We start from the raw sequence: 72089 nt of genomic DNA on the forward strand, positions 1-72089 counted from the left end.
ACTGGGGACTGTGCCTTTAAGGGCTGAGCTTCCAAGACAGCAAATCTGTGTGGGGAAATGTGAAGCTCTTGTAATGAACCATTAGTTGGAAGTGGATACGGAATTGGATGAAGCAGAGCTCTTGAAATCACCTTGATCACCAAATGATCAGGAGTAAAGATGAACTAAGAAAATACTCCAAGTTGAAGAATGGAACAGTTGAAAGTCCCACCAGAGCTGAAACTTTCTGGAAATGGAGAAAACAGTTGTAGAAGGTTTAAATAGCCCTTCACTTTGTATCTGGAAGAAGCAAGTGCCAGCAAAAAAAGATGCCTGCTAAAGTCAGCCTTATTTCTGACAATGTGTTTAACAGTTTTCATTTAACTCACGCAGATAATGCTAACTATGAAACTATTAAAAACTGAGTACTGAACTCCATATGAAAATGAAACATATGAGAGAGAGTTTTTACTAATGGAAGGTGAAACCACTGAAGAATTTGTGACTGATCTAAGGCTGCTGATCCAATCTTGCAATTTTTGGGGGGGAGGAGGGGAGAGAAGGGAGGAAGAGGGATGAAGGAACTAACTGAGTCCCTGGTAAGAGACCAGATTGTGTTTGTGATCTGGAACAAAACACTCAAGAGCCTACTCGAAGATCCACAATTAATCCTTGACAAAGCAATTAGAATTTACCAAGTAAAGAAAGTCAACCAGTACAGAATGAAGCTTATGGAGGAGGGACAGTGCAGAAATAATAGACAAACCAAAATGCTATAAAAAAAAGGAGACCTGAGGCAGAAAACCTTGTAAAGCTCAATGTCAGAGTCAGGGAGGACTTGACAATGTATAAAGAAACTGATAAGGAAAAATAAAAATATCAGTAGGATTTGAGGACCTGTGAACTGCCGCTGCTTCATGAAGATGACGCTGTTTCTCTAGAAGATGGGTAACAATGGTCACAAACAACATTTCTCACAGGAGGTTGCCTGCAGTTGTATGAGGTTGGCTCCAAAGATTCACACTACAGAGGAATGAGCTACACCTTCTCCTAATCCTAGAAGGGAGGGAGATAAGAGGTACCAAGTCTGCCCTACCAGGTATTAGGCAGGCAACAACCACAGGCAATGAGGCAATGGAGCCTCAGGACATGGAACAACCAGAACGAGTGATGTTTGCTACCTTCTGACATCATGCTCCAGAGGAATCCTGAAGGTCCAAGTGACAGCACGGGGCACCTCAAATACTGATTGAACAGTATTGCCTTCTTTGTTTCAGATTCCACCAAAAACGGTTAGCGGCAACTGGATAACTAACATAGTGAACATCAGGGTATATGGGATAGTATCTAAAGCTAAAATAGGGAAAGAACAAGTTAAGAATTACTTAGATGTCTTCAAGTCAGCAGGGCATGATGAAATATATTCTAGAATACTTAAGAAATTGGCTGAAAAGATCTCTGAGCCATTAGTGACTCTTTAAGATCTCATGGTGGATGGAAGAGACCCCAGAGGAATGGAAAAGGGACAAATACAGTTCCTATCTATAAAAGGGGAATAAGGACAACCCAGGGAATTATTGACCAGTCTGCTTATCTTCCATACCCAGAGAGATAATGGAACAAATAATCAAACTATCAATTTTTAAAAACCTATAAGATCATAAGGTGATAACATGGATTTGATAGGGTAACAAGCCTTATGTATAGGAGGGAAGCAGCAGCTGTGATATATTTTGACATTAGTAAGGCTTTTGATATGGTCTCACATGACCGTCTCATAAATAAGCTAGGGAAATATAGCCCAGATGAACCTACTATAAGGTAGGTGCAGAACTGCTTAGAAATGTTTACTTGGAGAGTGGTTCTCAATCAGTCTGGAAGGGTATATAGAGTGGAATCCTACAGGGATCTGTCCTGGGTCCTGTTCTATTCACTTTCTTCATAAATGGTTTGGATAAGGGCATAGAGAGTACAGTCAAAGTTTGCGGACCATACCAAGCTTGGAGGGGGGCACATATTTTGGAGGACAGGATTAGCATTCAAAATGGTATTGACAAACTGGAGAAATGGTCTGAAATAAATAGGATGAAATTAAACAAGGACAAATGCAAAGTATTACACTTAGGCAGAAATAATCAGTTGCACAAATACAAAATGGGACATGATTGCCTAGGAAGGAGTACTGCAGTCTGCAGAAAATGATTTATAGTGCATAAATGATTTATAGTGCATTACAAACTAAATAGGAGTCAAAAATATAATATTGTTGAAAAAAAATAAAAAATAAAAAAGCAAACCTCATTCTGGGATGTATTAGCAGGAGTACTGTAAGCAAGACACAAGCAGTAATTCTTCCAGTCTTCTCAGCACTAATCAGGCCTCAACGGAAGCACTGTGTCCAGTTCTGGGCACCATACCTTGGGGGGGAAATGTGGACAAATTCGAGAACGTCCACAGAAGAGCCACAACAATGAATAAAAGTCTAGAAAACATGAGCTACGAGGAAAGAGTGAAAAAATTGGGTTTGTTTACTCTGGAGAAGAGAAGACTGAGGGGGACATAAGTCTTCAAGTAGATAAAAATATTGTTATAAAGAGGAGGGTAAATTTGTTCTCCTTATCTACTGAGGACAGGACAAGAAGAAATAGGCTTAAATTGCAGCAAGAGAGATTTAAGTTAGACATTAGGAAAAACTTCCTAACGGTGAAGGTTGTTTAGCACTGGAAGAAATTATCTTGGGAGGTTGTGGAATCTCTGTCATTGGAAATTTTTAAGAACATGTTAGACAAACACTTGTCAGGGATGGTCTAGATAATACTTAGTCCTGCCTCAGTGCAGGGGACTGGACTAGATGAGGTCCCTTCAAGTCCTACATTTCTATGATTGTTAGTAAGTTTAGTTATTAGGATGATTTTAGGTATTTGTAATTGTGTTTTATTAATTTTTTTAAGTGTCATTAAGTTTTGGGGCTTGGACTTATATTTAAGGACTGAGCTTCACCGACAGAGTCTGGGTAGATACTGTGAATCTTTTGTTATGCACAACTAGTTGGAACCAGATACAGAATAAAGCAGATCTTTTGAAAGCACCTTAAGTACTGAATGATCACTATACACCACCATGTGCTGAAACTTGTCCTGATGTCTGCTTGACTTCTTCAAAGCATCTGGACATGCTGCTAATAATACCTTCTTACACCTTCAGGCAGCTTCTTTAACCTTAGAGGTAAACTTGGCCTCAACAATCCATGCAGTTATGGGAATAAAAGTGCTGACCTTGCAAAAACTCCAGCCTGTTTACCATGAAGGAGCCTGTCTTCCAAATCAACACAGATAATTGTGTGCACATTGCGATAGTATGCCAGGTGCTATGCAGATTCTCCATTGAAAAACAAATTCAATATAAGATCTTAATGTTCAATCCCTCAAGTGGCTGGGCTCAGGTTATATGAGATAAAATCTCCTCCCATAACCAAGACTTACCATAATGGTTGCATTCTTTAAGAATGAAATAGCAGTAAATGTTAAGGGTGACCCTCATGAGATATGGAATTTCCTCAGGGTTTGGAGCACACTTAGCTAAATTTCTTCCAAAAAAGATTAACAATCATACTAACTATAGGATGCAATGTAACTTCATTGTGACTTTTGCACAGTAATAATGATAAATTTGCCTGCTGTTCATAGTTTCATAGGAAGGGAAGAAAAAACAAATAACTTGTTTCGCTATCTGTTGGATTAATGTAATATTGTAAAGCACTTAGCCCAGGTCTACACCACAGGGTTAGGTAAAATTTAGCTGTGTTATGTCAATTTTATAATGAATGTGTCTCCACAAGCAACTCCATTCTGACAACCTAAAGGAATCTTAAAAACGTCTTCTGTACTCCTCCCCGGCGAGTGGAGTAGCACTAAAATCGACCTTGCTGGCTCGAATTTGGGGTAGTGCAGACGCAAATTGACGTTATTGGCCTCCGGGAGCTATCCCAGAGTGTAATCTCTCTGGACAGCACTTTCAACTCTGATGCACTAGCCAGGTACACAGGAAAAGCCCCGGGAACTTTTGAATTTCATTTCCTGTTTGGTCAGCGTGGTGAGCTCAGCAGCACAGGTGACCAGGCAGTCCCCCCAGAATCGCAAATGAACTCCAGCATGGAGCGAACGGGGGAGACTGGATCTGATTGTTGTATGGGGAAAAGAATCTGTACAAGCAGAACTCTGATCAAAAAGAAGAAATGCTAGTATATATGCCAAAAATCGCACAGGGCATAATGGACAGAGGCTACAACAGGGACAAACAGCAGTGCCGTGTGAAAGTCAAAGAGCTCAGGCAAGCCTACCAAAAGACAAAGCAGGAAATGGTCATTCTGGGTCAGAGCCCCATATATGCCACTTCTATGATCAGCTGCATGGCATTCTGGGGGGGGGGGAACCTTACCACTACCCCACCACTGTCTGTGGACACCTGTCAGGGGGGAGTCTCACACAACAGGAAGGAGGATTTTCTGGATGAGGAAGAGGAGGAGGAGGAGAACACGCAGCAGGCAAGCGGTGAATCAGTTCTCCCCAGCAGCCAGGACCTTTTCATCACCCTGGAGCCAATACCCTCCCAAAGCAGGATCCCCAACCCTGAAGGTGGAGAAAGCACCTCTGGTGAGTGCACATTTGTAACTACAGTACAGGGTTTAAAAGCAATAGTGTTTAATGTTTGATTTTCCCTCAAGACTTGGGATGCATTCGCGGCCAGTATAGCTACTGGAAAAGTCTGTTAATGTGTCTGGGGATGGAGTGGGAATTCTCCAGGGACATATCCATGAAGCTCTCCTGGAGGTACTCTGAAAGCCTTTGCAGAAGGTTTCTGGGGAGGGCTGCCTTATTTCATCCTCCACGGAAGGACACTTTATCATGCCAAGCCAGTAGCAAGTAGTCTGGAATCATTGCTGCAGAAAGCATGGCAGCGAATGGTCCTGGGTTTTGGTCGCATTCAAGCAACATTTGGTCTATATCTTTCTGTGTTAGCCTCAGGAGAGTGAAAACATTCATGGTCACCTGGTTGAAATAGGGGAATTTTTGTAAGGGAACAGTAAAAGAACCCCGTTCATGCTGGGCTGTTTACGCTTGGCTAAAAGGGATCATCCCTGAGAATAGCCATGTGGCAGGGGGAGGGGTGAAGGGATCATCCCAAATAGCCACGTGGAGGGGGAAGATGTGTGCTGCATATCCACCCGAAAACTGCAGCCCCTCCTTTTAAATGGCAAACCGAACCAGCATTCTTGCTATAGGAAAGGAGGGTGCTGCAGTTTGAAAACATTCCCACATGTTATGAAGACGTTAGAAGCCAAACCCACATACCCTTTGGTTTACCATGGCTGCCTGGAAACCAAATTCTGTTGCCCAGCCGTGTGTGATGTGTCACCATACCGGCAGGCACTCAATATAACAGGCAAAATGCGACCTTGTACCTAAAGTGCATGTGCTGTCTGCTGTTAATTGCTTGATTCACTGTGAAAGAGTCTCCTTTTTGTTTTCAGAAATGTATCATCTTAAATTTTATCCTCCCTTTTTATCACCCCACAGGTGCAAATGTTTCTATGCTTCCCCTATCATCTCCATTCCTGAGGTTATCGCATATTAGAAGGTGAAAAAAAACCACACTCACGGTGACATCTTTTCCGAGCTCATGCAGTTCTTCCACACTGATAGGGCCCAGCTGAATGCATGGAGGCATTCAGTGGCAGAGTCCAGGAAAGCATTAAGTGAGCATGATGAGAAGAGGCAGGATGCAATGCTGAGGCTAATGGGGGAGCAAACAGACATGCTCAGTCATCTGGTGGAGTTGCAGGAAAGCCAACAAGAGCACAGACCGCCGCTGCATCCACTGTACAACCCCCTGCCCTCCTCCCCAAGTTCCATATCCTCCTCACCCAGACGCCCAAGAATGTGGTGGGGGGAGGCTCCGGGCACCCAGCCACTCCACTCTAGAGGATGCCCAAGCAACAGAAGTTTTGATTTGTAGTGTGGCTACAATAAGCAATGTGGCCTTGTCCTTCCCTCCTACCCCACCCGGGCTACCTTATCAGTTATCTCTCTCTTTTTTTTAATTAATAAAGAATGCATGGTTCCAATACAGTAGTGACTTTATTTCCTTCGCCAGCTGTGATCAAAGGGGGGGAGGGTGGTTGGATTACAGGGAATTAAAATCAACAACAGGGGATGGTTTTCATCAAGGAGAAACACACACAACTGTCATACCGTAGCCTGGCCAGTCATGAAACTGGTTTTCAAAGCCTCTCTGATGCGTAGCGTGCCTACCTGTGCTCTTCTCATCACCCTGGTGTCTGGTTGTTCCAAATTGTCAGCCAGGCGATCCCATTCCACCATAAACATCTCCTCCTTACTCTCACAGATATTATGGAGCACACAGCAAGCAGTAATAATAATAGGAATATTGGTTGCACTGAGGTCTAACCTAGTCAGCAAACAGCGCCAGCGAGCTTTTAAATGTCCAAAGGCACATTCTACCACCATTTTGCACTTGCTCAGCCTATAGTTGAACTGCTCCTTACTACTGTCCAGGCTGCCTGTGTATGGGTTCATGAGCCATGGGAGCAAGGGGTAGGGTGGGTCTCCAAGGATAACTACTGGCATTTCAACATCCCCAACAGTAATTTTCTGGTCTGGGAAGTAAGTCCCTTCTTGCAGCTGCTCAAACACCCCAGAGTTCCTAAAGATGCGAGCGTCATGCACCTTTCCCTGCCATCCCACGTTGATATCGGGGAAACGTCCCTTGTGATCCACCAGTGTTTGCAGCACCATTGAAAATTACCCCTTGCGGTTTATGTACTGGTTGGCAAGGTGGTCCGGTGCCAATATAGGGATATGCATTCTGTCTATCGCCCCACCACAGTTAGGGAACCCCATTGCAGCAAAGCCATCCGTTATGGCCTGCACATTTCCCAGAGTCACTATCCTTGATAGCAAAACATCAGTGATTGCATTGGCTAGTTGAATCACAGCAGTCCCCACAGTAGATTTGCCCTCTCCAAATTGATTCCCAACTGATTGCTAGCAATCAGGCATTGCAAGCTTTCACAGGGCTACTGCCATTCACTTCTCAACTGTCAAGGCACCTCTCATCTTGGTATTCCTGCACTTCAGGGCAGGAAAAAGCAACTCAGAGTTCCAGGAAAGTGGCCTTATGCATGCAAAAGTTTTGCAGCCACTGGTAATCATCCCATACCTGCAACACTATGCGGTTATAACCCGTCTGTGCTTGTTTGCCGGGTCTAGAATTGGTGTTCCACCGTATCAACCAGCCCCACTGCTGCCATGATGTCCCAATTGCCATATACATGCTTTCAGGAATGTCTGTGTCCATGTCCTCTTCACAATCGTCCTCATGCTGCTTTCTCTTAGCCAGGTTCTGCACATACTGCATTATAATGTGAGAGGTGTTTACAATGCTCGCAACAACAGCGGTGAGCTGAACGGGCTCCATGCTTGCCGTGCTATGGCGTCTGCATGGGTAATCCAGGAAAAAAAGGCACAAAATGATTGTCTGCAGTTGCATTAATGGAGGGAGGGAGGAAGGGAGGGGAGACTGCCAACATGTACCCAAAACCACTCGCGACGACGTTTTTGCCTCAACAGGCATCGGGAGCTTAACCCAGAATTCCAATGGGCAGTGGAGACTGTGGGAACTGTGGGATAGCTTCCCACAGTGCACTGCTCCATAAGTCGATGCTAGCCACGGTACTGAGAATGCACTCCGCTGACTTAATGCGCTTAGTGGGGACATGCACAATCGACTGTATAAAATCGATTTCTAAAAATTGCTTTCTCTAAAATCAACCTAATTTCATAGTGTAAACATACCCTTAGATACCATGGAGATGAATGCAGGATGTTAACATAGATACTTGAAATGACTGGAGATTTGTGAATGCTTGAATAAAGTAAAACAAGTTGGTTGATCAAATGAAACATTCCCTTTCATGGACCAGGTACTCCACTTTAAGGTATTTCATTTTTTATGTAATTTCTGATGGATCTTTAAGTAGTGAGCCAGCTCCCCAGTTGGTGCAAATTGTCATAGGTCCGCTCAAGTCAGTGTATCTATACCACTTTCCAAATACTAGGCAGACCTTCAGCTGATGTAATCTGTATAAAAAAACATGAAAACATTTTCTTTTGTTGTTGTTTTGCATTGTGTCAAGCCCAAAGGTAGTAGTTTTGAGGATTTGCAGACCTAGCCTGGCTCTGGTTGTAGTTTATTGATCTATCTGCAGTGATTAGACAGAATATAGTGGTGTAAACTACAAATAGGCCCAAATCAGAACCTCACTTCCCCCCTCCCGCCCCCCACGGAGTAAGGTAATGTAAATCTTGTGTTTAGAATTTACCTTATGAGATTTCTGCCATTTAGAGCTGAAATCACATGAAGACCCATAAAAATGGGCTTATCAAATATAAACTCAGAATCTTAGCCTTGGTCTGATTCAGGTCTCATTCCACTCCTCTCCAATATACTTGATTTTAGGATTTAACATTCCTTGTGATGGGGGGGGGGGTTAGAATACTCTTTAGAGCTTGTTGGGAAGTGATTACTTTTTCTGTGAAAAGTTTTGACTTAAACTAAACACTTTTTGGGTTTTTTTGTTGAAAATTTTCTGGAAAAAAACTTTGGTTTTAAACAAATTTTTTTCAAGCTTTAGGGGTTTTTCAACACAACCCATTTTTTTGGACAATCTTTTCTCAGGGAATTTTAACCATTTCTAACACAGTTGCTAATGAGTTTTCGACTGAGATCAAATTCAGATCTGGTGTAAGTGACTGCAATTTCATTGATTTCAGTGGCATTGGATCTGTGCCTCCTCAACAGGGAGCTGCCTTCTGACATGGGAGTTCTTTGATGGGCATTTGTGGTTGGATGATGGCTCATTGGCACCACAATGGGGCAAATGGACGATAACCCAGGTTGTGAGTCATGAAGGTCAATAGAAATGCTAAGCAATATTAACTCTTTGCATGGTCCTCATTGATAGAGCATCTTTTGTTTTTCCATTATATAAAATTGCATAAAGTGCAGCACTCTTCACTTCCTCTATTGGAACACTAGGGAATATTTTAAGCACTACTCCACAAACACATAGTTCTCTTTACCATGATCTCTAGTTACAGGGAGTAAATGAAACAGCAGCCTTTTAATTGGAAAATGTTTTTCAGTGTTGTCAGAAGGTCACTACTATCAATTATGGGGCATATTTGTAAAGAAGAAATCTTGCCTCTATAGCAATATATTCTGGAAAGTCTAATTTGTTCACGTTAATAAGGCTATGCCCATTTATTGATTAATCAATCACTGTTGTCTGCTGATTAAATCAGAGGAAGTCTCTTAATGTAATGGCATATTATATGCAGAGATGTTCTGTGTAGTATTACAGAAATATTTATATCTAAAATAAAAATGAATGTTTACCTGCTATTGGTATGAAAAGGAAGATATTTCCTGTACAGACCATTCTGACTAGATATGGTAGACTGAGGATTGGAAACATACTATATTCTGATCCCAGACACAGTGGCCAAGGAGAATGATTTCACTGACCCAGCAGTTACTCCAGACTTCATAATTAAATTGGGTGATTATGCTTTATGTTGAATATAATAGAGCAAAATCAAACAAATTTCACATGCCAAAATTGTTGTAGGATACTATGAAAATAGTTTTGGTGTGAGATTTTGAGATTTAGCTACAGTTTAGATTCATGAAACAGAAATTGAGCATTTTATAGTTCATCACTCTCATGCAACAAAAACATGTTTAATATTCTTAGCTAATCACAAATCCTAATGTGATTTGTAGGGCTTAGAGTAGTGATATGAACTATGTACTCAAAAGATGATGTGGTAGAAATCATTTGAGTTACGGTGCAATTATCATTATCTCTGTTGGAGTTAGTGCATAATTTTCACAAAATAATATGCCTTGGTTTGGAGTAATTCTGTAATTAATTTGTGTTCCTCTTGTATTGCATTTGATATAAATGAGCCTTATTAAACTGCCCTTTGCTCACTGTAGTACTTTATATTTAAATAATTAAAGATTAATAAAAATATCTGGGAACAATACAATGGAAAGATAAGTACAAAGCCTGAAAAATACAAAAATGGGAACACACCTCTAATTTTAATTAGATAGGTGCAAACCATCTATAGCGATGCAGGACCCACCCCTGCAGCACCTCTTGCTGGTCTCTGTCAGGAATTAGCTCGTCCAGATTCCAGAGCGCCTTCTGCAGGCCAGTGAGCTGCCTTATCACTGGCCCCTGTGTCCCTCCCAGGACCACAGTGCCCCTTTCTCTAGGGTGCTGCCCCTCTGGCAGTAATCCCTCAGTCTCAGGGTCTCTCCACCCAGGGGAACCCCCACCCCTTATCCCCACCTTGCCTCAGTGTAAGGCTACTGCCAGTCACCAACTAGCCCCCATTCCCTGGGGCAGACTGCAGTGTATGCCACTCATCATTGGCAAGGGGGGGTTGGGCCTGCTGCCTCTGTCTAGTCTTGGGCTGTCCCCTACAACCTCAGTACATGTTTGGCCTTATACTAGGCCACAGCTCGGGGGGTTTCCAGGCCAGAGCTCCCCAGCTCCTTTGGCCTTCCCCTAGCCCTGCTCCACTCCTGGTACCTTATCTAGCTCCCCAGCAGCCAGGCCCATTTCCCTCCACAGATGGAGGAGACTGTGTGCCTTTATTCCTGGCTCAAGTCTTTATAGAGCCAGCTGGGCCCTAATTGGGGCGTGGCCCCCAGCTGAGGCTATTTTCCCCAATCAGCCTAGCTGCTTTTCTCCTCCCACAGCCTTCCTCCAGGGCCGTTTTAACCCCTTAGGGCAGGAGCGGGTAACCACACCATCCATGAGCCAAACTACAGTTTGTGATGGTGCTTAGATAAAATAATGGTATATTTTAAAGTCAGGAGGAATAAAGAACTACTGGCATCAAAGCCCAGTTTTGTATTAATGAAACTTTGGTGATTTCACAAGCACCTTGCTTATGAATTTCCTACTAAACATATTGATCCTAGCAACTGACATTAGAATAGTCACTGTGTTATTTGAAAAAGAGAAAAGCATTTCCAATTAACATAGATGTCAGTTCTTGAGCCTTAATATGTTTTTATTGTTATATTCTATGCTGGTGACAGAACTTAATATGCACAAGCCTCATGTTGATTGATAACATGTACAGAAAAAACATGGGCCCTGATCCTGCAAGTGCTTACACACGTCTGTCTATGATTGGATTACTGATGTGTGCAGTTAAGCATGTGTGTAAGATAAAGACCTTGGAGGAGAGAGTGCTTTTTACAAAACAGTGGTACTGAGAACCAGAAGTGAGAGACTAACATGCACATCATCTGTAGTATCTGTAATGCTTTAAAATTACAAATCAACATTTTCACCAAAGGGATATTTAAAATCACAGATTTAACTAACACATGCGTTGTGAATGAGACTGTAACAGTTCTTTCTAAAAATGTTAATATATTTATTGATTCCAAGTGTATTTTGGAATGTGGATTCAGTTTTTCCGGCTCTGGAAATTTAATGTTAAACACATGGACACCTGCAGTTTCCTTCATAGTGGTAAATTTTTTGTACCTTTCCCCAAGGAAAAATTGAGGTATCATAGATGCTTTCTGGTTTACATATGCTATGTAAATTACACCTTATGAACATGAGACACACTAAAACTGGACAGATTTTTGGCACAGGTACCAGACTCTTGAAAGATGTCATGATGATTGCTACAAATTAATTTAAATTCATGTGATAATCACAATTGGTAGAGAGTATAAATTATTTGCTCTTCTCTCCTGCATCAGGATTGTCTCTTTGATTCTTTGCTGGCCAAGTAATCCAGTTTCTCAGCACTGACCTACTTTTGGGAATACTGCAGTGCTATCATATTCCATAACCCTAGGGGAACAGAGGCGGTGAAAAGGTTGTGTAGTTGTGCTGCCATTTCAGTCAAAGGCCAAGACCAAACGTCAACATCTCCATGGAGAAAAGAAATACTGTCTCTGGAGGGTTTCACTGTAAGGACTGGGAAGGGGGGTGGGGGGAAGGACCAGCATCCCTAAAATACACCATTTGTGTGTTGTTACCACAAAACTCTTCTAACATTTAAGAGGGGATATAAAATGTACATGTGTCAAATAATGTTCTGCCTCTTTTTCTGAGATGGTTCCCAAAACCACACTAATAGGATAATAAAATATGCCTTCCATAGTAGAAGTAGTATAAAATTTAGATTTTTAAACATTTCTAAAACATAAAAAAGTGATGCTTTCCTTGATATACACAGAACAGCTCTTTCAAATCTTTTAGCGAAGGAATAGTGGTTTATTCCTAATAGTTTGTCTATTTCTTCTTAAATAAGGGTATGTCTACACTTACCGGAGGGTCCGGCGGCAGGCAATCGATGTTCTGGGATCGATTTATCATGTCTGGTTAAGACGCGATAAATCGATCCCGGATCGATCCCGGAAGTGCTCGCCGTCGACGCCGGTACTCCAGCTCAGCGAGAGGAGTATGCAGAATCGACGGGGAGCCTTCCTGCCGCGTCTGGACCCGCGGTAAGTTCGGACTAAGGTACTTCGAATTCAGCTACGTTATTAACGTAGCTGAATTTGCATACCTTAGTCCGAAGTGGGGACTTAGTGGGGACCAGGCCTAAGAGTAGACCCTGCACTTCAGTGATATATTCAGATATCTATAATAAATTATAGTGATTCTTTTTTCTCATCTTAGTTCTAGCTTTTTTCAATATGTGTATATGGAGCTCACGTTTTTTTCTTCATATATTATTGTCCTGATTGGTAGTTGCACTGGAGTTCCTTGCAGCTGGGTGCAGCCTCCGTTGCAGGATTGGAGTCTGCATATGTGTGGGCATTGGAGCCTTTCTTAAATGACTTTCAAGGGCGTGACCAAAATTGGTTAGTGAATGGAGGTAGTTTTCCAATGAAGATGGAGCAAAATTGTCCTCAATGGGCCTTATTTTACAAGACCTTGGTTGGCCCTTAGGCATTACCATAAAAATAAACATGTTATTAAATTCAATGGAAGTAGATTTGGAGTCACTTGCACTTGTTTCGTGTTGCCATAACCCCACTGGCTGCATTGTAGTAACTCCTCCTGACTTACTCTGATGTAAGTGAGAGGAGAATCAGGCCCAATGTGTTTGGGGATGCTTGGGAACAGTCTCTTTAAAGAACAAGGCTACCTAATAATAATAATACCAAGCACTTTCATAGCACTTTTCATCCGTAGAACTCAAAGTGCTTTACAAAGGTCAGTATCAATTTCCCTGTTTTACAGATGGGAAAACTGAATTATAAAAACTCTTGTACAGATTTCACTGTAAATTGCCCACTTCCATTCTTTCTTTGCCTTAGATTTGCTAAAAGTCAGGCTGTGATACAAGGCCTTTCTTCTCTCTCTAGTCCACAAGACAATGGGGATGGCTGGGTCTCAGGGAGAAAGGGATTCTTGGTGAGGATTTTGTTAGAGGATTTTAATATTGTTTTTGTTATATGTATGTTATTACCCAAGTATTATGATCTGGGAGTACGTGACAGTAAGTTAGGCACCCGCTTAAATAGCACGCTGAATTAAAGCCTTTAAAAGTATATTTTAAGGCAGTGCCAAGAACACCTAGATTTTGGACTATTATTGTAGAGTAGCATGAATTGAAATAAATGCATAAATAAAACCCTGTGACATGGTCAGGCAAATCAGGCAATAGAAAACTGCACCAGCTCAGCTATTATGTGTGCTCTTTAAAAAAAAATGAAATGGACAGTGTATCTGCATGTTCCAGTATAAAGAATTCTCCAAATAAGAGCTGCTCTTTTATTTCTCTTCATAAAATAAAATTTCCAGCCACAGAGTTCTACGTAAATGGATGGTCTAGGAGAAAAGTCAGATTTGTCTATGTATATTTATCGCTTCCACTATCAGAGTCATCTGAGCACTTCCCAATCATTAATTTATTTATCATTGCAAAACCCGTGTGAGTTATGGACCTGCTGCTATCTCGATTTAACAGATCGAGAACTGAGGCACAGAGAAACTGAATGACTTGTTTAAGATCACACGGGAAGTCTGTGGCACAGTTGGGAGCTGAATGCAGTGTCCTGAGTGATAACTGATTTGTTCAGTTTGGTGGTCAAACACAATGTTTCATTTAGCCCAAAATGAAATTGTTAACTGCATGTTTGAGGTTTATTAACTTAAAAAAAAAAACGTTTAATAAAATCAAAGCAAAATTCTAAATGAAAGGTTGTCTTGAATTAAAAAGTAGAAACATTTTGTTTTGAAAATGACATTTGACTTTTTGGACAGAAATAGTTTCACACCAATTAATGAAATGATTCAAATCCACTGAAACTGCATTCAATGATGAAAAATTTCAGAGTAGCAACCGTGTTAGTCTGTATCCGTAAAAAGAATAGGAGTACTTGTGGCACCTTGTTAGTCTCTAAGGTGCCACAAGTACTCCTGTTCTTTTTATGATGAAAAATGTTTCAAGTGAAAAATTTTACCCCCTCTATTTTGGAGTTATATCTAGTACCCTTGCTACAAAACCACTATCCTTCCTGATCTCACTTACAGTGCAGGACATCTGGAACACTTCCATTGACTTTAATTAAAAAAAAAATATACAGATATTTTAGTTCATGAATTAACAGAATTTCAGAAAACACTGAACAATATTTTGAGAAAGGTAGAGGAAAGATATGGCTTCACTGATTTAAGGGAAAAAAGGCTGTTTCTGAGTCAATCTTAAATGACAAGTTTCAGCATGTTATAATTTTAAATTGTTAATAAAACCACCCCCCTCCATTTAAAGAGTGGGTGATTCCGTGTAATGGAGTTGTATATGCTCCAATTCTGCAACAGGTTCACTCAGGTCAGACCACTGCATGTATGCTGGAGCTCTACTGACTTCAGTGTAGCTCTGAGGTCTATCAGTGTGAAGCCAGTTGCAATATGGGGAGCTAGTTTATCATCTCATCCTTAATATCTGACAGATGCTGAATGTCAGTATAGCCATTGGTGTGAAAGAGTTTGGGCATCCGACATATATAAAGAGGGCTTGTCTAGCAATTCATTCTAGCTATTAGCTGGACACATAAAGAAGCTAGGAAAGTTAGAACATAACAAAATGTCTTAATAGCACCCCAACGTTAGGGAAGGGGTTATTTTTTTATTAGAAAACATGTTTGAAGAGGTAGAATACAACAGTTATGGTGAAATCATAATTAAAAGGATGATAAAATGTCCGCTGGGACAGGAGAAGAACACCAGTAAAATTCACAATGAATGGAAAATTGATTTAAAAGTCTATAAGAATAAACTGCAGATTCCTACCTATAGGAGAAATCTGGAAGATCAACAGATGGAAACAGGATCTTTATGGGATTTATTAGGAATTTTGACTCAAGACTTGGGCCAAAGTTATTGCTGGTTTTTGTTTTTAAATATGCCCTAACATCTCCAAAATCTCATGACTCCAAAATCTGTAGGCATGTTAATAAATTGACTGATTTTTAAAAGTCCACTTGGCAGCCAGCAGGTCCTATTGACTCCAAACCCCTATGCTTAAGGACATGTATTGTATAGGAGATTAAGAACCACCACACTGAATGGGCAGATTATTGACCACCTCAAGTTCCTTGCACTTCTCTCTGAAGCCTGTGGTACCAGACACTGTTGGAGGGATGATACTGGATTAGATGGAATGTGAGTCTGGACTGGTATAATGAGTCCTATGTTCCTAGTTTTGCAAGAAGAATTAGCAATTACAGCTAAATGATTTAGCAAAACCTTGACATCCCATTAGAAAACAAGTTTTGGTAAGGCAGCAGCCCTGACTAGCTTGTCACATTTTTCTGTTCCACTTTGCCTAAATAAAACTGAGGCAAAGCCCTGACACTTGAGGGGACAGTGGGCAGTGGATTTATAATTTTGTCAGTGAGTAGGGACAATTCCTGAAAAGACACTAATTATTCAATAAGAGAAAGTTCTTGCAAATGTTGGTTTATGATTGATGAATTGTCATTCTTTCTTAGCAATCTGAGAGCAGAAATTGGTTCGCCTGATTCTAAAGTTCAGGCTTTGGGAAGGATAATTCCTTGCAGCAAAGGAATCTCTTTTCTTGCCATGTGTAGAAATTAACTTCCCAGGATAGTAATAAAGGTATGGCATACAGGAGTGCTGGTAAGAACCTGATCTTTATTTCTTGGCCCCACTGACATGTGAATTCAGGGTCACAGAAGGCCAGTATCCAATGACTCCCTGGCTGCTTCTATATGGATGGTAAGCAATTCTATCCTCTCCATCAATTTTGTCTGCATGTTCTGGAATTCCTGGAGGTGAGGAAATAGTTATGAGAACTATAGACCCCTGCATGAGATTAGAACATCTGTTCCATTGCTTTGTTGCCTGGGATACTAATGGAATACAGGGTTTTTTTTAATCCAGTTTGTTTTTTAAATATGACCTAACATCAGGCTTCTAAATCTGTAGGCATCTTAATAAGTGGGCTGATTTTTAAAAGTCCACTTGGTGGTGAACAGGTATTTGAAAGTGTATTTCCCTTCCTATCAGGGCCAGCTCCAGGCACTAGCCTGGCAAGCAGGTGCTTGGGGTGGCCACTCCGGAGAGGGGCGGCAGGTCCAGCTATTTGGTGGCAATTCGGCGGACGGTCCCTCATTCCCGCTCAGAGCGAAGGACCTTCCGCCGAATTGCCGCCGCAGATTGCGATCAAGGCTTTTTTTTTTTTTGGCTGCTTGGGGCGGCCAAAACCCTGGAGTTGGCCCTGCTTCCTACAAACCTTTGTTCCTACCAGCCATTCACTACCAGACTTTCTCCTTAAAACATGTTTTGCAATTAGGCTTTATTTCTTTCTGGACAAAATTTCCAAATATTTAGGGCCAGGTTGGTCATCAACTCTGAAGTAGTTCTCATTGTTCGGTCAAGTGAGATACTACAGTGCCATTGTCTAGAAGTTAACTGCATGTGTGACCTGAAGAACGTGTGTCTTACTTAGAGTTCTTCGACTGATAAATCAGGCTTGTTTATGCTCAGTGGAATGGACTTTTGACAAGTCCATGAACTCTTTGGATTGCTGATGAGGAAAGAAAGCACAACAGGCTGCCTTTGAGACATCTGTCTCCAGAACCTGGATAGGTTAAGAGGTGAGTCTAGAAGAGCAGTATGTTAATCAGAGGAGATTTCACTGCTACTACCGAAGGCTAGACCAAACCATCTGTGACAGATGGAGGCTGAATTTTCAACTGGTTTTGCCATTAATAAGCAATTTTCTATTCTCAAATTTCAGCTGTAACAGATACTATCTGGATATTAATTGACACTACTTACAGTAAATAAGCAATTTTCTATTCTTCTGCCATACAGAGGGATCATAGGAAAATTAGGAACCAGAGACCTAAGTAGAATTGAAAATGCTTTTCGGTGACAGATGGAGCAGATATTACCTCTTAGGACATACTTATTTAATTTCTTCTGAGTTTAAAATGTAGTCATTTTACTGAAGATAATAGGGCAGTTTTCACCCCAGTATAAATGTTCCATGTGTAAAATAAGAGCACATTCAATTAATAGCGTGAGCGTTATGCCCCAAATACACACAGTTGCCTTTTAAATAAGTTGGCTAATTAAAAAGCAGGATATACACAGCTGACAATTATAAAACAGTCCTCTGTGGCTCCTCCATCTCATTTCTACACCGGACAGCTCTCCACGCTCCCATCTCTCTTTAGATCACTGTAAGTAGTGTCAATTAATATCCAGATAGTGTCTGTTACAGCTGAAATTTACTCATTATAACCAAGGTAATGTGTTTACTATATTGGGCAATAGCACCCTCAGCAGCAAGCTGCACTTCAACATAAATAATTGTGTTTGTGTCTTCCGAGTCACCAGTCACTTTCAACCACTAGCTCAAAAACAAAACAAAACAAAAAGATGAAGCAAGCAAGAAAGGAGGAGGGTGGGAAGTAGTTAAATCTAGGGGCCTTTACCATCTTCAGTCCCCAACTGAAACATCTAAAAGTTTCACTGGAATGTATCTTTTATTGACCTTAACTTATGTGCATTGTAATTTTTCTGATTTTTTTTTATAGGACCAGGAGATGTTTTCTCTTGTCTTGTATTTAGATTTTAAGTTCTTTGGGCCAGTCACTATTTCTTTATGTGTTTGTACATCGCCTTGCACAATGGGGCCCTGATCCCTTAGGAACTACTGCAATACAAGTAATAACAATGGGAATTCTGCCTGGCAATAATATATATGGGTCTTAATTAAACCTTTCTATCAGTGAGGGAAAACTGGTTCTGGAGCTGCTAAACATTATTTTGACTGCTCTAGGATTAAATCATGGCTTTGTTAATTTAAGCCATTCTTTTAGAAAAGAGATAGCATATAAACTGCAAAGTTTGTGACCTATAGGAAATCTGGGTACTTCTCCATCAATTGTGGAACATACTGTATTTTAAATGTCTGTAATGTGAGTACAAACGGCACATGATCTCTTTTGTGTCTCTCTTCACTCTGTCCTCCTAAGAAATAATGGTAGCAGAATATTATATTATGCTGATTAATCTCTTCCATTGTTACTTGTCCAGAAAAATCTACTAAGTATTTGCCTGCATGGAGTTTAGAGACCCCATTCTACCACAGCCACTAAGGGATTAACCACTGTGGCTAATTGCTGGGCCAGCAACAGAAGGCTGTAAATTAGAGGAGAGGGGTGGCTTCTAGACAGATTGAGGATATAGCTACACAGCAGCTGGGAGGAGTAATTCCCAGCTCGGGTAGACATGCATACACTAGCTTTGCTCAAGCTAACAGTTAAAAATAGCAGAGTGCCCTCAGTAGCTCAGGCTAGCTGCCTGAGTACAATCCCACCTGACCTCCTGGGTACACACTTGGGCAGCTAGCCCAAGCTGCTACCCCTGTCACCACAGCTACACTTAGGCACTAGGTTGAGTTAGTTCATGTACATCCACCCAAGGTGGGAATTACACCTCCCAGCTGCAGTGTAGACATACCCTGAGGGACTACTGAGAAGTGGTCCATTCAGCAACAGACTGTCGGGAAGCTGCCCAGGAATTCTGACTTCCAGAGAAGAAGAATCAGAAAACATGGCTCTGGGAAAAGCCTACAAGAGAGGTGAGGTAAGAAGCAGCAAGGGATTATGAGATTGTCCCAGCTGCTTAATGCCAGGATCCTGGACTGGATCCAGAGGAGAGGGTAGCCAGAGGGGTTCCTCTGTCATCCCCAGCAAAGGTAAGCCTTTTAGAGCACAGGGGTTAGGATTTCAGGGATCTGGGATTATCAACCCCTAACTAAAATCCTGGAGTCCTGGTCTATCAGACTCTCTTTTGTCCCAGAAGGGGGGAGACTATAAATGCCCTGGCTGGCATTTGAGGAAGTTGCTGCAACACTACAGACAGGCATGAGAGGGCACTGACCATCAAAGCTATTCACTGACATTGCCACCTGAAAAGTATTAAAGTAATAAATATATAGAAACTGCCAGACTGGATCAAACCTGAGGTCAATCTAGTCTAGTATCCTGGCTCTGAGAGTGGTCAGGGCCAGATGCTTCAGAGGAAAGGGCTAGAAACCTTGCATTAGGCAGACATAATCTGTCTCTCACACTAGATCTCCCCTTAATCCCTAGAGTTAGAGATAGTTTAAACTTCATGATCAGGGCTTAAAGCAGTCTAAAAAGCAGTCCCACCTTGTGCTAGTTACTGAATGGGAGCATAGGGAAAGAGGGCACAGGAAGTCTTCCTCTTTTCATGAATTCCTCCATGCATGGTCATAGTCTCTGTGCTCCATTAAATCCCAGCAAATATAGAGAAGCTGGGCAAAGGTTGAGATGAGGTTTGACCATGGTTCTGTCCTCCTCTGCACTGCCAAGTGGAGTTGGTGGGGTGCAGAGAGGGGTACATGTAGAAGACAAGTACCTCCTGTGTGCCCTGAAGCTGTAGTGCAGTGACTCTGCCTCAGGCGATGCATTTCCAGCTGCTCACAACATGGGCCAAGTCAAGGCTGTCCGGCTGCTAGTTAGGGGGGTTAGTTGCAAAAATAATCTTCACCACCATTTTTCTTAATTGTTATTACTAAATCTGAATTTCATTTGGTGCCCTCGAATAATGAACAGAATATCTGATGCTGTATTACCTACCCACTGTTTTTCCTCTTATAGCCACTTCATTTGGACAAGTAATGGCATCGGTACACTGTTTTGTTTACACAAAGGCTCTATATACACTACAGAAATAGCCATGATTAAACACTGGACTATGGCCCAGTCATGTTGTGACATGTTTTCTTTTTGCTTGTGGGAATAGAAAAGAACAATGTTATGGCCCCAGATTTTCTGATCTGGGTGAGTTGTGCTGGAGTGGAGCAAAGCAGTTGTAGTGGGGCAGTGGATTTGGTTTTATAACGTAGAAAACCACATAATTAAGAAAATATATTTTAGCCTAGGTATTTATGAGGATTAAAGGAATGTCCTCTGACATTGTCATAATATGTGTTGGAGGGATTCCGGCCATACTGATAATACAGATGGGCAACAACCATATTTCATAATTGTTTACACATAGTTATTTTTGTGTAGTTTAGTTGGAGGGGAGTGTAAAACAAATGTTGACCGCCCCACACCACACTGATAAAAAAAGATAACATCAGAGGGCTATTTAAATATTCACAGGGTATTAGCACTAAATTACTGTCTTTCGCACATGTGTCTCTGGGCTGTGATACATTAAGAAAATTTACAACGTTCAGTGATTTGCACTTTCTACCATGTAGTAGGGTAGTTTATTTTACTGAGCTTTAATACAAAGCATGTAGGAACACCTGCTGGCATTTTGTTTTTCCTATAGCGTCTGTTTTGTGAGGATTTTTTTTTTAATCTAGGTGTGTTTCATTTTGATCTGAATGTATTAAAATCAAATATTATAACACAAGGCACACAAGGAAAGAAAGATTGCACCTGGAATCTGTAGAAATATTTTACCCATAGTTTGAAAGTAATCAGTTACCCCGACCTTCTCGAATACGATGGATCTCATGCTCAATACATTTAAAGCTTCAATAGCCTTTTGCTGATGCCATTCATTTCAACCAGTGACGGAGGAAAGAGGAGAGAGTTTGATGGTTCATTGCTGGTGTATGTGCAGGGAAAGGATCAAGCTGTCCCTTTTTTGTCTCACTAAGTTCCTGAAAGTGGTGTTAATTACTAGAGTCTCAAAATGGTGTTGGCATTTGAAATATGAAACTGAATTTATACCAGTGATTAGGGTCAATTTATCTTCTAACCCAAGGTGGATTTGTGGTAGGAAGAGAGGGTGAGGAAATGAAATTAGTTTTCTTCCTGACATTGAAACATAAAGGCTTTATTATGCTGAATTTCTCTGGGCTTTGCATCTTAGATTTGTCTAGGTTAAACCAAAGATAAACAAAACAAAACAAAAAAAATAGCATAGCACAATGTGCAGCAGAGTTCTCATGTTTGGGGCCAGATTGTGCGTAAAGACCTCATGTAACTTCCCATTTCATGCCCCCGTTCACTAAAAGGGTTAGTGACAGATTCTTATCCATCGATATAATTATTTACTAAATACCAATGACTGGACCAATCACTTAACATCTGTGTAACACCAATGGCAGCTAAGGGATTCTATAGATACTTCTATGGATCTATTCTGGATACAATGTCTTTGCCCTGGTGTACCTGAAAGCAAAATTTTCCCTGCAGAATCATTATTGCTGGAGATAATCATAGAATCATAGACATGTAGGGCTGGAAGGCGCCCTGAAAAGTCCTGGCCTCCCCTCATAGCCAAATAAATCTAGACCATCCCTGACGAATGTTTGGCCATCCTGTTCTTTAAAACCCCAGTGATGGAGAAGAAACAGGAAGTAAAAATCCCAGTTTGACTTTCAGATTACAGGTGAGATTTTCAGGACTGGCAGTTAGGGGGAAAAAACACAAAAATACTTGTAAACTGAATAAATTTGATCTGGAAGTTATAGAAAGACAATAAACATGGCATCTCACAATGTCACTTTTACTTTTAAGATAAAGCTTCAGTTTAAGGTTCCTCACAACAGCTTGCATTTGCACTTTTTCTTCTACTCTTGTTTTCCTTGTAACTGTATACCTTATTACTGGTTTATGTTGTAAAATTAATATCAGAATATGTACAGCATGTGAAATGTGGCTGAGTTGCTATGGAACTTTAAATTTTGAATTTCCTGTATCGTGTGCTTGAGTGCTCAACTTCTGTTGTTTTTTTTAATTTAATATGCTGTATAAAATATACTTTCCAGATTTATTCTGAATTGTGTATTTGAATTTAGAAATTTAAGGTTGCAATTTAAAACACTGTGCCTGTTGTGGAGTAGGGAAGGAGGAATGATGGGATTACTGTACTTTTCCAATACTCAGATTACATCTCTTTATGTTCTATTCAAGGTTTTGGACTGTAAACTAGTCATCTGTCTTTATCAAGGACCATGATCTGAAGAGCTGATGCTTTGCCACTTTGGACAAACACAGATTTTCAAAGAGAAAATGTTATAAGTTACCTAAGTGACTCTGGGCTTGTCTACACTGGACTGCAGTGCGGACTACTAAAGTGTGAATTGCAGAGCACAACAAAGAGTTGGGATCTAACTGCCCCATGTGGACACTGCCAGCATGAATTTAACATAGTCCTCTTTCACACAGGACTATATTAATGCAAACTAGGTACCATTTAGTTTATGCCAGCAGCATCCAAATGGAACAGTTAGAGAGCAACACTTTGGTGCTCTCTGCAATTTAGACTGCATTGTCAGCACTGCAGCACGATGTATATATAGCCTCAGGAGCCTAAACTCTATATTCAAGTGATTTAGGTGCTTGGGAGCTGAAGTTTCATGGGACTTATGCCCAGAGCCACCAAGGAGCCTGATTTTTAATGGTATTTAGACACCTAAAGATGCACCTAGGCAGCTAGTGGAATTTTCTAGGGGACATAGTGGGTCAATCAAAAACACTCCAATGAGAGTTAGGTTCTTTTGAAAATCCCACTATGTGTCTATCTGCATTTTTAGCTGAGTAAATACCTTTAAAACTCTAGGCCCCGAGTGCCTTCACCTTGCATTCCCTGGAGATGATTTCAGTAGGTGTTAAGGGTGCTCAGCATCTGGTATAACTGTCCATTTGGAAGCTGTTGCAAATCCATTGACACTGCTGGGGTTGCTCTTGACTTACACTTACATGAGAGTAAAAGCAGGCCCTTTGTCTGTTGGCCAAGCACTTAGCAGAATTGTGGGTTGCTCCCATCCCTATATGAACATACCTGAGTAGCCACTACAGGTATATAAATAAGTACCTCTGTTTAAATGTAGTCCATGTATATTCATAATGTTAGTACATATAGAGTTTTATGAAAAACTCTCAAATTCAGGGGATTTCCTCTATGAGGGGAAAGAAGTTTTCTTCTTGATTTTTATCTACAAAACAAGAGAAAAACGTAACAGCTGCATGCTATGTTAAAAGGGAGCATAGACATACATTAAATCCCTTATGTCTTTTTAATGATGCAATTGTGAATTATATTCTTGTTGCATTTGTAATTAGAAGGCGGAACAGATGGTAAAGACTAGTTGTAAAGCGTTTTGTCTATTAAAATAATCCACACTGCCAAGCTGATTGTTGGCTATAACAGGGTTTTTTAGTCATTGAAATACTCAGATACTATGCTGATGTCTAATTGATTATTACAGCTCATTACAGATGAGCACATTTATTTTAAATGTGCAATATATATACACATTTGTTATGTGCTATATATTCTTTTCACAATCATTAGGGAAAATGAAGCTTTAGTCCATCAAAATCTGTTTACATGGGTAGGCAGGACTTGCTTTTTTCCCCCATGTGTGCAAAAGTTAAATGTGCTAATGTTAATGTGAACAATAATTGACCAATTGGGATGTTGCTATATCACACAAATGAGAACAACTTTGTTTAAATCAGTGGTTCCCAATCTAGGGGCACAGCTTGTTCAGGGAAAGCCCGTGGTGGGCCAGGCCAGTTTGTTTACCTGCCACGTCCGCAGTTCAGCCGATCGCAGCTCCCAGTGGCCGCGGTTCGCCGTTCTCGGCCAATGGGAGCTGCAGGAAGGGGTGGCCAGCATGTCCCTCAGCCTGCACTGCTTCCTGCAGCTCCCATTTGTCGAGAATGGTGAACCACGGCCATTGGGAGCTGCGATCAGCCGAACCTGTGGATGCGGCAGGTAAACAAACCGGCCTGGCCTGCCGGGGCTTTCCCTGAACAAGCGGCACCCCTAGTTTGAGAACCACTGGTTTAAATGATGCTAATGATGGTTGTTTCCTTTCTTTTGGGTCAAAAAAGTTTGATTTGGTGTCTCTTAGTACACCTCCCCCTGCTTATCACATAGTCTGGGAATAAATAAAGTGGAAACATTTCTTTACACTGGCCCCAGCTATGTCATCCTGCTCTCTAATACACAGCGAACATTTGACTTTGACATTCTTCTGTGTTCTGGCTGTTGTTCAGTAACCTTAGACATTGTCAGGGCTCACCATGGTGTCAGATGCCCTCACTACTGTTTATGCTGAACTAAAAGCAGTATCAGTTTAAAACTGAGATAAAACTTGCACCTACAGCTGTCTGCCAAAGATGGGCCCAGGACAGTCTTCCCGCCTATCAGTTGGTGACAACTTGTTCTCTCCCCCTCCCCCTTCATATTTATAACATCCCTACTCCCTATATGCTTTCTGCTTGTCTTAAATTGCCTGAAGCTTGCAAACTACTCCCTTTACCTACTTTTGTAGATCTGTGGTACTTTGACTTACCCTCCCCACAAGCAGAGACATAGAGAAGATTAAGGAGATGGAGCTGAAAGCACAATTGTTACAACAGGGATGCAGGAAGCCACGTATGTAATTCCTTGTCCATCACTGGAGTTAGATGGAACCCCATGCAGGGAGTCAGGGGTGATGCTCTGGCTTCAGGACAGGTTGTGGGAATAGGCTGTAGGGCCATATGTGGCTGCATATGCATAATACCACTGTCGCTCACTGCACAGGAAGTATAGTAGCTAATTTTCCATGATGCCACCAGTGCACTCTGCTTACCAGGGGGAGGCAAGATCAAACCCATAAGATCTGGAGCAGGGAATCAGAACACAGTTCCTACTTTTTAAAAAAAAACTCAAATTGACAGACAAATGACTAAATATATTTCTTTAGTGATCCAACATTTCTTCTTAATGAGGCAAGTTGTCATTGACTCTGCTTGTTGTCTATAAATTCTGACTGACTCAATCTTCATAATGTCAGACTGGTCAAAGACATCAGTAAATTGCATGAATAAAACATAATACTTGGTAATTGTCCTTAGCTGGTAACATACAGTAATTCAATTTATTCAATAGCCTTTGTCCAAAATAGTGTTGCCTGAATTGCCTATTACTCTTTCTTTCCTAACAGGAATAATGAAACCTCCATGAACAGTTTATCTATTTCAGTTTTTTAAGACCCATAACAGGGAAAGTTAACAAGGGGTTATGAAGTGTTGCAACCAAAGGCATGCTCAGTATGAGTAAAACCGGTGAGCATTGTACTGTAGGTATGTGCATAACTGGACCGTGAGCCTTTTGACAGATCAATGATGTTACTTCTTCTCTAAGAGAGATGCAATATCTTTAAGTTCATTGCAAGTATTATAGAGAACTGGAACCATGGTAGGTGCTTTACCTCTGGTCTCCCAACAGCTGAAACTTTGCCCTGATAACTTATGGTTTATCACAATGTGGTAGTCATTCCAGAAAGAAACTATATACCCCCTATACTCGAGTCTAGGACCATTCCTCAAGTAAATGATCTAGTGGATTGAGGCTGAGGCTGAGACCCAGTAACTTCTGACTCATAAACCCGGTTCTGCCACTGACTCATTGAGTCAGATCCTCTGCCCTATTAGGGACCCTTTCTGCTGCTGGAGTGGCACAAAGTGACCTTAAACCAGCCCTAAATGGTCAGGCCTCTGGGGGAAGGAGAGGAAAGAACTGGAGTGCTCTTATGGGATTGTTCCAGCCTTGTGGCTGCTCTAAGTTGTACCAAGAGCTACCTTTGCCTTGTGTGCTGCTGAGGATTCAACCCACAGTGTGTCCTTGCGTAAGTCACTATTAACTGCCATGTGTTTTTCCTCAGCTATTAAAAAAAAGGCAGGGGGGCTTACTGTCTGTTACATACTTGACTCCTAGGGCTGTTGAGAGATTAATTAATGAATATTTGGATGGCACTCTGACCACACAAATCCTACTCTAAATGTTAGATAATCCACAGTCTCTGTTACCCTCACACAGTAAATTACAATCCCATATTCAGATATTTCAAATTACTTCTGCCATGTAAAGCAGTCAGGCAACACAAATCAGATTGTCCTTGTATTTATGCTGCACTCTGTAGTCACATAATACTCACAGCACCTCTAACAAGCTACCTATAGGACAACTTTGTTTAACATCAAGTATTCTAGAAAAAGAAATCATCATCCAAGATCCGCTCACAACTGCTTATTGCTCCATTCACTAAACTCTGCACTTGAAATATACTTGGGTTTTATTCTACCCTATATAGTAGAATAATAGCTGCTTTCATTTTTTACCACCTATCTTTGGAGTTAGGTCCACTGGATCCATGTGGTCACAGTGTCCATGGCCCTTCCCTGCTTGTGTCCTGCACACTCCCATCACATTAATTCCCCTTTTGTGGTGCCCCCCGTCCCCAGTCCCCTTATTCCAGTGTATGCTGTGGAGAGCTTAGCATAACCCTTGTGTGACATGGGTGAAGATCACCCACTATCCACTCACCTGTGCGTATATGTGGCTCAGTGGTTCAAGTTTTCACGGTGCACACATTTTCTGCAATATCTTTGCATGTGTCACTAGTGAAGGAGAAAAATAAGTAGTTTGCCAAAAAAAAACAATTGGTACACTTCAAGTAAAAATTGCCTACACCAGGGGTAGGCAACCTATGGCACGCATGCCGAAGTCGGCAAGCGAGCTGATTTTCAATGGCACTCACACTGCCCGGGTCCTGGCCACCGGTCCGGGGGGCTCTGCATTTTAATTTAATTTTAAATTAAGCTTCTTAAATGTTTTAAAAACCTTATTTACTTGACATACAACAGTAGTTTAGTTATATATTATAGACTTAGAGAAAGAGACCTTCTAAAAACGTTAAAATGTATTACTGGCACACAAAACCTTAAATTAGAGTGAATAAATGAAGACTCGGCACCCCACTTCTGAAAGGTTGCCAACCCCTGTTTATTTAGACCAAATCCATTCTGCTTTGTTTGATCACATTAAGTGGCTGATGAAGAAAACTGCTTTACTGACTGCCAGTGCCAGAGCACAAAGTGATAAATGAACTAAAACTGTCAGATACAAATAATTCTTAAATTCATCCTTCTTATAAAGTTTACACATTTATAACTAGAGACAGGTCTGAAGTTAAACCCCAGACACAAACAGTCAGACTTTGGAGAAGTTTGGACCTGGATCCAAAGTTTGCAACCCTATATGTATTTAGAACATCAATATATGTCTTTCTTAACACTCTAATTAAATGAATTAAAGTGGAAAGGCTGTGACTTTAATGCATGTGCTATACGATGCCATTTTCTAGTTTTGGAAAACACCTATAGTGTTGGTGTTACAGCAGGGGTCTCAATCTCAAATGACCACGAGGGCCACATGAGGACTAGTGCATTGGCCCGAGGGCTGCATCACTGACACCTTCCCCCCCCCCTCCACCACTGCCCCTGGCCCCGCCCCCGCCCCTACTCCACCTCTTCCATGAGGCCCTGCCCCTGCCCCGTCTCTTCTCCACCTCCTCCCCTGAGCGTGCGGCTCCCTGCTCCTTCCCTGTCCCTCCTGGAAAATGCTAAACGCCACCAACAGTAATGCACCTCACTCAAAGGACAAAACATGCACTTAGTTAGATTTACTTCTGTTAAAGCCCCCGCACTGTACTGGGCTGCACCACCACTCCACCCCTGCTCTGCCTCTTCCAGGGTGACAGGTTTGTAGAAATTTTGGTGGTGCCCAGAACCTGCCCCCCCAAACTCCACCCCCACCTGCCTAAGGCTCTGGGAGGGAGTTTGGGTGGGTGTCTGGGGTGCAGGCTCTGGGAGGGAGTTTGGGTGCAGGCTCGGGGCTGGGGCAGAGGGTGGGGGTGCACGCTCTGGGATGGAGTTTGGGGATAGGAGAGTGCAGGGGTGAGAGCTGTGGAGCTGCGGATGAGGGGTTTGGGGCATTGGAGAGGCTCAGGACTAGGGCAGGGGAAGGGCAGCCTGCCCTGGCCCTAGTGGAGGGGGGCACTAGGACCCTGCGGCAGTAAGTGATGCTGGAAGCCATCAGAGTGGAGCAGAGTCAGCATGAGCTGCAGGCTCCAGGGCAGTGAGGGGGCAGCAAGTGAGGCCGGGGGACACTCGGGGGAGGTGCGTGGGGGCGGCAGGTGGGGCCGGGGGAGAGGCCTGTCCCCAAACATTGGGGAACAGTGAGCAGGGAGCTTAGCTGCCACATAAAATAACTGGGGGGTGGGGGGCAGGGGAGTTTGGCGGTGACAGGAAGTAACTGGGGGGGGGCGCGTGGGGAGCTTGGCAGGCCGCAGGGAAGAGCTCCATGGGCCGCATGTGGCCCGCAGGCTGCGTGTTTGAGACCCCTGTGTTACAGGAAATCTGTCAAGTTAAAAATCATACTTAAAAACCAAAATCCTTGTCTTTGTTTTAAAAATCACCTTAGATAAGATTTTAAAATGAATTTTGCTTTTGACTCTGTATTCTGGTTACTTACGTTTCCCATTTCAGCTTGGACAGTAAAAATAAACTAGTTATTTTTACATTTGATTATACTTTCTAGTGTGGTTCATGTTCTGGATCTAATGCAATGTTTGGGGTTCAAACAGGGCTGAGGAATGTTTGTTTAAAAACTTGCCACTGGTATTTTTAAACAATTATAAAATAAACCATCCTTATTTTTATAAATCTAAATTTGAGGCCAAATTTGACCTAATGGGGTACATCTACACTGCAGCTGGCAGTGAGTTTCAAAGCCCAGGTAGACAAACACTTGCTAGCGTGGTTCAAGATAGTTTCCTAAAAATAACAATGTAAATGTTCCCACTCAGGCTGGACCTCAGGCGAGCTTGAGAGCCCACACGCCAGCCTGAGCCAGAATGTCCACATTGCTATATTTAGCATGCTAGTGTAACCCACACACCTCCTGGGTGTGGTGTTCTGTCCCATCTAGTGGCACCGTGACCACTTAGAGAGAGAGAGAAAATGAGTCTGCTCTACAGCCTTAGCCAACAGCCAGTTGGCTTTTAGCTCATGTGATAGAGGCTCATGCACTAAGTTCCAAAGGCCCCAGGTTTGAACCCGCCCACTGACGACTGGGGTGACTGGTATCTGTCGGTGTTATGCTAGCAAGAGCCCTGCTAGGGCTAGCTTAAGCCCTACTACCGTGAGTCTGTTAATCTGGGCTGGAAGATTTATTCCCAGCTGCAGTGTAGATTTACTCACAATATCTATTTAAATGCCTCTCTCTGAACCATATCTTATCGTTCATAAACCATTATGCAGCTGAGGAACAGAAGGATCTGCTCAATTTGTCTTCATTATTAAGCATATCAGCAATAGACTTAATGGACACCAGTGGACTCAGCAAAATCTTCATATATTATGTCCTCATCAGCATTCACTGATAACCTCACATTGTTCACAAGATTTATCTAGCGCTGGCTTACGTTTAAATCCCTTTCACTTACTTCTAAGGCGAAGGGTGGCTTTGTGGTTAAGATAGAAGAATGGAGTCAGGATATCTGTGGCCCTGCCACAGACTCTGTTTGACCTTGAGCCAAGTCACTTAACATCTTTGCGACTCTTTTTGTTTATTTGCAGGTGAGAAGGGCTCCAGTCATGAGTCAAGGCGCCATTGTGCTAGATACTATGCAAATAACAGTTTGCAGCCTGAGGATAAGACAAAAGACAACATTGCAGACAGACAGGAAGAACACAAGATAAGGAGGAAACAATACGGGTCAAAATTATAGGCTGTGGTCTCAGCGCAACACCTGTCTAACCAGGCATCATGGCAGAAGGGAGTTTTAAAGAGGGACTTGAAGGAGGACAAGCAAGTAGCTTTGCAATTATTTATGGGAATCTTCCTCCCATGAACCAGAGGCAACATGGGAGAAAGTGTGCAGGTGTTTGAAAATTTAACACGTGGGTGCTGAAGGTTGGTGTCACTGGCAGGTCAAGGTGGGAGTTAACATCTCAGTAGGATCTGAGTAATGATAGGTAGGGTCCTGGTCGGGGATAGGTCCCAAGGGGCCTTAAAAGAGAAGTAGTGTGTGTTTTATATGGTAGAGAAGAGGTGCAAGTGGAGGGATGAAAAGAGAGGGGTGATCTGGTTGAAATGATGAGCTAAGAAAATGATCTTTGCAGCAGTGAGACATAAGTGAGGAAAGATTGAATTTTTCATGATTGATGAAGAGTTTGCAATAGTCAAGATCCAAGATGAGCTTGGTTGAGAGTTTATCATAATCTCTTGTCATCCATAGAATATACCCAGCTCATGGGAAAATTCTGCCTCCTGTACTCATTTTGTCTGCTTCTGCTCACTGAAAGGATGGATCCCAAATAACTCCACAAAGAGTGCTCAAGTCACAATTCTACATTGTAAAGTCAGTAGCCCAGTCAGAGGCATGTCTTACTTCATGGGTGCTGAAAGGAAGTTGAATTTTTGGACTTTGTGGAAGTTGATTTTTTCCTTAGTTAATTTGTTAGTCTGAGCTGCACTTTCCTCTCCCCTGAGAATCATGTGGTTGTGCCACGCCTCCATTTTGCTTCATTAAAGACTAGATGAGAAGTGGCTGAGAAATGGTCTCATTCTCTCCAATTTATTCAGGGCATTTCTTCACTTCATGTCTGAAGCAAAGCATGCTGTCAGAATCAGCACTGTAAAACAGCCCCATCTCATTAATATTGGGCATCACAATAATCTGTTGTCAGCCCTCCAGGTTGGCATTATTGGCACCATCACGCTCAGCACCTGAGACCTGAGTAGTGGCTGGTTATGGAAAGAATCTGCATCCCTGAGGGGAGTTTACACACCTGTCAGATTTACAGACCTGCCTCCATGATTGGCTGCTCTGGCAGCTGTGTGGGGTTGTGATCAAGCTCCTTGCTTGTAAACAGGAGAGACTCTCCTCCCTGCTTCTAGGTTTGTAGACCTCATGACAGTGCCCTATTTCAGCCTAGTCCCAAGCTCCTTCCGTGAGTGTTTATATATCCTACCCTTCACAGAATCACCTGCCTGCTGCTGCTAACCCCCCAGTGCTGAGTATCGCAGTACAGAGAAGGATGACTTTATGGGCAGGTTTTTAACCTGAACCTTATAGAGTTCCTTTGCCTCATCACAGCATCCCATGATGTCCCATGTCCTCCCTCGCACACCATATTGTTATGCTGTTTGAAACATGAGAAAAGTCAGTTTCCTATCGCGACAAATTCATTTGCTGAACACATTTGTGAGACGTACATAATCCCTTGTAGAAATGGCCTCTTTACAGTACTGAATTGCTGCCTTGCAAAGAGACCATGATCTTACTCTTTTGAACATTTTCTATTGGCAATTCAAGCTGACCATTCCACTTCCTCATTGGGCCTCTAAGAGACAAATATCCTCTGTGGATCAGCCACAGAGAGGGACCTGGAACATACCATGATCAGGGGTTACATTCCTGCCTCATCAGCTAGGAAATGAGAGCAGCACCATGTGACTTACCTGAACAGTCAATAGATCAGCTCATAACTATGAAGTATTTACAGAGATCCATTCACAATCAGTCCAGGAGTTTAAAAAAAAATCACAAAATATTTAGTTGACACATTTCAAATAAATAAATTTGAGATAAATGATAGCTGCAAAAGAGACTAAAATAATCAAATACATGACTATGAATTATCTGCTCAGCATTAATATACATTTGAAGAATTGTGTGTCTGTTCTGAAGCAAGAAACAATTGACTGTGCCAGTCTGTAATTCTTTGCCAGTATATGCTTGTTAAACAATCTTCCTGGAGCCCTATTTTCCTCAATAATACTCTGGATTCATGTCTCCTGTTTCATACACATATTCTTCTTTTGCTTTTCTGACATCATTGTGTACTGGTGCAGGAAAACAAGCATGACATGGGTTTACTTTTCAGGCTACATGCCAATTTCAATTCTTAATGGATTTCCTGAACAAATTGCTCACTTTTAACAGTTGAAGGTGATCAAAATAAGTGTCAGAAACAGACTAGAAATGGTGCAAGTGATGTTGTGCTATTTGGAAAAAATCAGAGGATCACGTGACTCAGTGGTCAAATTAAATGAACAAAACATTTCATAGGTTGTAAAAAAAAGTTAGCAAAATTATAGTTGTGCTGTATTTCCACACAGGGTGGGATTTTCAAAGGGGCCTAAAGGAATTTGATCCTCAACTCCCATTGACTTTCAAAGGAATGTGGGTGCCTAACTTCCTTAGACTGCATTGAAAATTTTCATCCTCAGAGCCTGAGACTCCTCTCACTTACAGTAGGGTAAATTAGCAACTCCACTGAAGTCAATTATTATGTAATCTGACAAGTTAAACAGGACACAGAACTAATGTGATACTCCCTCTAGAATTCCTAAATCCAAAGTATGTATGGCAAATTGTAACCTAACTGCCCCATAGGGACTGGTGATGCAAACTAATTTGAAAGAGGACTATGTAACATGAACTAGGTACTTTTTAGTCCATGCCAGCAGTATCCATACATGGCAGTTAGAGTGCAACATTTTGGTGCTTGCTACATCCCTGTAATCTGTATTGCAGTGCCGTGGAGACAAGCCCTAAATGTTCAGTGCTTTGAAGTGCAGTACCCCATGCATCTTACTAGAACATCAGGTTCAATGCTGAGTTGGAGGGAATCATATCATCCAGTAAACCACCTGCACCATTGTCAGTTTTCTTTAGAGTAATCCCTTTCAATTGTTGATCACACCTTGCCCTAATTTATGTGAGAGACCTGCATCAGTCCTGGAAAATTACACCAAACGCCAAATCAAACAAAATTCCACTGTTGATTAGATGAGAGATAGTGAATATACAAATATTCTGAGACCTCTGTATCAGGAAAGGTAAAATGGATTATGCAGAAATCTGTTCCCTTGAGAACTATCTGTAATGAACTGAACCTGAATAGTATGGGTTTGATTAAGCAAATGTAGGTGCTCCTCCATGGAAAAAGTCTGACATACCACTGTGCCATATGAAATGACTGTCCAAGAAGAGCCCTGAACCACTGCAGCTCATCTGTGCATGAAAAACTAGGGATGTCTACTTCCTGTCGCTGGCCCAAGGGAGACTATGTTCCGAAAATTATTTCTATCTTGCCCAGTGGCTTAGATAAGTGGCTTGCAAAAATGAACACTGTCCTCTTAAACCAGACCCAGAGGGTGGTCAAGGTGAAAAGAACAGGTTTGGTTCTCTAAGGTTGCTGATCTTTGTAGTGAGCAGTAGCACTCAGACCCAAGCTTCTCCGTCCACCACAAATAGACATATAGCTCAAAGTAAAAAACATCCAAACATACAATTAGGCTATCAACTAAAACTGCAGCTATCCCTAAATGAAACTGCTGCATAGTGCCAGTTACAACTGGAAAGCAACAAGCTACAGCAAATACTCATCTTACCTCTCAGAGGTTCTGCTGCAAGAATCAAATAACTATTCTTCCGCAGCTGCAAATGTACCAAACTATTCCAATGAAGGCAGGCAGTCTCTCTCTCTCACACACACACACACACAAATAAGATACAGTCTCTCCTGTGCGTCTCAAACTAGTTTGCCAGAATTCCTGAAATAATGCAGTTTCCAGCAGTCAGCTCAGCATCCCAGTTCTCAAGACTACTTGATAACAATTTCAAAAGAGAAATGAGTTTCAGGGCAACTCCATCAGTCCCTGGTCAGCACTGCTACAGGCATCTGGTTTAAACAGGATCCCGCATATCATAACTCCTCAGTGTATACCATTCACTTCAGTACTCAATAGCAGGCTCAAAAAAAGAGAAACAAGATCCTGAATAATTTGAACAGCCCAAGAGATAACGTAGTTCTGGCACTTTACTGCCGCCAATATGCCATTAAACAAGAAACTATAAGCCCTTCAAGAGGCACTATGGAAAGAAATACAGCTCTCATGGAGCCTATGTTCTTAGACTGCAGGAACATACCGTACATAGGTAAACCCACACTCAACATGTATTTGGAGAGAACACATTGTCTCTACCATAGCCTTAAAACCGTCTTATACTAGACTAGAGATCCATGAAACAATTTTAATTAAATCCAGAGCACAAACGTTCTTTTAGTTCTCCTAAAGGAGAAAGCCAAAGAGAGCTTATTTCACAAAACTCACACATACTACACAAACACCAATGTCATGTTCTTCAACAAGTTATATCATCTGAGCTGCTTTGTGCTGTTCATGACATATACACAAGCTATTTACTGTTAAGCACTATGATAAAGAGACTAGTTTTGACAACAATTAGGCATAATTTAGGCTTATGTATTCATAGCCTTATATAACAGAATATGTTCCAGTATTATATCCATATAAGCCTGAAATCCAAATTTCAATCAAAAGTAGGTTTTCCTGAGATGATAAAACAGCATTAATATTTTTCAGTTGAACAAGTTAAATAAATCACAGATTTCTTGTTCCACTTTAGTAATGCTCATTTGAGGTGTCCGTGAATGTGTTTAAAAAAATAAAGTGCATCTAGATTGAAAGGAACACTGACCAGTCACCAGTATACTTTCAATGTTACATGGTAAGAATAGGTGGAACTGGAAGAATTTTGAGTTTGGGTTCTTTATAATCACAAAGCATGCTGAGCCAAAACTCAGATTCCAACTTTCATTTCAAGGATAGGAATGGCTGCTATTGATTATGAACATGAAGTGATCAACATCACAAGTTGCTACACTGTGTCTGCAAAATGAGAACTTGGAAACACTTGGATTCTGAGAAGACGCTACCACGCTAGTGGCTCTGGACAGAGCTAGCTGAGAAATGGAACTTCCATTCCACAAAATTTGACGGTTTATTATTATTATTATTATTATTATTATTTTATTTATTTTATTATTATTCTTGAATTGGGATGAAAAGTAAACTCTAAATTTTTCATAGAAATGAAATTCTGAAATATTTTGTTTTGGAATCACTAAAATGGTGCCAATACCTGGCTCCCTGGCTATCTAGGAAGCTGTGCAGTGAGCCACCTGGGGACTTGGACACCCTGGAAGACAGGTAGCACAGGATACCAGGCAGCTGGGGAGTCAGGTAACCAAAACAGCCAAACAACCGGGATGCTCGGTAGCCCATCAGGTGGTCAGCTGGGAGAGTCTGAGAGCAGGCCACCTGCCAGGCAGGCATTCAGGGAGCTGGGGAGTCTGGGCAGCCCTGGAATCCCAGGAAACTGGGTGGGCTTGCATCCTGGTTTGATGTCTTCCCCTTATTTATTTAGCGTGTGCATAATCGACTAGCCAAGCGATGGCATCTTCAGTGGCATGATGCAGTTCTTCTAGGCCACTGCCAAACGGCAGGCATTCCTCAACATTGTGCGTCATCATCTGTGTTGTGCCACAGCTGCACAAAGGGCTGTCACAAAGGGCCCAGTGATACTTGTTGGCTGCAAAGAGACCTTGCCTGGTCTGGAACCTGTTCAACAGGGACCACTGGTGACGGGGCAGGTCAAAACCAGGAGGGCAAATTGTGGGGTTGGTGATGAGGGACTGGTTGGGGATTATAACAGATATCCATTCCTCTCGCCAGAGGGTTTCTGCCCTAACATCCTGGCATGGTGGATGAGACCATAATGGACGACATGACGGCAGACATGCAGCTGGTGGTTTAAAAAGGTCATTGTGCAGTGGCAGGCTTGAGTTGGGGTGTACTTTCTCCAGTAACTTGCCAGTAGCAACCTCTCGTCTGATATGAGGAGGAGCAGTATTGCTCAGAACTGGAAGCCATGGAAGTGGAGTCGAACGCAGGGTGCTGGAGATGATACACATGTCGGCATGTAACTGCGTATCCACCAGTTTGGTGTGTGACGATCGGCTCCATACTGGTGCGCAGTACTCCGCCACCAAATACGAGGTGGCAAGATCTGATGTCCGCATAGTTGGAGCATGAGCACCCCATGACAAACCTGACAGTTTGCTAAGAAGATTGTTGCGCATCTTAACTCTAGCTGCTGTCTTCTTCAGGTGGGCATGGTAACTCAGTGTGCAGTCTAAGGTCAGACCTAGATAGACTGGTTCTACTTCATGCTTCACCTTCTGACCATTCAGATAAACATTCAGTTCTCGGGTTGCACTGGCGTGATGAAGATGGAACAAACTGGAGACTGTTTTTATGATGCTTGGCTGGAGGCATCAAATCTTACAATAGTCAGCTAACTTTACCATGTCCCGGTTTAAGGTGGCATCAAGCTCGTGGAACGTCCAGGCCTGGGTACCGCAACCGATGTCTGTGTAAATGAACTTTCGTGACTCCGTTGTTGGCAGGTCATTGATGTAAAGGTTTAACAGGGTTGGCGAAAGCACAGACCCTGGGGTAACCCATTCCTCTGTCGTCTCCAAGCACTTGTCTTCTCCGCCATATGGACTCTGAACTGCCTATCGTGGAGGAACAGTTCAACGACACCTATGACCAAAGATAGCAGGACTCGTGATACCTTCACGAGCAGGCCAGTGTGCCATATCATATCGTACGCCGCTGTTAGGTTGATGAAAATAGTGCCTGTTTCCAAGTTTCTCTGGAAGTCATTTTCAACAAATGTGGTCAGCACGAGTACTTGGTCGCATGTGCTATGGCCTCGGTGAAAGCCAGCTTGGTCAGGGCTCAAAATTCTCTCTATGTCGGGTAATATGTGCTTTAGGACCAAGCGCTCTAGTGCCTCGAAGCACACCACCAATAATGATATGGGATGATAGCTTGATGCTTGGCGTGGGTCCTTTCCAGGCCTTAGGAGGCCAATGACTTGCGGTGTGCCATATGTTCGGTAGCCTCCCTTCACTGATGACCCTGGTGAAGAATTTCACAAGCCAAAGCCGAGCATGGGGCTAAGGTTTTTCAGGAATTCTGGAGATATGTTGTCAAAGCCTGCAGCTGTTCCACACTTGATGCTACCCAGTGTCTGTTCCAGCTCTGTTACACTGAATGGTTCTGGGCAGCTTCTGCTTTGGTGTACACATTTAAACATATGCCATTCGTTCCTCACTTGTCTTCACACCTATTTCTCCAAAGGTGCTCTTTAAGTAGGTTTCCGGCTACCTGATTGGGTGTCACTGAGGGCCGGCAGAGTGCAGGTGGCTGCTGCGCTGCTCCAAGGCGTCGGAGCAGACCCCAACACTTTTGGCTGGAGCGGATAAAGCTCAGCCTCTCAGTCGTCTCCTCCCCTCTGTCTCAGCGAGCAGTGTCCAATGATTCGATCAAATGGTCAGTGACATCTGGGTAACCAGATGCCTCATAGCACTCAAACAAGGCAGCGCTCTCCATGTTGAGACAGGGGATGTAGACAGGGCGGCAACCGCGTGGGATGGCTCTGCAGGCTGCTTTGTAGATAGCACCACAGCAGCGACGGTAGGTCTCATTTACCGAGATATGCCAGACTAGGACTGTCACCACACTCTTCTCCAGCGCTTCCCAGTATTTTTCCCAGTCAGCCTTTCAGAAGTTCCTCCACTTCTTTTTGGAACTCTTGACGACTGGGAGCTGTATCCCAATATGGATCAGCGACTGTCTGTGTTGGCTGCATAGAAAGTTATTCAAGACTTGGCATGTTGCTGGCTGAGGATGGCCATGAACTGAACTGACCCAGCACAAGTCAGGAGAGTAGTCACAATCCCATCTAGAAGCATGGAACGTGCCTTGCTGCTTAGCATCATGTATAAGGGAGAGGTCATTTTGAGATGCCCAGTCTGCAAGTTGTTCACCGTCGATGTCAACCTCCTTATACCCCCAGTCTGTGTGATGGCTGTTGAAGTCTCCGACGTAGAAAGCTGGGTGTGGCAGGCTTGGTAGAACCTGTTGGTTCCAGCTGAAGCTTGGAGGCTTGTATACATTTGCCAGCCAGAAACCTGGATGGTGTCACAGAATTCAGTAGACATCAGCTGAATGGCATCTGCAATATCGGACCAAATGTATGTGGCACGGCCATGCTTCGGGTGTGCCACATGGCACAGCAGGACGAAGCTGTCAATACTGTAATGCCAGGCTTCGGCAGTTGCCACATGTGTCTTTTGCAAGCAAATGATGTCAATAGTATGTCGATGAGCAAGAATGCCGAGTAAATCACTCTTGGCAGCTGACAAACCCTCCATGTTGAGATGTAACACACATAGAGCTGGACCAACGACATAGAAGTCACCGGGCTGCACGTTGGGGATGTCGATGATGACAGTGCTGGGATTCATTGAGCTGGTGCTCGTGGAATTCAGCTCGCTGATTGGATCATTAGCTTCCCTGACTGCTGGCGGGTGGCACGATGAGGATGCTGATCCATGTGTTCCCCTGGAAGATTTCAATGCCACTGAATCAACATTTTCCAGTGGAAGAGTTCTCTTTGAAAATTTTCAACCAACTCCAGCTTTGAACCATTCATCTAGCCCTAATAGTCTAAAGTTAAGATATCAGAACAGAGACTGCACTTCCTAATGGTATAAGAAACAAAAAATACTGAGATTTTGATTATTCACTACTGAATAAACTCTGAGAAAGAGACTTGGATTTATGATGACAATTTAACTACTCCTACTAGTTATGAACCAAAATATTTGTGTGAAAAAGGACATATACACACTTCAGATCAAACAAATTTTTATCTTTTTATCAACTCAGATCTTCCCCAGATGTAAATATAAATAATATCTACCCTTTTCACATAGACTGTCAGATGAGTGAATAATATTGTGACTGGCAAAGTTCCCATTTTGGAGAATTCATTTAATACCCCAGCACACAGTTTACATTAATTTCATTTTTTTGTTTTTCTACTCCCCATACACTTTTATGGAATTCTCACAGGAAAAGTTCTTACGATATTGTATGCTGCTGCATCCCAGCTGCAAGAACGCTGGGATCTTGGCCAATGTATGTGAATACTTGGAAGGTCAAAGAGTCAGTAAAAAGTTGGCTGGGTCTGCTCTTTCATTCTCCTCTGAGGAACTGCTACGCACCTCATCACCAAGAAAAACACCTCCCACTATCGTTCTTGCCTAGTGCAACCAAAACACACCAGAGTTGAGTGCGAGGTACTGGAATGCTGAGGTCAAATTCCAATGAAGCAGATGTTGACGAGGGAAAGATTACTTTCAATCATATGTTAGGAAAGCTAGACCATTTATATCAATGTTGATTTTAAAGATGTACCTATGAAACAAAGGTGGGGAGTGAAACTAATCAATTCGCTTCTCCCATCCATCTGCGGTCTTCTCCCATCCGTCTGCGGTCAATAATAAGACTATATATTTTAATATCTCTGTGTGTGTGTGTGTGTGAATTTAGTTCTTTTTAAGATGCTGGAGTTTGGAATTGACAATCCCAGAGTCTGAATTAATCCATTTAAAACAGAACTTGTACAACAGAAGGAAAGGCAATGCAAATTCTCCCATATTCTCCCTCCAACATGCTTCAGTTATGAACTGGAGGGACCCCAGTTTTAGAAGTGAGTTGATCTCCATAAACATTTTAGTCCTTGGCCTCTGCTACAACTATTTCTTTGGTTATGAACTGATATCAGTTGTGCAGCTGAGTTTTCCATGTAGACACCAGTCCTCTGGAAAATAGAATCAAATTCGTTGCACACAGGCCACCAAAACTCTCTCTCATTAAGCTCAGCAATAAACAGATTCATATCCAGTTGTCAGGTGTCCACTGAGTCTTTTTGTTCTCCCAAATGGACAGTAAACAAACCTATTGCTATTATCAGTATTCATTTTATCATCTTGATCCAATAGAAGACCATTTATGTTACTTCTGTTGGCTTTTGATCACAGCATTTAGGTGAACAATTTTATCAAATCAGCCGCATATCCCAAAAAAACATTTATTTATGATACTTTGGATCTGATGATGTCGGAGTTCTGTTTGCAGAGCACTTAGTATGTTGGACCCTTTGTGTTTGCCCATACTACATACTTTCAGGCATAAAAATTCTCCATAAGAAATATATTATTAATCATTATTATGCCTCCCCTGACTTATTTTATTTGGACGCTTCACTGGCACCTGCCAGTAAGTACATAGCCTCCATTTTTTTAGGCTTTAGGCATGGAGTCACAGGATAAGGGATATTTTTGATCCTTTATTGTTCTGCTTTCTATTTCCAACTTGGAGCTCTATTGTGGCTTGAGGCTTCTGGATTTGGATTACTTATGAATTTGGATAACTTTGTATCGTCTGTATGCATCTGTGTTGTTTTAATATTATGTTAAAGGCATGCAGAGTTTAAAACATGAAGTTATACAGCAGATAGAAAAGGTAGAGTAACAGGTCAGACATTCCATAAAAGGATTGCATGCATATAACACCTATATTTGTAGGGGGAAAGAGAGGCCCCGGCTAATAAGACAGGTAAAAATGTTCAATACCGGGCAACATGTTAAATCCATTTTGAATATAAATCAGCCACTCAGAGCTTTAAAAGAGGGAATGAAATTATAGAGATCTAGGTAACTGGGTTTTTTAACATCAAACCCATTAAGAGGAAGAACAATTATCCCGTGGAACTCAGTGGGAAAATATATAAATTGAAGCCAAGATTATCAGGATTTTAAAAACCTGCACATTTATGTAGATAAGAATAGACATAGTAATATAAGAAAATATTAAACATATAAACAAGAATTTTGGAAGTGATATAATCCATCATTCTTCAAGGCATGAGTAAAACTATTGGGGATCAGTAGAAGAATTTCTCAGGGAACCAGTTATCCCAGAACACCTACTGTGGGGTTTTTTGCACCTCGTCTGAAGAATCTAGCGCCAGCCACTGTTAGTAACAGGACACTGGGACTAGGTGGATTACTTATTCAATCTCATTTGTGGTATTCAGTATGTTAATTTCTTCCCAGATATAGGTAAAGTAAAGCAAGGTTTCAGATTCTTTTTGTCGCTGTTTTAAAGACACCTTGCTTGATAATACCTTACAGAAATAGCTTGTGCAGAATACATCCAGCAGCTAGCCCCCCTAAGATTAAACCCGAGGGGGAGGGGGCAGGAGATCTTAAACAAACATGGAAAGTAAAGTGCCCTCCCTTTTATAATACCTCTCATCTAATGGTCAAGGTGTAGCAGCAGCAGACTGTGGAGAGTAGGTTTATACTTGCACAAATCAAGCCTTCGAACAAAGAATTTCATCATATACCTCTCATATACTTCTCAAGTCTTTAGGGAGTTCTTCCAAAAAGATGTATTGTTTCCACTGCAGTTTGCATCACCATTTTGGTTTAATTATTCCTCATAATTATGAAATAATTAGATAAAACGATGATATAAACCCCAGTGGAAAATATACATCTTTGAAGCAGCCTTTTTTTCCTCACTTAAAAGGAGGGGTATTTAAGTTACTATAGGAAAAAACTAATTAGAAAAGCAGACACATCTTATCCCTATCCCCATATTTCAGGCAAGTTGGCAACTGCTCAAAAGTGATCAGAGACTGGCCTATTTCTCAAGGACCCCAGGAGAGTATAATAATTTAAATCATCATCTTAGGAAAGTGCCCTGAGCACTTGTCTTTGCATTTTTTAATGATCTTCCATCAAGAAAGATGGTTCTGCTCTCCTAACTGGCACAGACACTATAAACACTGGTTGCAGGAAAGCTCTGGCTACCTCACACTGAGATGGATTCAGGCAAGGCTGAACTTCTGCCAGGATAAACACACTTTACTTTATCTAGGAGACATAAATATTTAAAACAATGTTGTTCACGAGCATAATTAAAACAATACAGTTGCCTAATGGTACAAATCTGTTTTGGTCAATTAACAGTTAACAGGGGGTGCAGTTTTACCACTTCAGAAGTTTTATGTAACTTTTTGCACATATGGCACTTTTCAGTTACAAATATTAATAACTGTCCAGAGTGCTCTGCTGAGTTATCACCAGCCTCATGTTCAAGAGGTGGAAACTGAGGCAGAAAAGGTAGGTGCCCCAGGCTATGAAATGTTAAGGCCAGGATTAGAGCTCATGGATGAAATCTTGGCTCCACTGAAATCAATGGCAAAACGCCCATTGATTTCAGTGGAGCCAGGATTTCATCCAAGGAGAGGGGTGGGGGAATAGAGAATGAGGGAGAGAGCGTGCACTTCCACACATAGCCCCAGATTTTTAGCAGAGAGAAGCCTATAATTAGGTTCCCTAAACTGTATTAGGCATAACTTATGGCCAGATTTTCCACAAGAACTGAGCATCTAGAAGCTCTCCTTGACCTCAGTGGGAGCTGTCATGTACACATTTGCCAAGGAACTGAGGATAGCTATGCCCTGATCCACCGCCCATTAACTATTGACCATTTAGAAGCTTAAATTTAAGGACCCAGTTTTGAAAATCTTGGCCACTGCATTTAATGCTTGATGGCTTTGTGTCCAGGGGTCTTAACCATTGAAAAAGTAATGCCTATAGTGCATAGATCATGCACACACAAAGGAGAAGCCAGTCTGAGAGGTTCATAAAAGCTTGTTTTCCATTATCGTGCCCACTTGTAAATTTGCATTGTTATATTGTTTGTTCAGTGGTTTGAAATTAAAAAGGAACTATAAGTGCTAAGTAGAATTATTGTGTCGAGAAAGTGGTTTAATACCCCATTGATTAGTAACAGACACATCCCTGCTAGTGCCATCAAATGTAAACATCTTCACAGGTAAAACCATGTAGAAGCACTATATCCCCATTTGAAGAGAGAGAGCATATCATGGAAGACTAGAAATGGAAAACCTGGTCATGTTTTCTTCTCTCTGGGAGCCTCAAAATCTCTTCTCAACTAGCAACATGCTTATGGCCCCCTCTTGGATTCCAGGGATGGATGTAGGTGTAAATGATCTCCAAAGGACCCAGAGTGCTAGCCATTCCACTTGCATAAAGCCTGAGTAGTTGGGCCTCATGTGTGCGTGGAGTAAAGTGGGGTTAAAGAGAGACAATCTCAGTCACCCCAAGGCACAGTACTATCCTCATCAAGGGCTCTTACCAGCCAATGGGTTGGAATAGACCAGTGGTTCTCAAACTGTGGGTCGGGACCCCAAACTGGGTCACCCTGTTTTAATGGGGTCATCAGGGCTGGCTTAGACTTGCTGAGGCCTGGGGCCAAAGCCCAAGCCCCACTGCCCTGGGCCAAAGCCCAAGGGCTTCGGCTTTGCACTCACCCCACCCTGCCCTGCCCAGGACAGTGGGGCCCAGGGTTTGGCTTTGCCCCCACCACCACTATGTGGGGCGGTGGAGCTCGGACAGGCTCAGGTTTCGCTCCCCCCTCCTGGGGTCATGTAGTAATTTTTGTTGTCAGAAGGGGGTCAGGGTGCAAGGAAGTTTGAGAACCGCTGGAATAGACCATAGCCTTCCCTGTCAATTTTGCATCTTAAATCATTGGATCCACATGGATTCTAGGGCCCACTCTCATAGCTCACACAGAGACTATGCCACAAAAACCCTATTTGTTTCCCCTCTATATCGCTTGGTGTTTTCCCACAGGTTTGCAAGAGCATGCCGTACAAGGGCTTCTCTGCCTACCTCCTCAAAGCTTCATGTCCTCCAACTTGGGATTGCAGAGGGAGGAAGCTTGAGATGCAAACCCTAGAAATCTAAAGGCAATGAGGCAGGATGGTTGAGTAGTTAGGGTGCTGGGACTTGAGAAAGCAGGGCTTCCTGCTGTGTCACAAACTTCCTGTGTGACCCTGGGCAAGTCACTTTGGGACAGATTTTTAAAAGTTATTTAGACACTAACTCCCATTGCAATCATTAGGCATTAGGTGCCTAAAAAACCTTTAAAAATCTGTCCCTTAGTTTTGCATCTGTAAAATGGAGTTAACAGCACTTCCCTCCCTGACAGGCATGCTGTGAGGATAAATATGCTAATGATTCTGAGGTGCATTTGTATCTGCAAAAAGTTCTCAGCATGAGACACTCATAATCCATGGATCATTGAAAAAGTTTACTTGAACCACTCCAAAGGAGCTAGTTTAGTCTTTCATGTCTAATATTATGTACTTTTAATAAGATCATTATGAATAATCATTAACTGCTCTGTTAATGTTAGAGTCATACTGTATGGTATGTGATATGAATACACACATATACTCCTGAGGGCATTCTGCACCAAAAAATTAAAAATTCGGCACCAAAAAAATAAAATTCTGTGCACAATATTTTAAAATTCTGCAAAATTCTGCAAATTTTGTTTGTGAAATAAATGTGGAGGAACCAGCCTGGCATCGGGGAGCACAGACTACTGGCTGCACAGTGGTGGGAGATCACTATGCAGCTCCCCGCCTCCTTGAGACACAGACTCAGCGAGTCAGCAGTGAGGCTGCACCCAACCCAGACAGTGCAAGGACCGTGCCTGCCCCAGAAACACCCCAGGGCCCTGCCCCTGCATGCCAGGTACACCAGGTATGGATAGGTAGGCTCAGCAAGGAAGGATCTAATTGTGGAGGGACTTAGTGTGGGGGGATCCAAGTATTGCTTGAGAGGATTCTGTGTGGGGCAATCTGGGTGCAGGCAGCTCAGTGGGGGATCTGGATGCATAGAGGCTTGTTGGGGTTTTTTGGGTTAAGTGGTAATGGGACTCTGCAGAGGGGTCTAGGTGAAGGTGGTTGGGGCCCAGTGGGGGGTATAGGTGTGGGGGGATAGGGCTCAGCAGGGGGGTCTGGGTGTCGGGGTCTCAGTGGAGGGGTCCAGATGCTGGGGGAGTGGGGCTTGGTGGGGTGGGGATCCAGGAGGAGTTGGTTGGGGCTTGGTGGGGTGGGGATCTGGGTGCGGGTGGCTCATTGGGGTGGTCCAGGTCCAAGGGAATGGGGCTCATTGGGGGGTTCTGAGTACGGGTGGGGTGAGGCTCAGCGGAAGGGTCTGGGTATGAGGGTGTCTGTATGCACGGGGGTTGGGGGGTGCAGCTCCCTGTACAGGGATCCCCCCAGTGCAGCTGAGGAGCGATGGGTGCAGGAAATGGGGGAGAGAGGGGGGAGTTTTGAGAGCTTCATGCAGCCAGGGAAGAGATCTGGGGATGGATCTGACCCAGCCCCGGATGCCATGCAGGGGAAGAGGAAGTCCCAGCCTCCTCAGCCCAGCCTGGACTACCAGCCGAGCCCAGCGCAGGGTAGGAGCCACCAGCCAGGTCTTCCCCAGTCTTGCCTCCTGCCCCACAGTGATTTACCTCTCTGCCGGCTGCCCGGGACACCCGAAACATACTGCGGGGGAGAGTCCCATGACCGCTCCTCTGGCTTCCCTTTGCTTCCCCATCAGAAAGCTATTTTTCTGTGGGGAAGCAAAGAAATCTGTGGGGGACATAAATTCTGTGCATGCACAGTGGCACAGAATTCCCCAGAAGTAACACATAGAGCCAGCTTCTCTGCTGCATCAGTTTCCATGGGTTACAGTAGGCAAGAGAGCCATCTTAGCTAATTACAGCTCCTTGATTCTCTGTCTGGATTTAAGTGTAGGTTAGAGCAACCAGAACTGCCCCCCTTTCCTATTCTTCAGCAGCGGTCTGGATAAAGATTCCAGAATAAAGAAAGATTCCTTTTTAATCATGGACTATAGGTTATAGAAGTACAAAGAAAAAAACTCTACAGTGTTTTATTGCAATTCTATAACTTAAAAGGGTTGTGTCAATTTCAACCAACATAGGTAAACACAATTTAATTTGTTCCTCCATCTAAAACCTTACATGTTAAGTTTCAGTTGACTTAAATGTACAGCCAAAGTAAGAAGTAAACCCTATAAAATATGGGTTTCCTGTGGCAAAATTGACAGACTTTGAACAATACTCTAGAGGACAGCTATCATATAAGGACTTTGAGATCATACCTGCATTAGTGATTTTGGTACCACTTGTACGTGTGTGTACACACAATTTATTTCAAACTCCTGCATTCAAAACAAAGGTCCAGATTCTGATATCCTTATTCATGCTAAATTGTCCATTATTCCACAAATAATTCCATTGGTTAGGCACTATTCAGCATGACTACGGGTACCATACTCTGATCCAAAATCATTTGCAATTAGTCAGGACCACACTCCCATGTGTTGCTCAGTTGCTCTATATTTTAGATGCTATCTGTTTTTAAGTAGCCCAAAAATCTCATCCAAGAGATTTCTAAGAGTTCATTAAAATAGTTTATGTAATATTAGTCTGACATTATTGTTTTCAGGGAAGCTACATTTTACAATTTGCTGAGACAACACTCGTTTCCCTAAGAACCGGAAACAAAATAGTGAAGATATTTGTCTTGGGTAATTCTTTTGCAGTTAGAGTGTCATTGATACATAAATGCTTTGGAAATGGAAAGAAAAAACATGCAGAGGAGTTTATCTTAGCCCTCGCTTTGTTTAAATATGGTAGAATGTTTATTATCCTAATTTCTGACTGTTATTGTCCAAGTTGCTGGACCAAACTGATGTTGTCTTTTCTCTATAAGCCCTTATTTATTTTATGTTCACATTTCGTGCATTAGTATGACTTTAGATTAAGAACAACAATCAGAATTTATGATAATAAACATTTTGCCAGGGTTGTTTGGGGGGGAGGGTTGGGTTGAAGAGAAGTTGAAAACAATCTCTTCTCAAATTTTGTGTATAATTGCAAATGACCCAATTCTGTATCCCTCTCACACACAGTAACATTCAGGGCTTGCCCATCCCAACATTTAGTTCATGGCAAGCTGGGGTGTGAATCTGCTCCTCACTAGCCTGCCATGGACCCTGCAGTTGCGCACAAACAGAAAACTTATAGCCCATGTCAACAAGGACCAGACAGACAGTTGTTCCATAGCAGGCTAGTGCAGGGTAGAGTCACAACTCCATCTTGCCACAAACTTCATATTTGTGCAGACAAGTCCTTACTCTTATAAATGGTTCCAATCTTATTTTAAGCACTTAAGGGATGCATAGGTCTTGTTCTGCCCCTCTGAAGTTAAATGTCATCCCCTGATTAAAATTTACCTGTAGGGTCATCAAATTCAACAGGACTACTTTCGGTGTCTCCATTCCCCATCTGTAAGTGAAGATAGTGATGCTGCCCTATCTCATAAGGTGTGGTGACGACTAATTCATTAGGGCTACATTGTGAACTCTTCACTCATATTGGTGATGTGTTACATGAATATCCCCAATTACATCAATGGAGGTGTGCCTATATCAGTTCACCAATATGAGTAACGGGTTCATATTCTGTCCTATAGGGATTCTGACCATATCGGCAATGAGCTTAGATACTATAGTAACAGCTCCATATAAACACTTAGCTAGAGAGAAAGATACAACAACACCTTGTTATCCTACTATAATTGCTCAAGTGTGACCTCTTAACTTAACCATTCAGGATCAACTGATTGCATTAAATTTTCAAGTCACACATGATTGAAATAAAATAGTACAGCATGCTTGAATATTCTATTCTAAGTAATCTATATTTGGTCTTGCCCTATTTCATTGACAATTAAACTAATTTCGATAATCACCTCCACTGCTATGATTACTTCCAATCATTTCTGGTTTGGTTCTGTGTCTCCAAAATATGAAGCATCAACTTAACAAGAAATAATTTATTTAGGTTTTTATCTGAGAAATATACAGTCCATAGCCAGGCACAGTGCTATTTAGGTCTTCAAATTCACAATCCTTCTCTTGTGAATTTGTTACTAGTTAAAAAAAAAAAAAAAAAGGCAAAGCAATGCTAATCTGTATAAATTGGGAAGCCTGCCCATACCCAGAAGGAATGGTTGTAGTAGGATGGAGCCTGAACAAATTAAAAGCCATTTCAGAGTCAGTTGCTTAGGAATGGATCCTATGAGATACTCATTGTAAGAACGAGCACATGAATCAATGTGTGGCTCATCCTGTTGTAAATGTCTCACTCATAACCCCATGTCAGGGACAGATACCCCCCAGTCTGTTTCTCCATTAGTTTCTTGGATAAGATACAGAGAACAGGTTCCAAGGTCTCCTAAATGTACCTTTATAAGCAATTTCACAGAAGTGGCATTATACATAACAGTTCTGCGTTGATGCATGTAAACAGTTTCTACCTGAACAACTGGTTCGACCTACTATACAAAGTACACTGGAGTGTCAGTTGTCCATCCCCAGCAGGCAGGGCCGGCTTTAGGAAGTGCAGGGCCCGATTCGAACAGTTTCGATGGGGCCCCAGCAGGGATGACTGAAAAAAAAACCACATAAAAAAACACGTGGGGCTTGTACTCACCAGGCCGCGCTCCTAGTCTTTGGCGGCGGGTCCTTCACTCGCTCCGGATCTTCGGCAGCACTGAAGGACCTGCTGCCAAAGTGTCGCCAAAGACCCGGAGCGCCACCGGGTGAGTAAAAATTAAAAAGGCGCCTCTAGCCAGGGAAGAGATTCTCTGCCACTTGCCCCCCACTCTGGGGGGCCCTGCCACTGGGCGCGGGGCCCTCTTAGGCGCGAGGCCCGATTCGGGGGAATTGATGGAATTGGCCTAAAGCCAGCCCTGTCAGCAGGGAAGAGACTGCTTCAGAGTGGGAGATCTGTTCTTTGTGGTGTCTGCCTCTCTTCACCATATGCCAGTTTGTTGGGACTCCTTACTATAGGCTAAAATAATAGAAACTAGCCCACTTACTAAATGGCCATTCTTTCTAGATTCAGCTTTTTTATCTCTTTATCACAACACCATGACCATCTTATTTTATCCTTTCATATGGAAAGGAGGGTACTATTACCACAAATGATTTCAGCATTCCTGGCCCACAGAAAGGAGAAATGGATAGCTGGTTTCTCAGGCTTGGTTAGTAAAATACATAAGCTAGAGACTTTGGGATATAAGTGAGCACTGATGATATTTAACCTGAATTGAGCAGTTTGATAATCCAAGGTCCAGATACTAGTTTTGTGCTTTCTTCACATTCTGGTGTTATTTATCACAAGCAATAGGCCAGAGATAACACACTCAATTTCAGTTTTGGACTACCTTGAGAGTGGGTTGAATCTGAAAACCAATCAAGGCCACAAATATTTAGGAAAGTCTGGAATTTAACTCTTCCTGATCAGGGAATATTATAGGATCCAGATCTCGAGTGTGCATTTTTGTTCAAGGTTCTCCGTTTCATTTTCCAAGACAAAAACCTGGGATTTTCCCTCTAGAAATGTATAACACCGAACAGACTTTCACTCCATTCTTCTGTTTCCAGATAAAACAGTATATTGTGAAAAGAACTATCTCTTACCAGACATTGATCCCTGGTCAAAGCTGCAATACAAAGGAAGGAAGGGGTACATGAGCTAAGGAAAACATGGGAATATCAATTAAGCTAGCTGCCATCTGGGCTTGCCCATACCCAGAAGATCCGGCTTTCTCAATTTTTACATTTCTTTTCAAACTCAAAAACTTTACAAAACAAGCTGAATATGGCAGCAACAATCTTGAGATAAGGGCCACTTCCATTGAAACCAATGGAGCTATATTGATTTACATTAGTTGGAGATCTGGCCCAAGGACTCAGAGGTAGGTGAATCCAAGGACTCAGCATATGCAGTCACAATGAAAGGACCCAATTGTCGCTTTGGGCTCTTCCTTCATATATCTCTCCTTACCTTAACACTTCCTCTCTCTAGGATCCAGAGAAACCTAGGATTGTAAAAGAGGCATCTTATGATGGGCTGGATAGATGCCAGACAATCATTAGGAGACAAGAAGTATCAAAGCTTTGAGAGCCTCAGATGAAAGTATTATTTCAGCACCTTTTGATTCCCCAAATTTCTTGGAGCCATGACTGGGCACACCCTATCTTCCCTTTAATTGGGTCTGTGGAACCCTAATTAAGATGGCTTACAATGTTCTGGAGATAGTCCATCTATTTATATTGTTAAGGAGACTAGTATTACATTGCCATCCATTCTCTTTGTGACAAACAAGCATTCATTATAAGTGGAGGCAGTCAAATATGCATACAAACTATGTATAGGAGTGAACATGAGGTGTCTATCAACTATTCATTTGACTAAAGGGCTAAAACTAGTCTAACAGATGTATTGATTCCTGGCTGACTTATTCAAGTGGCAGGATGTTCAGCCAATTTGGATAATTAAGTCATGAGAGGACTTCAGAGGCTCCCAGGCTGTGGATGTGTGCAGCTGGGGCATCACATTGTATACATTCAGCTGCTAAGGACAGATGCCAAGTTCCCAGCTCTCCCATTCTAACCCTTATACAGTACTCTACACTCCAGGTATGAAGTCAGAGGTAGCTGTGTAATAATTATGAACAAGGAGATGAGAACTAAACCGAGAAGACTGTTTATACACTCTCCTGTACACCTTTTTTTAAAAAAAGGTAAATATTCTAAACATTTTTTTCAAGCCAGTCTTTTATTTGCAATTATTTCCCAGGAGAAAGAAAACTCAAAGAGTTCTAAGTGAACAAGAACAATTGAACTCAGGACCAAGCTTAATGTAATATGCTACAGTATGTAATATAATCCCCCTTCATCCATGCTTCCAGACAATTAGACAGCTATTCCCTTGGGAGACTCTTGCCTGACATATAAGATGCTGAGATAAAATATAAGACTTACTGCTTGTAACTTGGATAGGTAATATACTTGCTGACTATTAGGTTGCTGAGATCATATGCACAGTCTCTTGACAACTGTAGATTTAAGTAACAAAATTGCATCCACCTTGAGCGGACATGTCAACACACACACACTTTTTGTTGCTCAGTATGGTCCAGCAATCTTCTGCCAGCCTATAGCAAATGAAAATAAAAATAAATCCCAACAGGCTATACTAAGGAGACAACTTATTTTGTTGGCCACAATAAAATCAAACACTTAAAACATTAATTTTGTGTGAAAGTGTTTTTCCTGGAGTAGCAACTTTCAGGTCTTGTTTTCCACTTGTCTTGGTAAACTGTAAGACTGACAGTGAGATACTAAAGTACTTTGTATTTAACTATGAGCAGAAAGAGTGCCAGTCACAAAATCACACTCCCAGCATTGTCTTTTTTTTTTTTAACCTTATACCTCCTATTTGGTTCGCACCTGCCTTTAGAAGAAAGTAAATTCTTCAAGCTCCAATATAGCTCTCCTGAGAAGAGAGGGGGAATTAGGGCAAATAATGTGTGATGTTTTTATCACATAGGCTGTTGACCACCAGAATTTAAGTTAAAGACAAGTGAGCACAGATGGCCGGAAGTATGGAACTGTAGTTCCAAATACAGGGGCTTGAGTAAAGGGTAAGCCAAGGGGCGCTCAGGGATGGATGGTGCATTAGGAGAAACAATCCCGCTTTGGATCCTAGCATGCGGAGGATAGTGCAGCCTGTTTCTCTTCATCCCTGCATGCCAAACTCCTCCCCATCCTTTATGGGGTGATTTGTTCCACAAAGGATACAAATCACCATGTGTGGAGGCCCAGCATGAGGCCAATGCACCACTCAACTCCCACTCAACTCCACTTCTGACAGTTAAGTTGCATCTAAGTGGTGCATAGGCTTCTGTGTCAGCCTCTGCACAGGGTTGATTTTCTAGTAGGAAGGAGCAGACCCTATGCTCCTCTTAGTGCAAAGACGGCAGCTGCTCTTAGCTTCTGTGTAGAGTACACAAGGGCGGGAACAAAATCTTAAGATTAGTTGCTTAATAACGAAATACTATGTCTAGATTGCAATTATGGGGCATGATTGCAGTTCAAGTCGATATACTCAAACTAGTTTTAATCTAACTAGCTCGGGTCCCTGAGCGGTTATGCTGTGTCAGCGTGAGCCTTGGCATTGGCTGTACAAGACCATCTGGTACTTACTCACAGGGCTAGCTGGTGCTGAAACGTGCTGCCATGGCTTCAGGGACCCTGGCTAGTTAGATTAAAGCAAGCTGGGTATGCCTACACAAGCTGCAAATGCTGTGTAGACATAGACTAAGTCTCTTTCTCTTGTAAAGCAACTCCTTAAGAAATGCAGTATCCTAGGAGGAACCCCTTCATTGACCAAAAAAAAAAGACTAAACAAAAATAGATATTGGAGGGCTAGCAAATGCAAACCCATACACAATTCAACTGATAAATTTATTCAGGTTAAATCCCTTCAGAATAAAATGAAATGCTGTAGAAAAAAAATAAGATTCCAAATGAATAAAACAATTTAAAACTTGCAAATTAAATATATATAGAATCAAAATGCATTAGACCTACCTGTGGTCTGATTCCACTGAAGTCAGTGGAATTACATCATGATAAGAATTGTACAACTTCTGCAAATTCAGTTCAGCATTTATTTATCCTTCCAAAACCTGAGTTCGGGAAACTAAAATTATGCAATGTTAGTGTTTTAAGGTAAATAACCTTTGTAATTTTCACACCTGCCAACACATTTTTCCTTTTGATTTTTCATTGGAAACATTTTTCAAATTTTATTTCCAAAACTTTTGTATTTTACCTTTAACCTACTGAACTTCTTTACTTGTTTATTTTAGAACTTTACAAAAGTCTAAGAAAATCAGTCTTTAAATGTCAGGTAGTTTTCTCTGAATTTTCCTCAAGTAACAAAGGAAAGCAGGTGGAAAATTCTCCCTGTAGACTACAAGTGTAGTTTTGTTGGATGAAAATCAACTGCATACCCTTTAAGAAATGAACTGGATTTCCTCTTTAAAATATTAGCATACATGTTGCTCTGTCAGATACGGTCAATAACATTTGTGAAAGAGTGGTTAGTATGGCCTTGTACAAATGGCAAAGCCTATGTAATATTTTTAAGACATCTAGTTCACACAAAGGAAGTTAGATTAAATCTACACCTAAAGTTGCACAACACTAGATTTCTCTTAGTTGATTTGACCCACTCCCCGAAAAATAGAGTGATCTGAGCTGAGTAGTAAACAAAGATACTATGGGCCTTATGCACTGAGTATTGAAGTCAATGGAAATCTTTCCCATTGACTTCAATGGGATATACTGTGTGATCAGTGGTGGGATGGAGGAGGTTCTCCCCTGCCCCAAACACTCACACACACCTCTTTAGCATCCTTTCAAAAGGCCTTGTATAAATTATATTGCAAGGTAAAAAGAAACAAATTCTCATGTAAAAAGTAGATATGTATGAACTCGTTAAGTAAAATAAAAATAACTAGAAATTGATCTAGATCCAGTCAAAGAACATCCTTGTATTATTATTATTATTATTTATTATTATTATTGGTGGTCTGAAAACATTTGATTAACTTTTGGGATCCAGCTATCTGAGAGACCACCTCTCTCACCCTGCCATTGTGGAGACCAGCAGAGTGCTTGAGGGGGAAAGAACTTTTCTTATTAGCTGGAAGAAACTACTCACAGGACCTTCTTAATGGGCATGCTTGCTTTTGGAAATCACTCCTTTCCCTGATCCAACAAGCCAAGTATAATACATGTGAATTTTTGGCCACTTCAAACAGAATCTAACAAAACCATCTGCGGTATAACCCTCAATTTCCATTGTCCATAGTGTATCCACTTGACTGCTACCCACTTGTTGTATAGGTTTTACCTGCTCTCCTCCAGCATGGTGCCACAACCACAAATTGGCATGTTTGTGGGGTATGCAGCCCATCCATACTTCCTGAGACAGTGCATGCTGTCAGCAGCCCTGGCCAGCCTTCCTTTTTTGCTCTCAGTGCATAAACAACCAAATTTTGGAAGTCTTGTGTGGAGTATTGCTGTGGGGAAAAGGGTTTTTTTGAGCCTCCCACCCCACTAGCACAGTCATCCAAGAAAAACAAAATGTTTTTTGGCCCAGAATGTGCAGACTGAGTGAGTCTTGTCATATTTCACCTGTTTCACCCCCACTGGACATGTTAAAAGAGAAACAAAATTTTCTCCTCCATTATTTCTACAATCCTGTCTTTATGGGCTTGATCCCATTGACTTGAATGGTGCAGGACCACGCCCTGAGTCCCCACTGGTAAAACTGTCATCTTCAGCATCAGCCTGCTTTTCTCTCATCATCATCATCAGCAGCAGCAGCGGCTGCATCTGCCAGTTGATGATTTGGGCAAATGACCATCCTACCCCATCAATGAAGAGTGTAAATCTTTTGGGACAGGGATGGTCTTTTTGTTTTCTGTTTGTACAGTGACGAGCAGGCCCATGAATGGGGCGTCTAGTTGCTATTGTAATTCAAATAAATAACACCTCCATCCCCACAAGCCTCATATAGGCCTTAGGTCACTATTTCACAAAAGCCAAATTGGGGAACCTTTCATTACATTTTGTCACTGAGTTTCTCTCCCCTTCAAGAATATTAATCTTCTACAAACTAAGAATCAGGTGATAATCCCAAAGAAATCATCCCATTATCAGTTAATGGCTGGATTTTCAGTTAATGGACCAAGCGGAAGACAAGGGCAGTTAACACTATAACAAACTACAGTAATATAACCAATTTCAAGGAGATTATTGCTATCATAAACTGTATTAAATGGTTTATAAAAGCAATGGCTTTTTTAAAGTTATCTGAAGTAGAGTAAATGAGAGGCTGCTTTGTTAAATAGGTTGTTTCCAACCAATTTTCAAAGCATTTAGGACACAGGGAATACGCTGATAGCCGTATAATGAATATTTTAAATGCATCTGAGGTTCTTTCCTCTGATAGGCGGAGGGAAAATCATTAACTCTTTTATGTGGCCAGCTTTCAATGAAGCTGCTATGTAACTCAGTGTACAGAGATGCACCAAATTCAGATTGTGCCTAGCAGTTTGGTTGCCAAAACCCATCACTTGGTCATTTAAAATGTAGATCATAAAGACAATAGCAAGAGGTCAGTAAATATTAAGGGCCCATTTCTGCACTCAGTTATACAGTTAGTAGCAGCAGGATGGATTAATAAGTAGAGTTGGGTGAATAATGGTTTTTTAGGCTTGCTGGCAATTCCAAAAGTTGTTTAAAAAATTGTTTCAGGTTAATGAAACCAAATATTTTTGAATTTTTCAGCAAATCTAAGTTGAAAAAAGTTGTTTTGGGGTCTTTTTCTTATATAGGCTCCTATTACCCCCCCCACCCCGTCCCAATTTTTCACATTTGCTGTCTGGTCACCCTAGCTACTCTGCACTAACTCCCCTTATGGAAACTTACTGTGCACTAAGAATTTTTGTGCGCGTTGGCTTAATGCACTTTGGAAGTGCACTAAGCTAAGCTGCATGAGGGCACTCTTAGGCTATGCCTACACTATGAGCCAGGGTGTGATTTTTGTCTCCTGCTTGCATACACATACTCATGGTAGCTCAATGAGAGCTAGTGTAATTATAAATAGCAGTGTAGCTGTGGTAGCACGGACGGCAGTAGCGGAGGCAAGTTTGAGCTGTGCTAGGAAGGTTCCCACCATTTCTAGGCAAGTGACTGTGACTCCAAGGCTGCTGCCCATGCTATTGCAGTTATGCTGCTATTTATTCTCACACTAGCTGTCATTGAGCTACTAAAGGGGTGAAAAAATCATGCTCCTAGCTTGTAGTATAGGCACAGCTTTAGTGTGGAGTAGCTACTGTGCTTTAAATTCACTCTCTAGATTACTCCTCACTAACTTCCCCATGTAGACAAAACATAAATGTTATATTTGAGTTTCAATGCTTTTTATGTATTTAAATTTTTGAAAATAAAATGAAAGAAATGTTTTAAATGAAAGGTAGTCATATAAAAAATGGAAACATTTTATTTAGAAAATGTTCTAAACATTATTTAGAATATTTAGTATTTACAAAAAAAAAAAACTTTTTTTGGATTTATTTTTTTGACTGAAGCATTGGCCTATTTTACTATCCTAAGGTACTGCATACTCCTTTATCCACAATCATCCGTAGGTCTTTCTGGTCTTACTAATTTCCAGGTTCCCCCCAATAGAATCTCTGGGTTACGGACTATTTTTCTCCAACCTGCATTACTCTAGGTTCCATTTTTCCAAGCTAAGCCTTATTTTACTATTTTCTGCTTACATTTTCAATTTCTCCTGAACTTTTTGCATTTCTGCTCTGCCCACACTGGAATCTGTAATTTCTTCAAATTTACTATCATCTGAAAATGCTACTAAAGTACTGGTTACTCCTTCTTCCAAATCATAAAACCAGATTTAGCACCAGTCCCTCTGGTACCCCACTAGACTCCTCAATGCTTACTGTGATCAGTTTCAGTTACTGACTGAGGCCACATCCAGCTAATTCTCTCCTTATAGTACCAAGTTACATCATGCAGGGTTGTAAAGTTCACTGGCTTCCTCCTATATTGATCAGATTAGGTTTGGAATGGTTTCCATTGTACACTACATTCTGTATATCTCACAGCTCATAAGCAGTATGTCTATTGTAATCAGATTGCAATGAGATATGGACAACTGACTTTTCATTCTCACTTCTGTAATTTCAGGGCAAAAAACCCAGCAAGGAACATATGGCTCCATTGTCATACCAGTACAATTTTAAGCCTCCCAGGGAAACAGCTGACCTCTAACTTGCAACCAGTACTTGTGATTTAAAAAAAAAAAATTACTGCAGTCTATGCTGTGTAAAAGCTGTCAGCTTAACAACCTGTACACATGCAGCATAATGTCTTCCAATAATGCTGCCTGCCAGGAGTTGCCATCTGTACTTCCTCTACATAGAGCGACAAAACTGTTAGGCAAAATTGGACTAATGCAGCAATACTGTACAATATTTCTCACTGCAAATGTCAGAGCTCATGGAGACTTCACCTTAATTGTTTTCTGTGTAGATGAGGCTTGGTTTGTGAGTGTTTCTGCCAGGTTCCTGAACAGTTTTTAAAGCAGTTGTGAGGCCTAGAGAGTACATAACCTTTGAAGACTGACAGTTGGTTACACATTCAGCTACCCTGTTTTGGGCAAAGTTGAAGGGTGGGTGGGAATGCCCCCTTTTCGAAATGTGGGAGTGGCAGAGCTGTTTAAAGGTTGGGAAGTGTATGTAAATGAGTTCTTGCCCTGACCAATCCCAGGGCAGATAATATCTTATATAGCACTTTTCATCTGTAGATCTCAATGTGCTTTACAAAGAAGGTCAGTATCATTTGCCCCGTTTTTACAAATGGGGAAACTGAGCTTAGGGAGGGGAAGTGACTTGTCCGAGATCACCAAACAGGTCAGAAGCAGAGCTGAGAATAGAACCTAGGATTCAAGTCACAGTTCAGTGCACCATCCACTAGGCCAAACTGCCTCAGCAATAGATGTTTAGCAGGTGTAAGTTGTCATAAAGCTATTGAAATCTATGAAGCTATGGCAATTTACACAGTTGAAAATCTGCCCCACCTTCTCCATTGCTTGTCTAGTCAAGTCCACCACACACACACACACACACAGGGGAAGGGAAGGAGTTTCTTCAGCCATAGGCCTGTACTAACTCCACTGGGCTTCTCCACCACAGATCTGAGGATACAGTATTGTTTAATCTTTAACAAAATTGTGGTAAGGGGCCCCTTTTCCTGACCTCATGGTGGTATAGGAGAGGGTTGTGTACCCTGAGGGACCAACTGTTGAACCCTCTTCTCACCTTGGTGAGCACTCAGTTGCCTTGAGGGTGATTCTTGCAAAGGATTACTCACCAAGAGAAGTAAGGAGCCCAGAACTGGGCCCTGATTGTACAGTCAGTGCTGCCGGGTCCCTTCTGTTGCTGTTGTGAAGAGGGATTTCTTCATGCAAATGGGGCCCCTTCCTCTCCTTACCACAATCTCTGGTTGAGCTCCATTGCAGCTCAACCAGACAAGTAGTCGTCTTTGGGCCAATTTGTTACAACTTTATTCTATTCATGTTCTCATACTATGCCTATATATGGTGCCTGAACCCCTTTCAGAAACATGCTAGTCATGTTGCTTAGTATCTTTTCACATACGGTTCTTACTTGTGTTGCAGTAGCACCTGTATCATGGTGGGCACTTCCCAAAGAACAAAAGATAGTCCATGCCCTGAAAAGCTTCTGACTGAACCCTTGAGCATGAAGATTCCACACGCCTGCAAAGTGGGTGTTCTGCCTCCCCAATGCTATCATCAAGAATCTGAATGCCATACATTGGTGGCAGGCCAAACTGGGTGGGGCAGAGACAAGCTGCACCCCTGGAAACAGGGCAATAAAAATGCTGGGCCTGATTCTCTACTGCCTTGCACTGTCTGTAGTGATTTTACACCCTGATGGAATTTTATATGCCCTTTGCCATTCTGATCGTGTTGCATCTTAGACCCACTTTGTACTGATGTAAGTGGCCACACACGGTGCAGGGCAACAGAGAATCAGGCCCTGTGTTTCTACCTCTTCAGAAGAAGTACTCTCAGAATAGAAAATTGCCTCTGTACCAGTGGAACCTGGGATCCTCTCGGTATATCTGTGGGCTGCACAGAAATAGAGGAGATAAGTAGAGGGGAAGGGGAAGGATTAGGCATCAAAATGTTAGATTTACAATGTATTTAATATCTCACCCTACAGATCACTGGGGAAAACAGTGGTTATTTAAAATTCTTGCAAACAGCATTTAAGAGAGTTACTTCAATCTTCAGTGTAGTATTGGGTTATTAGTTCCTTGACAGATCAGCGCATTAGAGCAGTGAGGTGCTCACTTTTATAATCATTCAAACACCTCCTTCCCTCAGTTTTTTTTGTAATTTATTTGCTTAAGGAAGTTTAGATGCAGCATTTGTTTTTTACTGCACTCCTAGTTTTTAATCCAAATTTTCTAGTTGGGTTGAGTGAGGCACAAGTAGGTCAAATTATGACTTGGCCAAAGTCACACAGTGAATATCTGGTTCATTCCCTATTAGAAAAATCCTGGATGTTCATAGCTCTCATTCCTCTGCTTAAGAAGCTAGGCCTTAGTTCACACACCACAGAAACAAAGTAGGGCCTGTATGAAGTGGTCATTACAGGTACTCTATTAGAGAAAAAATGAGCCATACTAGAAAATAAATTAGTTTTTTATTATTCCTGTTGACTCTTTTCTTTATACAGTTTGTATCTGGTTACTATGAATGTCCCATATTGTTGAAAAAGACACTGCACAAGCTACGGCTAAGATTGTAAGCTCTGTGTGATAGGGACCATCTTTCAGTTCTGTGTTTGTGTAGCACAATAGGATCTTGGTCCATAAGAGGGGCTCCTAGATGATGTCATAATGCAAATAAGATGTTACAAAGACTGCAACTTTATTTAACTAATATACAATCGATATAAACCACCAAAGAAAGGGATGGATGTAGTCATTGCAGTAAAGTGACTACTCTGGCAGTCCCCAATGTCAAAAAAGCTGCCCCAGGCAGAAAACTATCCAGCCCAAGCCCTACACTTCCCCACTGTCAAGAGGGTTATAGCTTCCAATGATCTGCCCCTGAGATAGTCTCTGTGAGTTCCTCTGTCCCTCAGTGGCATAGAATCCTGTAGTGCATGGAGATACATACTCCTCTCTAACAACCCTGCCCAAATAGGCAAATAAATGTACCTCCTGGGAAAAACTTCATAGGCCCTACAAATTACAGCATAACACTCTGGCACATGTGGCAACCTGAATACAATTCTGGTTTGACCAAAGAGAAAAGGAAATGCAATGGCTTAAAACACAATGACATAAATTCAGCAATTAATGCACATATAGTATCCCATACAAAAGGACTGATTCCCCTGAGCACATGGAAGGAGAAAATCTGCTGCAAGCATAGTATCTGAACACCTCAGAGTCTTTAATCCTCAACTGCATCAGAGCTCCGCCCCAGGCAGCTGAGGAAAAGTGGAGACAAAGTAATTTTAAGCAATCTTTGAGTTCCCTGGAGATGCCAGGGGGCTGGAATAATTTAAGAGCTGTCATACCTGTAGATGACTATCCTATGAAGCAGTGCAGAGTCAGGTATAGATAATATCTTCAGGAAAATATGAGCAGGTTAGTGGATCATTGACCTATAAGGTACTATACTTTATAGCTCTAATTTATGGCTGTTTCATTCAGTATTGATCTCATTGTAACCCATGGAAAAGGCTGCTACTGTGTTTAATTGCTCTAAACATTTTTGTGCTCTAATTTGTACATTTTACAAACTTTTTAAAAGGTTGCAGTAAAGGCTTCAAGGTATTAATATTGCATTCAATAAAATAGTTTTGCCTTCAGGCAGTAAAAATACCTGCCGTTACTAAAAAATCAGACCCAGTATTAATATTATGCACTCCAGTTTGCCACACCTCCTGAACATCTGCATAATTCCATTTTTATTAGTCTTGGCAGTTGCGTCAATTACATTTACAGAGCTCTCCATAGATGCATTCTGCTCTACAATAGCCCCCCAAAGCCACTGATTTCTGTATTAAACATTCAGTAGGAAACTCTCAGAAACCTACATTGCTCTAAAATCATATCTCATGTCTGAGGACAGTCTCTTAGCACTGTAAAGATAAAGTGTGTAGCCCAAAGTCAAAAATAATAAAGGGGCTCTATATTTAGGAATATCTTAACTGAGGTTTCCCAAACATGGTGGGAAGATTGATTATTATGGGCATGATTGTGAGCTGCTTCTCTGTACCATATTTCCCCTTTATTGTTTAGCTAGCAAGTAGCACTATATGTTAACACTCCCTTTATGCAAATAAACAATAAGAGTGAAGCAGTGATCAGAGGAGAGACATTTAATTATTTAAGACAAAGTACTTCCTTTGTGAGCCTATCACCTGGTCATTTCAGTTTGTATCTAAGCATGACAATGGCAACAAAGATGTGATGCCGAGAACAAGGTAAGATAAGTGACTTGCAATAATGCAATAATATGTAGGGATACCTTTTTCAGTGAGTGATTGGGGGGGGTGGGAGAGGTTGGCGGACTCAGGAAGCCTGCATGTGGTTCTACAATGACCTTTTGGCTTTCTGATGAAGTGTGTCTTTCACCTAGAGCTTGTGTTTGCACTGTTCCTCATGTTTTTCCATTGTCAGACACTGACTGAATGGGCATTTATTACTTCAGACATCACACAGGCACTAACATTAGTATTCAGGAAGTCCTCAAGAAACAAAGAGCTAGTATCCTTCTTGGTTTTGTTTAAGCATCTTCTGTATATAACATAAGCACCTCTGAGGACAAGTGCTATAGATATGATGCATATACTTCGTTATGTGTGGGAGAACTATTACTTCATCAGGCTTCTGGTCATTTTGTTTGAAACCTAAACTGACTTTAAATGAAAGTTCAGAAGACTAAAGAGGCCTTACTCACTTTTGAAAGTGAACATAGGTACTTTCTGAAGTTTTACATGTGATGTGATATTATATTGTACCAATATTAGATAGGGATTACTTATAGCATGGCAATCATATTTTAGACTCAAAGTTAAAAATCATATTGGAAAGGATACACGAATAAAAGCTCAAAAAAGTTTAATAAAATGTTGCCTGTGAGTCCCAATATGTATAGTTCAGTGGTTTCAGCATTGGCCTGCTAAACCCAGGGTTGTGAGCTTAATTCTTAAGGGGCCATTTAGGGATCTAGGGCAAAAATCTGTCTGGGGATTAGTCCTGCTTTGAGAAGGGGGTTGGACTAGATGACCTCCTGAGGTCCCTTCCAACCCTGATATTCTATTATTCTATTTTCCTTATTCGAACAAAGTTTCTTGTTAAGTGTTAGAAGAAAATATTTGTTATTTATATTATTGTCACATGACAGGTATTTAATATCCATTTATTGTTAGAAAAATGGAGAGTTTTTCCTATGAAGAGATATACATTTATTGTAACAGCTGCAAACATTTTCTTCCTTCATTCAGCACTTACTCCCCAAAACACACACACACACATTTTGTCTCTTTTTCCCAGGTTGCTGCAAGAGGCTTTTCCCCTCTGTCCACTCTATTCTCAATAAAATAAAAATTAAAACCCAAAAAGCTTCAGCAGAAAAAAGTGGCCAACTTAAGTTTTCATTTTGAATTCATTTCCATGTATTCATCTCCATCTTACAGTCCCATAAAAACTGAACAATGATTTGAATCAAGGACAGGGTGACAGACCTAACCCTGCATTTCTATTCATTTGTAGGAGCTTTTAAGACGCTTAATAGTATAGAATTTGGCTTTCTGTGGCACTTTTCATATTTCATCTCTCTCAAACTGCTTTATAAAATAATGAGTTAGTTACTAGCAGCACAGTGACTGTACAGGCAAGCAGGGCAGCCATTATTCACTCAGAAACTGCTCACGCGTTCCGTACCCTGGTCATTAGAAACAGTTTTTCCTAAAGGCAGAATGTTGGCAAGGACAACAGCTTTATTCCCTCTGCTTTCCAGCAATTGACATGGAACCTTTACCTTTCACCTTGACAGCCACCAGACAGGGGCAGAGGGAACTTTTGTTTATATTCCATCAAAAATTCAAGAAAAAAAATAGTTATTACCAGAACTGGGTGGGAAACGGATTTCCTGTTCTGAGAATTTGAGATTTTGAAATTCCCTCCATGCATCCTGAATGGGACCAAAAAAAAAAAAAAAAATCTCAAAAGTTTTCACAAACCAAAAATCCCCCAAAAGTTTTGCATCAGGTCAATAGAAACATTTTGTTCTCATTTCAGCCCTTTAAATTTTTACTTTAAAAAAAAATAGACTTAAATTCCAAAATGAAAAGTTGTTTCAAACAGAATAAAGAACTTTTTGCATTTAGAAAGTGTTTAACTATTGCCCTCCTTCCCCTAAACAGGAAGTTTGACAAAACTGACCCTTTCCCATGAACAGTTTTGATTTCAATTAATCAGAAGTTCCTGGTAAAAAATGTAGCTATACTAACTTATTTTAATTTTAGATTTTCTAACAGCATTGGCCTGAGTCTCCACTCACTCCTGTTATCCAAATGTATGATCCCATTGACTTGCATGGAGTTAATCTTGATCTTGCACTGGCATAACGGAGAGAATAATCAGGACCCAAGTGGCTAGAACACAGTATCTCAGACTTTTCAGATAGACAGCCACCTCATTTAGCAATATCGGAAGGACAGGTTGGTCACAACTCCTGACCCCTTGCCACAACACTGAAGCAGATAACTTCTTTCTAGGCCGGGGGTTAACAAACTATTCTTGTTTTATTAACTAAGGCCCCAGTCCTGCAAAATGAGGTGTTGAGAGCATTCCCCAAGGCAATGGGAGTTGAGGGCATTAAGCACCATACAGGGTCTTCCCCTGATTGAACATGCTGCATTTTACTGTATCACGGATATATTTCCTGTCACGAGGGGAAAGGCTCTTGTGGATCCTGCTGTCCTAACTCAGGGAATGGGAGTTTTGCCCAAATATTGGTGGCAGGATCATGTCCTTAATCCTATAAACCTGGAGATTTCAAAATAGGCCATATTGCATTTCAGCTATACCTTACCTACCTGGTAAATTGCACGGTACACTCATTTCAAATAGTGAAACTGTTGACTAGTTTTAGGTATAAAACTTAATGCAAATGGGAAAGGAATTTTGCTAATATTTAGAATAGTCCCAATTCTTATCTGCCTGCTTGCCTCAAATATCCTTTCACTGAACGACAGAGATAAAAATCTGTCGTTTTAACAAGATTAACCATTGGCTGCTTTCTGAAAGCCATTGGGATACCTCTATTGCTTTACAATCTGTTATCTCAGTGAACCTTCCCTGGCTTTAGAATATATTCTGTGTCCTTACTAAAGTTACTGGATAATTACTGCTTTTATCCACATCTAAATAAACTGATTATATGTATGTTAGACACTGGTAGGCCCTGTATTAATCTTAATCCTATGACTTCACTCCATGCATACCTGCTAATATACAAAAGCTACAGTGTGGTATTTTCCATAATGATGGCCCAAGAGAGACATGAAAGACACTCACAGAAAGCAAATCAGGAACAGGAAACTTGAAGCAGTTCTAAGTAATCTAAGTGTCATTAACTGGCCAACATTTTTGATATTGAGGCACTGAATGTATTGGTTTATGAATCTGAGTTTGCCAAAAAGCAATGGGTGTCTGAAAAGAAGTTTTTAAAAAAAAAAATACCCAACACCACAGGATTCTGGACCAGATTTGGAGAGTTGGCAAGAAAAGACTTCTGTAGTTTCTGTTTTGTAATTTAGTTTGTCTAGGCAATTATATTAGGAAAAAGTGAGGCAGTAATGACAGATCAGCGCAGATTGGAGTAAAAAAAAATAAATAGTGGAATTATCCCTCAAAGAAAGAGCAGCAAAGAGACATCTTTAGCTGATCTTGAGCTCAAGAGACCTGGGCACTCACACCTACAGAAAAAAATAAAGCTTATCAGAGCTGAAGCTGAATTCTTCTCAGAAGACAGGACACTCACCACCCTCAAAGGTAATTAGATGCTCAGAGCTCCTTAGGAAAAGCTGCAGCTTCTCTAGCTTTTATGCATGTATGAAGGGGTTCACTGACTGCAGAAGCACCTCCTTGTGTCTAGGGATGCTGTAACTGCTCTCTCTCCATGTGTCACCCCCTGCCCATGGTAACTGCCTTGCTGTAGTGGTCCCTCTACTTATAACTCAGCTCTCCAACAAAGTTGCTATTTAGTCCATCCCTTCCAGGGTAACAAAGCCCAACAGTCCAATGTCCTCACAAGAGGCTCTTTGGCCTCAGCTCCAGGCCCTGGTCCTCACCTTTCCTTGCAGCTTTCTAATGGCCTTGTTCCCTTCTCCAGGCACAGACTCATACCACCTTGCCAGTGGTTGGTAGGGGAACACAGGCCCTATCACTATACCAGGTTCCCGCCCAGGGACTGTAAAACCAGCAGCCAAGGTCTGTGCGGTTCCACGCCTTGTCGCTGTTTCCCTGGGCTCCTTCATATCCAGCCTTTCTTATGTTTGCCCTTTTAAACACCCCTTACTCTGTTTCTCCATGGGGCACCTACCCATCCTGGGCTCTTTCTCCTTGGCAATCCAAACCCTGCCCTTCTTTCAGGGCACATCACCAGGGCCTGCTCCACCTCAGGGTCTGCTTGCCAGCCTTCTGTAGTCCAACTAGGATCCCAGGACTTATCCTCCCTAGGGCTCCCCTCCCCCCATTCTGTTTCTCTTCTCCCAACACACACATACACCAGCCAGCTGCAACTTCCTCTCCAGTTAAGCCTGGTTCTCCATCCAAGTGCAACCAGGGATCATAACTGGCCTCCCAGACCCACATTAATCCATTCAGGGATTGTTTGGTGTGCACATGTGGGGTATACACACTCCTTCACAGGGTAATATTAAGTTTCATGCCAGGTGGAATGAGTATTTTCTATTGAAAAGACAGCAAGTCAGCTTGAAGCTAATAAGTTATTATTGCCACTAGGATTTCTTATTAATGACCCATTGCTGGTATATGTAGGAGTGCTTTAATCCCGTTTGTGATTAATGTTTCATTCTTGGATCAAACTAGTTGTTTGTTTACAGAACAAACATTGAAAACTTCATTTTTCTTTGCCCAGGATTTGTTCCGAGCAGCTTTGTAAGCTTCTACTTTATGAATATCAAACAGAGTGCATATCTATTCACGATAGCAGATTATCTGAGGCAGGATGGTCCAGGGGCCAGGATAGGAGCCTGGGTTCACTTCCCTGGTCTGCTACAGACTTCCTGTGTGACCTTAGGCAAGTCACTTAGTCTCTCTGTGCTTCAGTTTCCCAATTGTAAAATGGGAATAATTGTACTTCCCTATCTCACACAGATGTTGTAAGACCAAATACATTAATGACTGCAAGGTGCTCTGTTGCTATAGTAATGGGAGCCATATAAGTTAGATTTGTTGAAAATAGAAAGATTGGAGGTCCAGTGATATATCCTACTACTTCTCACATTTGTTCATAAGATGATTCACTGCTAGTGATAGGCAAACCTGAAAAGGAATACTGGTTTTCCATAGTCTGTGCGTTTATTCCAAACTTATCTATTTTGCCTTTCATCAGACTTCAGAGACAATAACTAACTCTGGTAGGCCAGATAGCAAAGCACAATTATGATTAGCTCAAAAGCTTGGGCAGATACAGGCAAATTCTAAAGGGAAAAAAAGTTGCCCCAGTGTATTTTTAAATAGCTAAACAGGATAGAGGCAGCCCTGAGGACAATACATTTACCTTTCCTATTGAAATGGGTCAGAAGGTAGCTAGCATAGGTGTATGGAGTCTCTTTCTGGTTCTAATACAATGGCCCTAAATCTGACCTCACATACACACTGATGTTGTTGGGTTTAGGGTGTGGGTGCAGGGTGGTATTGGTAGCCCGTTATAGGCAGGAGATTAGACCAGATGATCTAGTGATTCCTTCTGACATTAAACTCTATGACTCATGTACATACACACATTGATGCAATTCCATTTACTTCATTTGAGTTACTCTTGACTTAGGCCACCATAAGTGAAAGCAGAGTCAGGCCCCTGGTCTCTAGGTAAGTATCACTGATTTTAGTCAAGAAAGATCTAGACTGAAATGTTCTAAGTGCCTTAGATTTTTTTAAATTGGTTCCCCCTGTATTTCTTATATATAACTGTTTGTGAATATCTATAAATATTAAATATGATTTTTTAATATTGAGTATTATTGTCTGTCATAACAAAGTCACTATAGATCCAAGAGTCTAAAATCTTAAGCTCTGCAAAAGGAACAGCTTCTACCTAGCCCTATTACAGACTAACAATGTGCAGAAGGAATAAAGAGTTTCCTGTCCATTGGCACCAGAATTAAGTCCCATCTCTATTCCCCTGGGGTGCATGACACCCTAAAGAGGGGAAGCAGAAGTGAAAAGCAGGTGAGGTTATGGCTTGCTCCTCTCCTTTCCGTGCACCAACTAGTGAAAATGACCTGTTGCCTGGGGGAAGTAAGCTACAACCCATAAAGGGGTATAGTAATGGTATGCCTGGAAGATCCCTCAGCCAGTGGGACTCCAAGGCACAGCTGAGCTCCTAAGGATGACTTGAGATCCAGTAGGGTGGGACCTGAGCATTCAAAGGCAAATTACAGCCACAAAGCTAACATAGGACAAGTTGGACTACAGTGTCTGTGATGAACAATTTCCTACTAGATTTTCTTCAGCTATACTCTGGTCCCACAGACTGCTTGGCTTTCTGTATCTCAGAAATAGGAAAGTCACATCAATAATATTTGGCTTCTCTTAAGAGGAAGCTCTAGATGGAGGAAGTTGTGTCCCATTAAGAAAGCTGCATTCCAGCAAAAAACAAATGCCATCGTTCCATATAAATTCTCTCTTAAAAGTGTATCATTGGTGTTGGTTTTGGGAAACATGGAGCACATTGGCTCAGTATTCTTGTACTAGTGACAGCCAAAGTGCGTTAGTTGTCCCCAGGGCCCAGTGGTACCAACTGATGTTTTTGTTTTGTGTATTAATCTGGCAATGCCTCCATATCTCCATATAGTACACATAGGGATGCCTACCTCTAAACCAGAAGGAGACAGCAAGTGCAATATTTGGCTCTTTTTAAGTGTCAAACTGTAACAGAAAGGGAGCACAACCTTCTGATAAGGAAGAGGATTATTACGTGAGTCTGAATAAAAAAAGAACACGCTACAGAATACAAATAAATATTAGTCATGTGAAAGAATAATGTATTCCATATATATTTAGCACTATTGGAAGGTTAAGGCTGAGAAATGAAGCACACAAAAACCAAGGAATTCAACATCAAAGTTAAGAATGCAAACACTTGGGAAGGTAGTAAAGTTCTATGTTAACGCTGCCCTCTTCTTTTTTATATTTTAAAATATGGTGGTTTCATGTAATTATAAGTTAGTTGACAGTTTATTCAGGTTATACCTATCATGCACACTAGAATTTCTTATACAACCATACATATAATAAAATACCTACACTCATGCTCAGACTTGGCTTGATTTTTAAATCTCATTCAGGTTTACTAAAGAAACCAAGTTTGGAAGAATATTTAAAGGTATTAAAGGTGTAGAGGAGTGGACTCACCCCTGTGACACCACCTGCTGGTGACTCTGGGAATTAGCTTGATCCAGCCATCAGAGCGCCCTCTGCAGGCTGGTGATCCGCCTGTCCTCTGGCCCCCCGTGTCCCTCCCAGACCCTGGTGCCCTTTTATCTGGGGTGCTGCCCCCTGGCAGTACACCCCTCAGTATTAGGGTCTCCCTTTCCCGGGGAACCCCCACCCACTATCCGTACCTCGCCTCAGAATAAGGCCACTGCCAGTCACCAACTAGCCCCCACTCCCTGGGGCAGACTGCAGTATAGGCCACTCATCACAGGCAAGGTTGGGTTTGGACCTGCTGCTTTGGCCTACCCATGGGCTGCCCTATACAACCCCCAGTATCCCTTGGCCTCCTACTAGGCCGCAGCCTGGGGCTATCCAGGCTGGAGCTCCCTAGCTCCTCAGCCTTTCCCCAGCCCTGCTCCACTCAGGTACTCTGTCTCAAATGAAGTTTGGCAAGTTGACTTTTTTATTATTTATTTATTTATTGTTTTAAAGGTTGGATTAACATACACTGGTTTAGAATGTTGAAGGGGCAGATTGGAGGGCTTTAGTTTTGATCGGCCTTCCAAATAAGTGCTCTATGCCCGAAAGTTCAGAATTGGAAGGAATAAGGATGGTCTAAGTATAAAAATTAGAGCTGGGAGATCTGTTATATGCCTGGCTCTGCCACAGACTTCTTGGGTGGTCCTTATGCAAATCTAAATAGCCATTTGCATTACTCAATTTGCACCCACAATTAAGATAATTGCAGATGAAAAAATAAGTGTGCAATTTTGAATGTGCAAAAGGGTCTCCTTATAGAAAATGTGAGCCTCAATGACTCATAAATCACCCCCTCCACTCTTACACCAACCAACAATAAAACAACAAGGAGTTTGAATCACTCATGGCTTCATTTCGGTTGTAACTTTTAAATGGATTCTGAAGGTCATGACTTAAACGGAGGGAGCTGTATTTTCTATTTTGGTCTGGCTTTAATTTGGGTAATCTTCCCATTAAATATAGCTATTTATGACATTTGTTAAAAGCCTATATTGCTAATTTGGCTCAAAAAAAAATCTAATGGAGTTGTATTGGAAGTTTTCCATAAAATTAATGTTCCAGACTTAATGGATGTCTAAGGTATCATTATTAACGGGAATATTCCATAAACTAAAATCAGACCCTTTGAATTGGTGATCTGATACAGTTAGATCGGAACTTATTTAAAATTGGAAATGTGCCAAAGTACCCAGGAATTCAATTTAAACACCTTATGGACGTTAATGCTTTTACAGTATTTACTTTAATTAGTACTTTATTAAATGCTCAATTTCACTCACATAGTTGGACAAGAATAGCAGTCAGCCTGTGGGCAGAAGAAGTATGTTAGCGGTGAGACCAGTTTAACTCCCTCCCAATCTGCCAGAAACACAAATCTTCTATATCATTTCCAGGGTAATGCTGCCTTGAGCTACATTATCTTACCCTTTGTAAAGTCAGACATGTGTATCACAACATGCCATGTGCCACTGGCCATCTGAGACCCCAAAAACCCCAACTGCAAGCAGGCAAGACTTTGCTCTTGGTAATACTGTAAATCCAAAATAATACCATTGAATTCAGTATGGGGTTGACATGAAACAGAGACCATTGCTCGGCCCAGTAAATCTATCTTCCAACCAAGGAGTTCTCAGTCTTTTCTACACTGTGGCCTTTTTTTCATCTAGCTGGAACCTATCTGGGCTCCCCCTCCAATTTAGCAATATGGAAGGGCAGAATGATCACAGCTCCCCAGGAACGATTGTGGAGGGGGACAGGGGGAAAAGGCATGATGCCTCAGGTTGGCAACGCTTCTAATCTGATCAAATATGCTGCGTGTACCTTTATTAGACAGGAAGGGAGCAAGATGCCATAAACCCCCAGAAAATTGTTTTACACTGGCACAATGAAGCTTATTTTTCTTTTACTTAGGGCCTGATCCAAAGCCTACTGAAGTCCATGGAAAAACTCCTACTGATTACAATGGGCTTTGGATCAGACCCTTGCACCATTTTAAGTCAACAGTAGCTAGACTGAAGTCAGTTGAGTTAGATAAATCCATAATAAATGGGAGGAGAATCGGTTCTAATTTCTTCGGAAAATAATAAACTGAAGGGCCATGCAAAAAATATGGAACCATGTTACAAATTCTATAAATGTGTGAGGAATAAATGTATAAACACATCTTGGACCATTGTGCCTGGCCTCTGCACACTAAGTCAACTCCCAAGAACTCTTTCTAATCACAGGCGGTGCAGTGTCGTCTAGTGCAGTGCTTCTCAAAGTCGGGCCACTGCTTGTTCAGAGAAAGCCCCTGGCGGTCCGGGCCGGTTTGTTTACCTGCCGCATCTGCAGGTTTGGCTGATCGCAGCTCCCACTGGTGGCAGTTCGCCGCTCCAGGCAAATGCGGGCTGCGGGAAGGGCAGCCAGCACATCCCTCGGCCTATGCCACTTCCTGCAGCCCCCATTGGCCTGGAGTGGTAAACTGCGGCCAGTGGGAACTGCAAATGGCCAAACCTGCGGACGTGGCAGGTAAACAAACCAGCCTGGACTGCCAGGGGTTTTCCCTGAACAAGCGGCAGCCCAACTTTGAGAAGCACTGGTTTAGTGGATAGAGTACTGAAGTAGAACACTGTGGAAGCAACACGAGAGACTACGGCTATTCCCAGCTCTGGCCTGCTAGGTGAGCTTGGGCAAGTCACAGCCCCTCTCTATGCCTCAGTTTCCCCATGAGTAAAATGGAGACAATGATTCCTCCTTTGTAAAGCACTTTGAGATCTACTGATGGTAAGAGCTATTATTATGAGCAACTTCAAACAGCCATATATTTTAAGTCAAACTGGAACAAAATGTTTCCATCTCTCCACCCCTCCCAGATGTAGGTACAACATGTGAGTAGATAAGTAATTTACAGCAGCTTGGGATCTGGCCCATGTGTATTACATTTCTTGCTGCACAAGCTCTCTAGGCAGGGCCGGCTCCAGGCACCAGAGCAGCAAGCAGGTGCTTGGGGCGGCCAACGGAAAGGGGAGGCATGCCCGGATCTTCGGTGGCCATTTGGCGGCGGGTCCCTCAGTCCCTCTCGGAGGGAAGGACCTGCTGCTGAATTGCCGCTGAAGAATGAAGTGGCAGCGGTAGAAGTGCCGATTGCGGCTTTTTTTTTTTTTTTTTCCGCCGCTTGGGGCAGCAAAAACGCTGGAGCCGGCCCTGTCTCTAGGTAAACCTGATTTTCTGGACACAGCCCATAATCCTCCAGATTTTAACTGTATCTGACAAACAAACATACCAGCACTTCTCTTTTTCTCTCTCTGTTCTTAATATACATCGAGGGCCTATCCTCATTTACACTGAGGCCACTTTACACCACCTGGATAGTGTAAAAGGACCTTCAAGTGGGTGCAAGTGTAATCTAGACTGACTTCATGGCACCTGTATGCTGCGACAGTGTATATAGTGGCCTTGATACACAGGACAATCAAGCCCTGTACATTCTAAGGGACAGAGACTGTCATTTTATTATATGGATGTAGTGCAAAGGGGCCCTGATCATGGCCTCTAAGCACTACTGTCATATAAATAATAATTAACAATAGAAGCAAATGAGAAGAGTAGCTGCATACAACTATCTTAATGTAGCATTATGCATACACAAGTTAGGAATTCCAAAGTCATGGTTCTATCAGTTGCAATTC

The 72089-nt window shown here is 41.9% G+C and overlaps 1 long non-coding RNA gene across 1 annotated transcript; it reads right to left on the minus strand.

Moving 5' to 3' along the window:
* Nucleotides 1-5651: 5651 nt before the first annotated feature.
* LOC128842735 (uncharacterized) lies at nucleotides 5652-33970 on the minus strand. Its single transcript, XR_008446102.1, has 3 exons — nucleotides 33893-33970; nucleotides 26972-27045; nucleotides 5652-5772 (listed from the first exon to the last, which is right to left on the minus strand). It is a non-coding gene; the product is annotated as an uncharacterized LOC128842735 (long non-coding RNA).
* Nucleotides 33971-72089: the final 38119 nt, after the last annotated feature.

Source organism: Malaclemys terrapin, chromosome 9 (assembly GCF_027887155.1).
Source record: "Malaclemys terrapin pileata isolate rMalTer1 chromosome 9, rMalTer1.hap1, whole genome shotgun sequence".
NCBI classification, from domain to species: domain Eukaryota; kingdom Metazoa; phylum Chordata; order Testudines; family Emydidae; genus Malaclemys; species Malaclemys terrapin.